The sequence below is a fragment of the Bombina bombina genome, chromosome 6 (assembly GCF_027579735.1).
Source record: "Bombina bombina isolate aBomBom1 chromosome 6, aBomBom1.pri, whole genome shotgun sequence".
NCBI classification, from domain to species: Eukaryota; Metazoa; Chordata; class Amphibia; order Anura; family Bombinatoridae; genus Bombina; species Bombina bombina.
Window position 1 is genome coordinate 476899040 of NC_069504.1, and position 72089 is coordinate 476971128.

The following is a 72089-nucleotide window of genomic DNA, read 5'->3' on the forward strand; positions in this document are numbered from 1 at the left end:
GTTGAATCTTTTGCCCAAACTACTTAGACCAAGCAGGTTTTGTGATGGTGAGAGCCCCAGAATTGAATATTAGGAAGATTCTATAAGTAATCTGCCAACATTGCAGCGAAAGTGGGGGGAGGAGCCCTCAACTCTGTCAGAGGCCTTCCTGCTATCCTTGGATGCAGAAAAGGCCTTTGACAGAGAGGAGTGGAGTTTTATGACTGAGACCTTATTGAGATTAGGCCTGAAGGGGAATTTTTTAAATCTGGTTTCTAATGTGTACTCTGGCTCCAGTGCCACAATTCTGGTCAATAACTACATGTCTAACTACATTTAAAGGAAAAAGAACGTGCAACAGCACTACACTGAATTAGGGACTTGCTTGAATATAAGGAAAAGTAGATTATCCTAAGATTGAGTGCTTATGCATAGATTAACTAGAAAAGAATTGTCAACATAGAAGTTTGGCAAAAGTATGCATCTATATAGCACTTCACTCTCCCTTAATTATTTTGGAAACGTCAGAATCGATGGATATAGTGAGGTGATGTGTTTAAAATTTAACCTTTATTGGTTTATATTAAAATTGCAAAATGAACACAACAAAACATTTAAAAAATACAGTAAAATTTAGACCAATAGAGAATTCACTCCGCTGCCCCACTAGAAATGATAGGGGGAGAGATGTACTCGTCCTGAGATGGATAGAAGTAAAGTTGCCATATGATATTAATACTAATTCCACAATTCTATATCATTGGTTGTTTATCTTGGATATAATGAACCATCCATATGAATCTCATGAGATCCAACAAAAGGTGGTATATCAGGGAAAAATAGTACAGGAGGTATAACTATATCTGCTCCTTGTATGGGATACTCAAATGCCCGTCTATGATGTAGGTATAAATGTACTTATGAGTAATAGACACAGAGTCTTATTGTCAATTTTATAAATAGATCTAAAATATTTATTCTCTCTCATCTGTATATACACAGCAATAATTATAGTCCTGTGTTTCTTGTCATAGGCTCATTTGTTTATTGCTAGATGTTTCTCTAGGCAATTAGAGTGGTAATAAAGATAATATGAGTTCCACACAGGTGAATTATTTGTCTCACACTCTGTATATATAGAACAATGATTTAAGTCCTATGTTTCTTGTCATAGGCTCATATGTTTATTACTAATTACCTATCCAGGCAATTGGAGTGATAAAAAATAATATAGGATCTGATATGAGTTGTACACTACTTCTAGAGGGTTAGTGTTATATTGAGTGTAAGGTCCCACATCGAAAATTGACCACCACATCTTTGTCAGTGGCTCATATTATCACAGAGGGATTAGATAATATCTATGAGTAATGTGGAACTGAATAAAATGATTTGGCAAAATTAAAAAACTTTTATTAGTCTGCACATCAGGGCTGGAAAATAACAATTATTGTGAAAGTATACGTTGGTTTATAGTGTCCTATTCAGTTAATCTGATGATAAGGTGTTTGATCAGCTACTGCTATTACAGCAACTCATTAATTCTGATGCATTATCTATTCGCAAATTATGAGAGGGTGCTGTTGGGCAGCATATTATATTATGCCAATTTGTTTTAATCTGCTGCAGTACTAATTAGATATATACTGTACTGTTACAGTAGCTCTCATGGATTATTACAGTAAGAGGGTACTGCGGATAGATATAATACCATGAGGTTAGGTACTTGATGGAGGTGGCTAGTCCTTATCAAAGGTCTACTGAATATACATTTTCCAACACTGCCCAAGGTGCTTTATTCCCCAGGATTGAGCAGATAATATTGTTTATTTAACTAGATACTGAATTAGCTAAATTGTACTCGCATCAGGTAATCAACTGGTGTACTTATTGGATACACTAGTATCTGAATGAATTTCAGAATTTGGACGAACTGAAACTTGATTTAAATGAACATTGAATAATTATTTTGCTCATTTAATCCTCTTGGCTGTACACAATTCATTAAGTAAATCCATCTTGTTTCAATTTTTAACAATGCTTTTTCCAGATCGCCTCCTCTCAGGCCTAGGGATATTTTCTGTATGCCATAGCATTGTAGCTCTGAGGTCCTAGATTGGTGATGTTTCATGAAATGTGAGGCTACAGAGGTAATTTTTCTGTCTTTGGATACATTGAGGGGTGCATTCCGAATATTTCGGAGATGTTCCATAATTCTTGTATGGAGTTTTCGTGTAGTCATTCCTACATAGGTGTACGGACATGTGCATTGAAGTGCATAAATGACTCCCACTGTATTGCAGCTTATATATGTTTGGATAGGATGTTGTATGCCAATTTTATCAATGATCGTCTTTTTCTTTTTGATCATATGGCTACAGCCGCCACTTTGTCAGCGAAACATGTCAGGGGAGGGTGTTGAATGCTTTTCAACACTCAACAGTTTTTAACTTAGCAGTTAAATTAGACCATGTAATCTTTCTATTTGAGACTATATTGCAAATAAGTAAAATCCTCCGCTACCTTCCTACCTTAGTTTAAAGCATTGGCTAACTTATCTATACCGACAATAGACTATTTAAACTGTATTTGGTTAAACTATAGAAATAGGAATGATAGAATATAAGTAACAGTATCAGAGATATACTCTAATCGTTAATAGTTTCACCCCAACAGCATTATGCTGGTGATTTATAGCAACGTTTTAGCTCCATTGTAACATTGACTGAATTTACATACATAGTTGTTGAAAATATATCGCTACATAGAACCACCTATACTTAGGATATTATTCCAACGCCTACATTTGGCAAACTATAGGAAAGGGCATGCTTTAGCAATTGCCTCTGACAACTAACTATAGTGTTTTGTAATTTCTTTCACCAGTAGTAAACTGTGATTGTAGCAATCTATGAGAGTAACTACAAGCAGGTTTATTAAAACAATATTACAGCAAATTAAAGCTGGTTATTTTGTAGAATACCATATGCTTTAAGTAGTACTCTCTTCCAACAATTAACTGTTAACACACTCGAATGTACAATAGGAGCTACTAATGTGGGAGTATATTATACACTCCTGAGTCCAAATTCATTCAGATACTAGTGTATCCAATAAGTACACCAGTTGATTACCTGATGCAAGTACAATTTAGCTAATTCAGTATCTAGTTAAATAAACAATATTATCTGCTCAATCCTGGGGAATAAAGCACCTTGGGCAGTGTTGGAAAATGTATATTCAGTAGACCTTTGATAAGGACTAGCCACCTCCATCAAGTACCTAACCTCATGGTATTATATCTATCCGCAGTACCCTCTTACTGTAATAATCCATGAGAGCTACTGTAACAGTACAGTATATATCTAATTAGTACTGCAGCAGATTAAAACAAATTGGCATAATATAATATGCTGACAACAGCACCCTCTCATAATTTGCGAATAGATAATGCATCAGAATTAATGAGTTGCTGTAATAGCAGTAGCTGATCAAACACCTTATCATCAGATTAACTGAATAGGACACTATAAACCAACGTATACTTTCACAATAATTGTTATTTTCCAGCCCTGATGTGCAGACTAATAAAAGTTTTTTAATTTTGCCAAATCATTTTATTCAGTTCCACATTACTCATAGATATTATCTAATCCCTCTGTGATAATATGAGCCACTGACAAAGATGTGGTGGTCAATTTAGATGTGGGACCTTACACTCAATATTACACTAACCCTCTAGAAGTAGTGTACAACTCATATCAGATCCTATATTATTTTTATTTATTTTTTATTTTTTTATTTTTTTAAATGATTTTTATTGAGGTCGTGCGAAAACATTACAACTTATATGAAATAACATATCGTAAAACAAACATAATGGTACATTTCCATTTGACTACTACCAAATAAATGAACAAAATTCACATAATAGCCAATACAATATAGAAGACTGGAACCTCTTTCACCCTTTTTTTTTTTTTTTTTTTTTTTTTACACAAACTAAACAATTAGAGACTCATCCGGCAAATTATGTTAATCGGTCCTGCTGAACTGAGAATAGCAGATAGAGTCAATACTGTGGTAGTGTTTTACCAAATAAACTTAAAACATTTTTCCTATAACTTCATAGGCCACTATTGGACCTGACTGAAATATTAACTCAAGGTAGTAGAGAAAAATTATTTTAGCGCGTTCAATTTGTGGGTAATGATGAAAGTTATGATAAGGGTTGCGGCATAGGCAAGAGAAGCCGCGTATTTAGTTCTCCTTAACAAGGGGACACATTATAAATGGGGGGGGGAGGGGGTAAGTATATATATTTATACAGTAAGTTATAGAAATTAAATAAGCAGGCTATATCCATATAGAGCAATATTACTTTATGTAGCAGTGCGTGGGTATATGAGACCCTAAGGGATTGTGAGAAAGGAATAGGTTACATATGAGGCCACTAGCTTATCAAGTACAGTAGGGCAATGTATGCCATGTTCCCAGGCTAGTAGCAATACAAAGCTAGAGATATGAGGATTAGGGGTGAAGTGCTGCTCCGCTACATACTATGACTACTACATCTAGTATAGGTATACTAAGATACATAGTTCCTACGCCAACAAAGGGAAAAATATTGTGCATTCACGTAAGAGCATGGAAAGTTATTGCCTGGAAACTTAAACTAACATGCAAGTCAATAATAAAACAAATAATGCTATGGTACCTGTAATTGTTAAGTAGGGATTAAGAAAAATGTTGTAACTACCTTTAACATTTCAAATATACCATCGTTATCATAAAGAAAGAAGGGAAGTTACATCTTTATGCCTAATTTGTCTTAGATTCTATCCCCTGGGCATGGGCCCTATACCCAGAAGGATCTAGTCATAACTGGGCGGTAAATTACAAGGAGTTCTCATTCCATAATTTTTTAGCTTTTAGCCTTATACAGATTGTACGATTTGTTTTATATTAAAGGTATGCTTAATAATTAGGTTGCTAAAATACAAATGAAGAGCAAGCATGGATCTTTAACTATGATGAGTGTCAGATAAGTGGAATGCAAATCATAACATACACGAGCTAACTGAAAGCCCTTAAATTCACCACATGCAAGATATAGCCTTAATCAGCAAAGAGCATAATATGACAATTCTTATTTAGAAGTTTCTGTAAGAAATACAGAAAACTCAATGTGAACATTTGTAACCTGCAGCAAAAGTGCAAAAGCTGACAGTGAGTCGGTATTGTCTGCAGCCTTTCATTGCCCATTATGGCGCAGATGCATATTAATAAACTGTAAAGCATAATTATGATAGGAACTCATATGTAACATAACATATAAACTTAGTGCTAATTTTAAACAGACAGTGTGGAGTAGTACATTTATAAGCAGATGGTGCTACATATTAATTCAGGAGCTATTATTAAAAACACTGAAGATAATATAATATGATGTTTATAAAGGTCTGCAGGCAGGGCAGGGGGAAAACAGTAACGATATCAACTCTAGAGTTTTAACAACAACTCAGTTCCAGTAGTTGTGAACATGCTGTCTATATAGAATTTAGTTATGTCTCATAGCAGTCTTAGCCTGACAAGGTATGCATTGTCTTAGGGAGATTTTTAGAGAGGTCTCAGTGTCCACAGACCATGATTGGTGTATTCAAGTTAACCGATGCCCCTTCGTTGGCTATATGGAGCACACTGACCCTGATGCGTAGTTACATGGGTCAAATAGAGTGGTATGTACTGAGGGGAGATTTGCGCCACCACCGGCTTCCATCTCAAATCAGCAGAGCATACATTAGGGCACTCAGCCGGAATAATAGCGCTTTCAGAGTGGTCCCTTCTCGATGTTACCCTCTTGGATCTCAGCAAAGCCCCCTCCAGGACATGAAACTGCTGATCGGCAAGCTGTGTCTCAGAAAAGTCAGACCGCGAGTAGAAGCCTCCAGCCTCTTGTGTGAAAGGTGGGATCTCGCTCGGTGGTGCGCTGCTGTGCTGCAGTAAATCAAAAGGATGCGTGTCCTCTAGTTTACCGGTAAGCTGGGTCGTAGTCTCTGAGTTAGGTGGGCTCATAACCAATTGCACATTTTCTGCAAAACGGAGCTGATACTGTTTCAGAAGGGCTCCAATATCCTGCAAAATGCAGCAAGCAAATGCCATGATGAATTTAGATAGGGTTTTGTGGATTACCCTCCTTGCATAGTTTAAAGATGGCTGCTCCAAAAAGGCCTCCTCTGGTTCCCCTGACAAAATAGACAGAACAGCTTAACTTCACATTATCCCTCAGCCTCCAAAAGTCTTGACGATGTTCAGTAAGCAATTAGACACCTTATTAGTATTAAGTGTGCTGAGTACAAAGGTCAAATATGCATTTTTTAAATAGTATACAGCCAGAGCTGTGTTAACATGCAACCTTTCTGTCTCAGAGCTGGCTCCGCCCCCCCTATATTATTTTTTATCACTCCAATTGCCTGGATAGGTAATTAGTAATAAACATATGAGCCTATGACAAGAAACATAGGACTTAAATCATTGTTCTATATATACAGAGTGTGAGACAAATAATTCACCTGTGTGGAACTCATATTATCTTTATTACCACTCTAATTGCCTAGAGAAACATCTAGCAATAAACAAATGAGCCTATGACAAGAAACACGGGACTATAATTATTGCTGTGTATATACAGATGAGAGAGAATAAATATTTTAGATCTATTTATAAAATTGACAATAAGACTCTGTGTCTATTACTCATAAGTACATTTATACCTACATCATAGACGGGCATTTGAGTATCCCATACAAGGAGCAGATATAGTTATACCTCCTGTACTATTTTTCCCTGAGATACCACCTTTTGTTGGATCTCATGAGATTCATATGGATGGTTCATTATATCCAAGATAAACAACCAATGATATAGAATTGTGGAATTAGTATTAATATCATATGGCAACTTTACTTCTATCCATCTCAGGACGAGTACATCTCTCCCCCTATCATTTCTAGTGGGGCAGCGGAGTGAATTCTCTATTGGTCTAAATTTTACTGTATTTTTTAAATGTTTTGTGTTTGTGTTCATTTTGCAATTTTAATATAAACCAATAAAGGTTAAATTTTAAACACATCACCTCACTATATCCTTTGATTCTGATGTTTCCAAAATAATTAAGGGAGAGTGAAGTGCTATATAGATGCATACTTTTGCCCAACTTCTATGTTGACAATTCTTTCCATGTCTAACTACATGTCATCTGCTTTCTCTCTAGGTAGAGGTACCAGGCAAGGCTGTCCTATGTCAGCCCTTCTTTTTTGTTTAATTTTGGAACCGTTAGCCATTAGACTTAGAGAGTTTCTATTGGGTTCCAAAACAGGCAAGGAGAGATTTAAGATGCAGATGACCTACTTATGTGTATAACATCACCGGAAAAACAGGTTAGTGAAATGATAAATATATTGGAAGCTTATGGTAGAGTCTCAGGATATAAAATAAACTATTCTAAGTCTAAGATTTTATGGCTAAAAAACCATTGTTAGAGTAGTCATACCCCTTTATGGAAACTAATGCCTAGATTACGAGTTTTGCATTAGAGGCTATGCGGTGCTAACGAGCAGTTTTGCCTCACCGCTCACTTACATACAGCGCTGGTATTACGAGTTTTCAGAAACCCGTCGTTAAAAGACAAGAAGTGAGCGTTGAGCAAAATTTTGCTCATTACCGCACTCCAATACCAGCGCTGCTTAAGTCAGCGGTGAGCTGGTCGTACGTGTTTGTGCATGATTTCCCCATAGGAATCAACGGGGAGAGCCGGCTGACAAAAAGTCTAACACCTGCAAAAAAGCAGCGTAAACCTCAGTAACGCAGCCCCATTGATTCCTATGGGGAAATAAAAGTTATGTTTACACCTAACACCCTAACATGAACCCCGAGTCTAAACACCCCTAATCTTACACTTATTAACCCCTAATCTGCCACCCCCAACATCGGCGACACCTACATTATATTATTAACCCCTAATTTGCCGCTCCGGACACCGCCACCACCTACATTATACTTATGAACCCCTAATCTGCTGCCCCCAACATCGCCAACACCTACTTTAAATTTATTAATCCCTAATCTGCCTTCCCCAATGTCGCCGCAACCTACCTACATTTATTAACCCCTAATCTGCCGCTCCCAATGTCGCCGCCACTATATTAAAGTTATTAACCCCTAACCCTAAACCTAAGTCTAACCCTAAACCTAACACCCGCTAACTTAAATATAATTTAAATAAATCTAAATAAAATTACTATCATTAACTACATTATTCCTATTTAAAACTAAATACTTACCTATAAAATAAACCCTAAGCTAGCTACAATATAACTAATAGTTACATTGTAGCTATCTTAGGCTTTATTTTTATTTTACAGACAAGTTTGTATTTATTTTAACTAGATAGAATAGTTATTAAATATTTATTAACTATTTAATAACTACCTAACTAAAATAAAGGCAAATTTACCTGTAAAATAAAACCTAACCTAAATTACACTAACACCTAACACTACACTATAATTAAATACAATTACCTACATTAAATTAAATTAGCTAAAGTACAAAAAAACCCCACTAAATTACAGAAAATAATAAACAAATTACAGATATTTAAATTAATTACACCTACTCTATTAGCCCTATTAAAATAAAAAAGCCCCCCCAAAATAAATAAAAACCCTAGCCTAAACTAAACTACCAATAGCCCTTAAAAGGGCCTTTTGCGGAGCATTGCTCCAAAGTAAACAGCTCTTTTACCTGTAAAAAAAATACAAACAAACCCCCCAACAGTAAAACCCACCACCCACACAACCAACCCCCCAAATAAAATAGTATCTAAAAAAAACTAAGCTCCCCATTGCCCTGAAAAGGGCATTTGGATGGGCATTGCCCTTAAAAGGGCAGTTAGCTCTATTGCAGCCCAAAGTCCCTAACCTAAAAATAAAACCCACCCAATACACCCTTAAAAAAACCTAACACTAACCCCCTGAAGATCGACTTACCGGGAGACGTCTTCATCCAAGCTGGGCCGAAGTCCTCAACGAAGCCGGGAGAAGTCTTCATCCAAGCCGGGCAAAGTGGTCCTCCAGACGGGCAGAAGTCTTCATGCAGACGGCATCTTCTATCTTCATCCATCCGGCGCGGAGCGGGTCCATCTTCAAGACATCCAACGCGGAGCATCCTCTTCTTCCGATGACTAATGCTGAATGAAGGTACCTTTAAGTGACGTCATCCAAGATGGCATCCCTTAGATTCCGATTGGCTGATAGAATTCTATCAGCCAATCGGAATTAAGGTAGAAAAAATCATATTGGCTGATGCAATCAGCCAATAGGATTAAAGTTCAATCCTATTTTCTGATCCAATTAGCCAATAGAATGCGAGCTCAATCCTATTGGCTGATTGGATCTATGTAACTATTAGTTGTATTGTAGCTAGCTTAGGGTTTATTTTATAGGTAAGTATTTAGTTTTAAATAGGAATAATGAAGTTAATGATAGTAATTTTATTTAGATTTATTTAAATTATATTTAAGTTAGTGGGTGTTAGATTTAGGGTTAGACTTAGGTTTAGGGGTTAATAACTTTAATATAGTGGCGGGGATGTTGGGGGCGGCAGATTAGGGGTTAATAAATGTAGGTAGGTTGCGGCGACATTCGGGACGGCAGATTAGGAGTTAATAAATATAATGTAGGTGTCGGCGATGTTGGGGGCAGCAGATTAGGGGTTAATACATATAATGTAGGTGGCGGCGCTGTCCAGAGCGGCAGATTAGGGGTTCAAATTTTTATTATAGTGTTTGCGATGCGGGAGGGCCTCGGTTTAGGGGTTAATAGGTAGTGTATGGGTGTTAGTGTACTTTTTAGCACTTTAGTTATAAGTTTTATGTTACGGCGTTGTACCATAAAACTCTTAACTACTGACTTTTAAATGCATTAGGACTCTTGACAGGAGAGTGTGTACCGCTCACTTTTTGGCCTCCCAGGACAGATTCGTAATACCGGCGCTATGGAAGTCCCATAGAAAAAAGGTTTTACGAAGTTTACGCAAGTCATTTTGCTGTAAAGAAAAACCTGCAAGACTGCAAGGACCTCTTAAGACTGCTTTTTTACCCTAACGCACAACTCGTAATCTAGCCGTAAGACTTTAAAATATCTGGGAATTTATTAGTCAGCAGATCCACTCAATTGGTATAGTCTAAATATTTCTTCATCCCTCCAAAATAATGCAGTTAGATTAGAAAACTGGGTTAATTTGCCGCTCTCTCTCTCAGGTAGGGTGGCAGCTTTTAAAATGTTTATTCTACCAAGATTTCTGTACCCTCTTAGGATGTTGCCTCTCGCAATAAAACCACAAGATCATATGAAGTTTATGAAATCTCTGAGATACTTTCTTTGGTGGGGAACGAACCCCAGGATCATGCTTGACAAACTGTATCTTCTTTTTACCAAAGGAGGATTGGCACTACCCAATATAAAAATGTATAATCATGCAACTTTGTTAAGATTTACTTTAGATTGGATAGCTCAAACTGACAACTTTACTAAGGCCTAGATTTAGAGTTGGGCGGTAGCCGTCAAAACCAGCGTTAGAGGCTCCTAACGCTGGTTTTTACCGCCCTCTGGTATTTGGAGACAGTCATTAAAGGGTCTAACACTCACTTTCCAGCCGCGACTTTTCCATACCGCAGATCCCCTTACGTCAATTGCGTATCCTATCTTTTCAATGGGATCTTTCTAACGCTGGTATTTAGAGTCGTGGCTGAAGTGAGCGTTAGAAATCTAACGACAAAACTCCAGCCGCAGAAAAAAGTCAGGCGTTAAGAGCTTTCTGGGCTAACGCCGGTTTATAAAGCTCTTAACTACTGTGCTCTAAAGTACACTAACACCCATAAACTACCTATGTACCCCTAAACCGAGGTCCCCCCACATCGCCGCCACTATATTACATTTTTTTAACCCCTAATCTGCCGACCACACGCCGCTGCCACCTACGTTATCCCTATGAACCCCTAATCTGCTGCCCCTAACACAGCCGACCCCAATATTATATTTATTAACCCCTAATATGCCACCCCCAACGTCGCCGCTACCTACCTACACTTATTAACCCCTAATCTGCCGACCGGACCGCGCCGCTATTATAATAAAGTTATTAACCCCTAATCCGCCTCACTCCCGCCTCAATAACCCTATAATAAATAGTATTAACCCCTAATCTGCCCTCCCTAACATCGCCGACACCTAACTTCAAGTATTAACCCCTAATCTGCCGATCGGAGCTCACCGCTACTCTAATAAATTTTTTAACCCCTAAAGCTAATTCTAACCCTAACCCTAACACCCCCCTAAGTTAAATATAATTTTATTCTAACGAAATAAATTAACTCTTATTAAATAACTTATTCCTATTTAAAGCTAAATACTTACCTGTAAAATAAACCCTAATATAGCTACAATATAAATTATAATTATATTGTAGCTATTTTAGGATTAATATTTATTTTACAGGCAACTTTGTATTTATTTTAACCAGGTACAATAGCTATTAAATAGTTAATAACCATTTAATAGCTACCTAGTTAAAATAATTACAAAATTACCTGTAAAATAAATCCTAACCTAAGTTACAATTAAACCTAACACTACACTATCAATAAATTAATTAAATAAACTACCTACAATTATCTACAATTAAATAAACTAACTAAAGTACAAAAAATAAAAAAGAACTAAGTTATAAAAAATAAAAAAATATTTACAAACATTAGAAAAAAATTACAACAATTTTAAACTAATTACACCTACTCTAAGCCCCCTAATAAAATAACAAAGACCCCCAAAATAAAAAAATGCCCTACCCTATTCTAAATTACAAAAGTTCAAAGCTCTTTTACCTTACCAGCCCTTAAAAGGGCCCTTTGCGGGGCATGCCCCAAAGAATTCAGCTCTTTTGCCTGTAAAAAAAAACATACAATACCCCCCCACATTACAACCCACCACCCACATACCCCTAATCTTACCCAAACCCCCCTTAAATAAACCTAACACTAAGCCCCTGAAGATCTCCCTACCTTGTCTTCACCATGCCAGGTTCACCGATCGGTCCAGAAGAGGGTCCGAAGTCTTGATCCAAGCCCAAGCGGGGGGCTGAAGAGTGACATCCATCCTCGGGCTGAAGTCTGGATCCAAGCGGCGGCTGAAGAAATCCATCATCGGGCTGAAGTCTTGATCCAAGCGGGCGCTGAAGAAGTCCATCATCGGGATGAAGTCTTCTATGAAGCAGCATCTTCAATCTTCTTTCTTCCGGAGCCATCATCTTCCAGCCGACGCGGAACATCCTCTTCTACCGACGCCTACTCGCCGAATGACGGTTCCTTTAAATGACGTCATCCAAGATGGCGTCCGTCGAATTCCGATTGGCTGATAGGATTCTATCAGCCAATCGGAATTAAGGTAGAAAAATTCTGATTGGCTGATGGAATCAGCCAATCAGAATTAAGTTCAATCCGATTGGCTGATCCGATCAGCCAATCAGATTGAGCTTGCATTCTATTGGCTGATCGGAACAGCCAATAGAATGCAAGCTCAATCTGATTGGCTGATCGGATCAGCCAATCGGATTGAACTTGAATCTGATTGGCTGATTCCATCAGCCAATCAGAATTTTCCTACCCTAATTCCGATTGGCTGATAGAATCCTATCAGCCAATCGGAATTCGACGGACGCCATCTTGGATGACGTCATTTAAAGGAACCGTCATTTGGCGAGTAGGCGTCGGTAGAAGAGGATGTTCCGCGTCGGCTGGAAGATGATGGCTCCGGAAGAAAGAAGATTGAAGATGCTGCTTCATAGAAGACTTCATCCCGATGATGGACTTCTTCAGCGCCCGCTTGGATCAAGACTTCAGCCCGATGATGGATTTCTTCAGCCGCCGCTTGGATCCAGACTTCAGCCCGAGGATGGATGTCACTCTTCAGCCCCCCGCTTGGGCTTGGATCAAGACTTCGGACCCTCTTCTGGACCGATCGGTGAACCTGGCATGGTGAAGACAAGGTAGGGAGATCTTCAGGGGCTTAGTGTTAGGTTTATTTAAGGGGGGTTTGGGTTAGATTAGGGGTATGTGGGTGGTGGGTTGTAATGTGGGGGGGTATTGTATGTTTTTTTTTTTACAGGCAAAAGAGCTGAATTCTTTGGGGCATGCCCCGCAAAGGGCCCTTTTAAGGGCTGGTAAGGTAAAAGAGCTTTGAACTTTTGTAATTTAGAATAGGGTAGGGCATTTTTTTATTTTGGGGGTCTTTGTTATTTTATTAGGGGGCTTAGAGTAGGTGTAATTAGTTTAAAATTGTTGTAATTTTTTTTCTAATGTTTGTAAATATTTTTTTATTTTTTGTAACTTAGTTATTTTTTATTTTTTGTACTTTAGTTAGTTTATTTAATTGTATTTATTTGTAGGAATTGTATTTAATTTATTTATTGATAGTGTAGTGTTAGGTTTAATTGTAGATAATTGTAGGTATTTTATTTAATTAATTTATTGATAGTGTAGTGTTAGGTTTAATTGTAGATAATTGTAGGTATTTTATTTAATTAATTTATTGATAGTGTAGTGTTAGGTTTAATTGTAACTTAGGTTAGGATTTATTTTACAGGTAATTTTGTAATTATTTTAACTAGGTAACTATTAAATAGTTATTAACTATTTAATAGCTATTGTACCTGGTTAAAATAATTACAAAGTTGCCTGTAAAATAAATATTAATCCTAAAATAGCTACAATATAATTATAATTTATATTGTAGCTATATTAGGGTTTATTTTACAGGTAAGTATTTAGCTTTAAATAGGAATAATTTATTTAATAAGAGTTAATTTATTTCGTTAGATTTAAATTATATTTAATTTAGGGGGGTGTTAGGGTTAAAGTTAGACTTAGCTTTAGGGGTTAATAAATTTATTAGAGTAGCGGTGAGCTCCTGTCGGCAGATTAGGGGTTAATACTTGAAGTTAGGTGTCGGCAATGTTAGGGAGGGCAGATTAGGAGTTAATACTATTTATTATAGGGTTATTGAGGCGGGAGTGAGGCGGATTAGGGGTTAATACATTTATTATAGTAGCGCTCAGGTCCGGTCGGCAGATTAGGGGTTAATAAGTGTAGTTAGGTGGAGGCGACGTTGGGGGCGGCAGATTAGGGGTTAATAAATATAATATAGGGGTCGGCGATGTTAGGGCAGCAGATTAGGGGTACATAGGGATAATATAGGTGGCGGGGGTGTACGGAGCGGCAGATTAGGGGTTAAAATTAATATGCAGGGGTCAGCGATAGCGGGGGCAGCAGATTAGGGGTTAATAAGTGTAATGCTAGGGGTGTTTAGACTCGGGGTACATGTTAGGGTGTTAGGTGCAGACGTAGGAAGTGTTTCCCCATAGGGTGGCTTTTTTGCAGGTGTTAGGTTTTTTTTCAGCTCAAACAGCCCCATTGTTTTCTATGGGGGAATCGTGCACGAGCACGTTTTTGAAGCTGGCCGCGTCCGTAAGCACCGCTGGTATCTAGAGTTGCAGTGGCGTTAAATTATGCTCTACGCTCCCTTTTTGGAGCCTAACGCACTGAAAACCCAGCCATTCTGTGAACTCTAAATACCAGCGGTATTTAAAAGGTGCGGGATTAAAAAAGGATGCGTAGCTAGCGCACCCCTTTGGCCGCCAAACTTTAAATCTAGCCGTTAGTGTAGAATGGATGAAACAATCTATGCAACCTTTTCTCTGCCTTTTTATTTTGCATACATCAAGCAAAGAATTAGGAATAAGGATTAATTCCCACCCTCTGTTAAATGATATACTCTTATCCTGGAGAACTATGAAGAAGTTTATGGGAGGAAGCTTTTTGGTTACAAACCAGCTCCCTATCCTAGGTTCTTACCAGGTCTACAAGGTAAAGTATTCCAACTTTGGAAAAGCAAGAAAATACTTTCTATTAATCATTTGCTGGACCCTTTAATGTTAAAACCATATAACTTTAAAGATTTTCAAAGATTTCGTAATCTTCCAGCAAAAAGATAAATTTTATTTCTTGCAAGCAAAACACTATTTACTTCAGATGATAAAGATTGTTCCAAATATAGGTCTAAAACATCCTATAGTTGATGGTTCTAAGATCAAAAAAGGTTTATTATCATATATTTATAATATCTTACAATCCCCCTTAGAAGAGGCAATGGGGCCTATTTAAGAGTGTGTGAGTGAACATGATCCGATATTGCGGATCATGTCTGCTGCACATCGATATTGCTGGTGCAATACAGCCCCCTGCAGATTCGCGGCCAATCGGCCACTAGCAGGGGGTGTCAATCAACCCGATCGTATTGGATCAGGTTGATTTCGGGCGATGTCTGCCCGCCACCTGAGAGCAGGCGGACAGGTTATGGAACAGCTGCTTCATAACCGCTGCTTCATAACTTGTGTTTCTGGCGAGCCAGAAACACGGGGCATCAGGCTCCGTACGGAGCTTGATAAATAGGCCCCAATAACTAGAGAATATAATTTCAAATGGAGCAGGTTTGATAACCGCTTTAGTGAGGACCATAAAATCCAAAAAAGTTTTAGAATCATCAAGTTAGTAACCAGATCGGCCAAATTTAAAAAATCGCACTTTAGGTTGATACATTTAGACTATTTTACTCCTAGGAGAGCACTAAAATGCAAAATACAAACAGAAAATGTGTGCATAAAATGCAGGGAGGAGGACCCTAACATTCTTCATTTGACATATTTATGCCCAAAAATACGCCAGCTTTGGGGAAAAATTGAATATCTAATTTCATCCATTCTGGGGAATAAGATCAGGATAACAGAAGAAAATATCCTATTTGTAAATAAAGCAGTAGACTGGGGTCCAAGGTACAAGTTTGTCCAATGGGTAATTCTTATAACCAGAGCACTTATCTTCAATAAATAAACCGTTTGGTTTAACAAGCTATCCTGTTTGCTTATGATACCAAATTTTATAAAATAAATAGGATTAAAGGAAAATTTGGGAGGATTTTATTTCCTTAATGGGAAAAGGTTTTCAGCTTAAAATAAACCAAATTATTCTGTTATTGGACCATGAAGTTGGATGATTTTGAACTACACTGAAAATGCATTTATATTGGGCTGGGCATTTTCCTTTTTTCCTCTCTCTCTTCTTTCTGTTGTTTTGCTGTTTTCATGTGTTTGTAGTTATGGCTCTGCTATAAGGCTGTTTTGTTTGGCATAATTTGGTACAGGGCAAACTTAAGGTTTATTATATGATAAAAGGACACAATCTTTTGACTGGCAAACTTGTTTTTGTCCAAAGTCTGGCACTTTTGTAATTCATGTATAGAGCCTTGTCTTCCACTTTTGTAATCCATGCATAGTACTGTAAAATCTTTTTTTTTAAAAAAAAATAAAAAATAAAGCATTCTGAAACATTGTGTAAAGGCTTTAATTTGAGACCTCAGATTTTTTCAAGAAGGATAAATAAAATAGGAAGAAAAAAAAAATCACTATTAATTGTCGGCTAGATTATGAGTCTTGCGTTAGCCTTAAAACGCAGCGTTGAGGGGTCCCAACACTGCTTTTTAACGCCCGCTGGTATTATGAGTCAGGCAGGAGAGGGTCTACCACTCACTTTTTTTCCGCGATTTTAGCATACCGCAAATCCCCTTACCTCAATTGCGTATCCTATCTTTTTAATGGGATTTTCCTAACGCCGGTATTACGATCGCCTGAAAAAGTGAGCGGTAAGATTTCTACCGCATTTAAAAGTCAGTAGTTAAGAGTTTTATGGGCTAACGCCGTAACATAAAACTCTTAACTAAAGTGCTAAAAAGTACACTAACACCCATAAACTACCTATTAACCTCTAAACCGAGGACCCCCTACATCGGAAACACTTAACTAAAATGTTTAACCCCTAATCTGCCGACCGGACATCACTGCCACTTTAATAAATTTATTAACCCCTAAACCGCCACACTCCCGCCTCCAAACACTAGTTACATTTTATTTACCCCTAATCTGCCGTCCCTAACATCACCGACACCTACCTACATTTATTAACCCCTAATCTGCATCAGCCAATAGGATTTTTCCTACCTTAATTCCGATTGGCTGATAGGATTCTATCAGCCAATCTGAATTGAAGGAACGCCATCTTGGATGATGTCACTTAAAGGAACCTTCATTCTTCAGTCGCCGTCGGATGGAAGAGGATGCTCCGCATCGGATGTCTTCAAGATGGACCCGCTCCGCTCTGGATGGAAGAAGATAGAAGATGCCGCCTGGATGAAGACTTCTGCAAGTCTGGATGTCCTCTTCTGGCCGGAACGGATGAAGACTTCTGCCCCTCTGGACGTCCACTTGTGCCCGGCTGGGTGAAGACGGCTCAAGGTAGAGTGATCTTCAAGGGGATAGTGTTAGGTTTTTTAAAGGGGGGGATTGGGTGGGTTTTAGAGTAGGGTTGGGTGTGTGGGTGGTGGGTTTTAATGTTGGGGGGTATTGTATTTTTTTTTACAGGTAAAAGAGCTGATTACTTTGGGGCAATGCCCCGCAAAAGGCCCTTTTAAGGGCTATTTGTAATTTAGTATAGGGTAGGGAATTTTATTATTTTGGGGGGCTTTTATATTTTATTAGGGGGATTAGATTAGGTGTTATTAGTTTAAAAATTTTTAATTCTTTTTTATTTTCTGTAATTTAGTTTTAGTTTTTTTTTTTGTACTTTAGTTTATTTAATTTAATTGTAGTTAATTGTAGGTAATTTATGTAATTAATTTAATGATAGTGTAGTGTTAGGTGTAATTGTAATTTAGGTTAGGATTTATTTTACAGGTAAATTTGTCTTTATTTTAACTAGGAAGTTATTAAATAGTTAATAACTATTTAATAACTATTGTACCTAGTTAAAATAAATACAAAGTTGCCTGTAAAATAAATATAAATCCTAAGCTAGCTACAATGTAACTATTAGTTATATTGTAGCTATCGTAGGGTTTATTTTATTGGTAAGTATTTAGTTTTAAATAGGAATAATTTATATAATTGTAGTACATTTATTTAGATGTATTTAAATTATATTTAAGTTAGGGGGTGTTAGGGTTAGGGTTAGACTTAGGTTTAGGGGTTAATAAATTTATTATAGTGGCGGTGACGTTGGCGGTGGCAGATTAGGGGTTAATAAATTTAATATAGTTGGGGGGGCAGATTAGAGGTTAATAAATATATTGTAGGGTTCGGCGATGTTGGGGGCAGTAGATTAGGGGTTTATAAGTATAATGTAGGTGGCGGCAGTGTCCGGAGCATGAGATTAGGGGTTAATAATATAATGTAGGTGGCGACGATGTCGGGGGCGGCAGATTAGTTGTTAATAAGTGTAAGATTAGGGGTGTTTAGGTGTTTAGACTCGGGGTTCATGTTAGGGTGTTAGGTGCAGACATAAAATTAATTTCCCCATAGGAAACAATGGGGCTGCGTTAGGAGCTGAACGCTGCTTTTTTGCAGGTGTTAGGGTTTTTTTTCAGCCAGCTCAGCCCCATTGTTTTCTATGGGGAAATCATGCACAAGCTAAATTTTGCTCAACGCTCACTTTTCTGAGGCCAACGCCGGCTTGAAGAAAACTTGTAATACCAGCGTCGGCTTAAGTGAGCGGTAAGTAAAAAAGGCTCGTTAGCACCGCACAGCCTTACCGACAAAACTCGTGATCTAGCTGTGTGTGTTTAGAATTTATCACTCCCAGGCCTAAAAAAAGCAAGCTAGGAAATTAAGAAGGAACCTAACAGGGTCAGTGGGAGTGAAAGGAAGGGAAAAGGATAGGTTGGAAGAAGCAGCTGTGGAAACAAGAGCATAGGTGTAAAAATCACATAAATAGTAAAAAGAAAAAGGAGACTATTTGACAAATGTATTATCAATCTAGGGTGCTGAAGAAGCAGCAATGCACTACTGGGAGCTAGCTGAACTCATCAGTAAGCCAACAAATCAGCAGCTAGCTATCAGCTCCTGAGCCTCCCTATGTAATTATTTTCAACAAAGGATACCAAGAGAACTAAGCCAATTAAATAATGCAAGTAAATTGGAATGTTGTTTAAAATTGCTTGCTCTGTCTGAATCATGAAAAAAAAAATGTGTGTTTCATGTCCCTTTAAAGATTGGAGTGGATTTTTACATCCTAGCTAGGCAGTTGGTCTGGGCCCCCCCTGGCTCTGTTTGAAGGAGGCATGCCAGGCCTCTGGAGGGATTCGGACAAGCACACTGTGCAGATATATATTTATTTATTTTAAATTCTTTTTATTAACAAGGGTAAACAAGAGAGTACATCTTCTGACAAATTACAATTATTCAGTACAGCTGAGTTTTAATTAAGAAAGGTTCTACACACTATATTTTCAGAACTATGATATTTGTCCATGGCTATATGTGACAGTTTCTTGCATGTCACTCTTAAATGGTCTTGCTACCCTTTTAGTTAGGAATTTTTTTATTATTTTTTAATTTAGTACTAATTTAACTAACTACCCATGTGCGACATGGTATCCTTTATGCAAATGAGAATAACATGAAGTACCGTAAGATCCCTCACTGGGATCCTTATTGCCTCTGGGAAAGAGAAGGAAAAAAAAGTTGTAGGGTGTGTTATTATAGCCTCTCTCCCCCGCTCCCCCGTGTTCCCATCCAGGTCGTCTCCCCTTTCCTATTCATGGTGTGCATCGCTTTTTCCCCCTATAGTAGTAGCTGTGTCAGGAGTATCTCGCAGTCCTCCCTCCCACCATCCCTTTCACCGGGCTCATGCAGTCTCAGCCAGTCACCTCTCAGCGAGGCAGTCAGTAGTATTTCTGTCTGGGCGAAAGGGCCTAGAACTTGTTTTAGAATCTCTGGGTTTGTTTGACTAGAAAAGGTTCCCATTTATTTAGGAATGGTTGCAATCTATGCGCAACATCCATTTTTACATCGAATTGCTCGGTGAATAATAGCCTGTAAACTTTGCACTTGAACTGTGGGATGGTTGGCATTTTGGTACTAGTCCAATGGCACAATATACAATTCCTGGCTAAGAGCACAAATAACATAACAATTTGTGAATTTTTCTCGGCTGGTCATCCCACATTAAGAGGCAGACCTGTTTTATGCCTAGCATAATGGTGACCCCCAATGCCCTCTGAAGCCAGAACTGTATTCGGTCCCAGAACTGTCGGATTAATGGACAGTCAAAGAAATAGTGAGGTACATCCGGGGCCCCCGCCCCACACTTCCCACATTTATTTGGTTGATGTAGGTTCCATTTGGAGAGCCTCTTAGGTGTAATATAGTCAAAGTGCAGCATTCGGGTCAGCGCTTCTCAAAGCGGTATGCTCATTGTCGCTCTTTTGGTAAAGTCCAGGCTCTTTTGCAACGTTGTATATGATATGTCCCCCACACCTCTCTGTGTCCACTTTTCTAGCATGTGTGCCTGAGTATTAACGGTTGACTTGTGTAGCAAGATCTTATAAATTCCAGATAAAGAGAAGTTACCAGCTGTAAAGGCTGTTTGCGGAATGACGAAGGGGGTTGTGTTCCAGAAATTAGGGTCATTTCGTTTAAGTGTGTCTATATAATGACGTGCTTGTAGATAAGCATAAAATTGTTTGTTTGGGAGAATTTAGTGCTGAGGTTCTGGAATGTTTTAATTGTGTGTGTGAGAGAGTCCAGGAGATCCCCCACTACTCTAATGTCCTTTTCCTTCCATTGTAGGAAGGGCAGGGAGTCCGAACCTACAGGGAACTCAAGATTTCTGACCAAGGGCAGCAGCCTGGGTGAGGGATGAGATGAACCCAAGAATCTGTGGGCCATGAGCCATGCTGCCAAAGGGTCCTTGTAAAGAATGGAAGTTTTTAGGTGCGTTGGGTAATCTCCAGGCCTGAGGTAAGGTGCATAAGTCACATCAATCAGGGCCAGGACCGCGTTTTCAAGTTCCGCCACCCCAAATTTTGAGGTACCCATCTGTCAGTCTAGCACAGTTCTAATCAGTGCAGCCCAATTGTATAACCTGAAATCCGGAAGGCCCAGCCCCCCTCCCCGTATGGTTGATAGAGGAAGGAAGCAGCGATGCAGGGCTTATTTCCTCACCAAAGGAAACCCCTCATAGCTCTGTTCATAGCTCTGAGATCTGTTTTAGTGAGTAAGAAAGGCAGCATAAGCATGGTGTAAAGCAATCGCGGCAATGTGACCATTTTAAGAAGGCTCACTCGTCCCATGAGGGAAAGCGGGAGCGATCTCCAGGTCTGAAGTTGACCACATAGGGTTGTGCATTGTTTGGCTATGTTTATCTCATATAATCGGTGCAGATTCCGAAGTAAGTGTATGCCTAGATAGGTAAGCTAAGTGTCTACTACAGAGAAAGGGTACTTTTCACGCTCATTCGCATGCATGTTCAGCCATAAGATCTTCGACTTGGCTTCATTGATCTTGTATCCCGAGAATGTGCCAAAGCTTTGTATGGTTTGTAAGATTCTGGGAATATGTTTGGGTGGGTCTTCGACAAACAACAGCATGTCGTCAGCATAAAGTGCTATTTGTTGAGGCTTGCCATGTATTGAGATCCCTGGGAAATCTGCCTTAATTTAAAGGCAAGACACTCTAGTGCCAGATCAAAAAGGAGGAGGGACAGCAGACAACCCTGTCTTGTACCCCTTTGTAAATTGATGTCCAATGAAAAAATACCATTTGTTAATATACGGGCTATGGGATGAGAGTAAATATTTTGTATTGTGTGCAGGAATGGGCCAGTAATATGGAATCGCTTCATAGTATCAAAAAGGTGGTCCCATTCAACCCAGTCAAAGGCCTTCTCTGCGTCCAGGGACAGCAGGAAGGCCTCAGATAGATCATCTCTATGGGAGCCCCCTCCCCTCCTCCAGCAATAATCTATCACATGTAGTACCCGTCTAAGGTTGACTACTGAAGATTTCTTGTAGACAAAACCTGTCTGGTCTTTATGAAGAAGCTGGGGCAGTAGGATTTTTAATCTGGTCTACTGGGATCCTTCCCTGCCTTGGGGATAAGCGTGATGTGTGCAGCTAAAAAATTGGTAGATGTCATGGTACCATCCTGGAAGTAACCATTATATAGGGGTTGGAGAACTCTGGCAACCTTTGGGTGCAAGATGCAATAAAATTCAACGGGGAGACCATCTGGCCCTGCTCCTTGCCTTTAGCCATACTGTTAATTGTATGATTTAACTCCTTTAGGCCAATTGGTGCGTTCAAGGTGTCCAGTTGGTCCTGTGACACCTGTGGTAAGTTAATGGAGGCCCAGAAGGACGCCCTCGTCACAGGGGTGTCTGTTTTGAATATAGTGAGGAGTAGTACTCCGTGAATCCCTTAGCAATGTCTTCTGGTGAGGTGTAAAAATGGCCTAAACTTTTTAGTGATACAACATTCTTTCTTGACTTGCTGTCGTTAACCAAGGCCGCTAAGAGCTTTCCGGAGCGATTCCCAAATCTATAGAATTTATAGTCCCTTTTTATCAAGCCCGCTGCTACCTGCTGTGTCAAGAAGGAGTCCAATTCCTCCTTGGTTGCCGTATAGGTATCATACGCTTCTCTCAAATGAGTTGTACGGTAGGCCTGGTATGCAGTGACAACGTGATTTTGTAGCGCTATGTACTTTTGTTGGGTTCTGTGTCGGAGATTGGCAACATAGGAGATTATGTTACCCGACAGGACCACCTTGGCTGTTTCCCAAAACAATTGGGGATTGCCCACGTGCACCCTATTATCCATGTAGAAATCATTACAGGACTGCACCAGTAACTGTTGATAGGGTTCCGAAGTGTTCAAGCATGCAGGGAATCGCAGAGTGTTTTGGTTGGATAATCGATTATCCAACCGAAGAGTGAGTTCAATCGGGGCGTGATCCGACAGCAAGATGTTGTGGATCCTGTCCCGCTGAATTAAAGCTCCCGTGGCATTCGAGATCATAAAAAGGTCTATTCTTGAGAAAGAGGCCTTGGCCCTCGAAAAGCACGAAAACTCTTTATCTACCGGGTGGCGGAGTCACCAGATTTGAAATCAAGGAGTCAAAGATCTGCTTTTTGAATCGGCCTTTGTATTGAGGTTGTGTACCCACTAGGGGTGCTCCCAGCACTCTCATTCTATCACACATAGGGTTAGGGGCCAAGTTGAAGTCTCCACCGACAATAATGTGCATATACAAGTACGCTGTGAGGGTCTGTACAAGTTGGGTCCAGAAGTTTGAACTCCTCTGATTGGGGGCATAAATATTACAAAGGGTGAATACTTGTTGGTTCAATTTAATTTGCACTACTAGGTATCTTCCCTCTGGGTCTTTATAAGTTTTCGTGATATTGAATGTCAGTCTCTTGCCGAAAAAGATGGCTAGTCCCCTACTTGAGGTGCTATGTGACACATATTCTACATGGCCCACCCAGTCTGATTTCAATTTCTTGTGCTCATTGTCGGTCAAATGCATCTCTTGCAAGAGGGCAATATCCGTGTTTAGTCTATGCAGGTGTGTCAAAATGGCTTTCCTTTTTATTGGTGAGTGTATTCCTCCCACATTCCATGTAATCAGCTTAGGCATCATCTATAGTATATGGTGTCATTGTATAAATGCGAGGATTCTGGGCGGGGTGGGGGCATGGGGCGAGAGAGGAAAGAAGAGAAAAAAAAATTCTTTCCCAGTGATGGGTGTAAGCAAAACTACCTCTACACATGGGGCCAGGTTATCCAAAGTGATCTGCTCGTCTTTCCTCAATGGGGAGTCATTTCTATTCATCTTTTGTTATGTGTGAGATGTGAATAGAGTATGATGATATACATCTGTGTCCCATTGGTTAGGGGCAGAAACCAAGAAAAAAATAGGGTCACCTGGCCCCTTTTGGGTTTTGCAGATGGAGCACCCACAGGTGGAGCTCTGACTCATTCATTCCTGGGTTGGAGAGGAAGAATAAAAACATGAGTATGAGCTTCCCAGAGGCAAAATCCTGTGAAGGTCCACAGTGGTGGGTGAAAAAAAATACAATAAACCCAAACAACCAAACAACAACAGGATTGTAAATTTAACAGTAAATATCTGATCAGTTTTCCCCATCTGAACCTGGGGACATATTTTATATGTCATTAACTGCTTCAGGGTCTCCACCCACCGCTGCCCGGTCCCCAGCACTAGGTGTACCACTCGGGGGGAGGTGCCAAAGTTATGTGCATTCTCCAATTGTATCTGGTCCTGGAGCGCGGCAGCACAGAAAGAGAGCACAAGAACCAACAATTTATACATTGCATTAGCATTCAGTGTGAAGACTTACTAAGAAAAACAGGTGAGTTAAAGCAACCTTTCCTAACGTGTCCTCAATCTGGATCTGCATTTCTGACCCTGTTAAGGGAGTTGCTGTTCCCCCTCTGGGCGCCCCCCAAGTATTCCTGCACCTCCATAGGCGAGTCAAAGAACTTAGGGCAATTGTCAGTTAAGAGTTTCAGCCTAGCGGGGTACAGTAGGTAAACTTTGCGTCTCTCTCTGTTCAGTGCAGAGCAGATCGCAGAGAACTCCTTTCGCTTCCTCATCAGCTCCGCGGAATAATCTTGGAACAGCAGGAGTCTGGCATTGTCAAACATCAGCGAGGGTAATCTGCGATAAGCCCTTAGTACCTGTACCTTGACCTGAAAATGTAGGAACTTAATCATTACCTGCCTGTGTGGGAGGCCCTCTCTGCCATTCTGTCTGTCTGGGCCTACCTTATGATCACGCTCTACACTACCTCTAAAAATACCAGATGAGATACCCAGAAGGGAGGGGAGGGTCTATTCTACAAAGTGTATTATCTCTGTCGGTTTGATAGACTCAGTGAGGCCTACCAGCCGGATATTATTCCGCTGTGATCTGTTCTCTGATGTAGTAGCTGATTTTGGTGTGTCAGGTCTTCAACTTTTTTAGTATGTGCAACATTAAAATCTCCTAGTTCTGAGACCCTGTCCTCCACTTCATTGAAGTTATTTGTTTCACCTCGCCTGCTAGGGTATCTAAGCCTTTCTGTATATTATCCATTTGGGGCATAAACAAAGAGATCAGCTACTGTACTATAGCATAAGACTCTTTGGGTTCTAAAGTAGGGTCTCCGTTTTTATTTCAGGAAGTGGCAGAGGTGTCTAAGTTGCCTTTTTGTTTCCTGTCGCTAGTCTTGCCTTTGCTCGATGTAAGGTGTATAATCTCACGGGGGGGTGTCAGCGCAGGCCAAAGCCTGGGGCCTAGTGTACCACCTGAGGCATATGTAGATTATCTGATAAGGGCCCCTTAGAATGACTCAGACCACGCAGCATTATGATCGAAAGCCAATTCTGTTTATTGCACAGTGCAAGCCTTTCTTATAGTGACATACAGGGTTAAGGGGATGACACGTTAGGACCGCGTCATCTTACACAGTTATACAGAGCAATTTACAAGGAAAAACTGGAACATGAGTTTCTCATAACAATATTTACAGAGTCATAACAAACTACCATCTGCGGAGACAACCGAGTGTCTAAAGCCTCTTGTTTACATTATCTTATTCTATCTTACTTCTAGGCATTAGGCCAGGGTACATTGGCAAGGCCGAATAGCTAAAGAAACTCATAACATGCATATAATTCTCACTGCATAATACCCCAGTATAATAAAGTCTATTCATTACAAAATGGCTGCGAGGAACAAGATGGCTGCGAAGAACAAGATGGCTGCCATCAGGTTCATATTACCCCTAACATACCATCCTTTTATTCTAACAGAATAACATAAAAATAGACAGGCATAGAAAATTAGTAAAGCCTTATATTATGGTAACAGAACTCTATAAGAATACTAAAGAGAAAAATATTCGCATGTCGTGATATACTTTTATAGGCTAATTGTCACTGCATATAGGTACAGTCCCTCCAATACCTTCCATCTATCCTCCAGCCCTCCCAAAACTACCGGTCTACCAGCACAGAGACCCAACCAGCCCCCTATCTACCCCCAAACAACGCTGCATCTTCTATCTCTCCACCTGCATTGCTAGCACCCCCCCCCCAATATGTCCAACAGTTCCTTTTCCACAGTAAAGCATGACATAGCAACAGCACAACTGTCTCTAGGTGGCCTCTGATCACTTTAAGAACAGTCTTTGTCCATTTGAGAGCGCTGCACCTTGACACTTTGCTATAATACAGTTCTCCAACAGTTCATTTGCAGTAGGGGTGCTTATCCACGGTTCTTCTGCAGGGAGATACTGGAAATCTGATGGTTTGTTCATGGGGTAGACAAGGCAACCAGTGGATACCCATGGCAAGCAGACACTCGAGTCACAGGGAGTCTAGGAAGCAAACAGAAACAGTACAGGATGAGTACACACCGAAATACAATCACAATTATGTCCAAATAAAACGTCACTTTCATCCTATGTCATTTAAAATCAAACAAAACATTGTTGATATATAATACAACCTAAATACATTGACATTTCTCAGAGAATAATTTACAATTTCTCTATACACTTTTAAATGATACTTCATGAATACTACGCAAGTGAAAACCTGTCAGACTTCCTCAAGGGCCTGAATGGTTATACCAAAACTTATGCTAAGGCCTGCCCTGTAGTAAGAATGGAAAAAAGAAAACAGTCAATGAAAATAAATGAATTTCTTTACAATATCACTTTGAACTTCTAAAAAATAAAAGAACCTTGTGTTGCTTTATTCTGGATGGCTGCTATCTATAATGCTTATAATTCTCCAACCTAAATTCTAATATTCAACAATCTCATCTGATATAAACACTACTAGTTTACTAATTATTTTATGCAACCTAAATTCTCTCACACTCCTATATGAGGAAAGCATACAAACAGAACATCATTTAAAACTACAAGCTCTTTTAAAGGTAAACACATCTTTATGGTAAGAATTACTCTCTTTGACAAACATCAGGAATGACCAAATTCACTTTGCAGATACCATACTAATTAATAAAAGGGAAAAATACCTTTGCTTTCATAAACTATAATTAGGCTATTCCCTGTAACATTTCTCTGTATATTTACTATAAACTTCTAGCTTAGACGTGTCCTCCTTATGTTCTAAAGGGTGAAGGGTCTAAAATATTATTCTATGTTGCAGCATTTTCCTTAAACCTATTTTCTATACTCAGTGGGCCATTCAATAGAGTACAATACTGCGAAGTTCACAGTTACACTTATCTAAAAAGTTACTATGTTAAGCACATAAACTACAATGTGCACTAATACCAATGAAGCATATGATTTCTTAGACTAAATATGATCAATAAAAATAAAACAAATACAAGAAAATACAAAACAAGCAATATAAGGAATGGAGTTAAAACAATACTCCCCTAATTTAATTGGTTGATCCTGTAACAGCATAACAGGACTTCCATATCGAGCGGTAAGGCACAGTCCAGAGAAGGATAGTCTTTATGTCCTGAAGACACACATCAGAGAAAACAGTCATGGATTACCCAGAGTCCAGTTCTGGGGCTGGTACCAGCATGCAAAGCAAAGAATGGATCCAAAGATAGTTCAGTAACTTTTTTTACTGCAGTATGGTGGTTAAAACAAGCTTGACAAAAGGTCTTTCATCTTTATCTTTTCTTTCTTTAAAGGTTTACTTGCTTTCAATCTTTAATCTTTTGAAGAGTGCACTTATGGAATTTTGCCTGTACAGATTTTACCTAAATATGGAAACTCAAAAATAATTCAGTTAGTGTGTTTCAATCTCTGAAGACAGCATACCCTCATCCTGCAAATACAAATATAGTGTTAAGAACCACATAGAAAAATAAAACATTTTAGGCATCTGAAATTAACACAATAACATTGTACGAGGAGATTCAAAATGTTTTACGTTCACCTCCTAAAAATAATCACCTCCATTACATAAAGATATTCATCAATACTTCCCCCATGTTTGCGTAAAACATCTCATGTGACACGCAAACACAAGATAACAAGAAACTAAACGATAAATCATGCACTCCACTCATGCAGAGACAATTCTCAATAGCAAGCAAAATGAAATACACTTCACAATTCAATATGCTGTCCACAAAAGAGAAAAACATAACAAACAATGAAAACCAATCGTTCTTGTCTTACACAAAACGAAACATTAGCTGCTGACACAAATTTCAAACAACCACAATTAACTTAGGCCTAGATTTAGAGTTCGGCGGTAGCCGTCAAAACCAGCGTTAGAGGCTCCTAACGCTGGTTTTGGGCGCCCGCTGGTATTTGGAGTCAGTCAGGAAAGGGTCTAACGCTCACTTTTCAGCCGCGACTTTTCCATACCGCAGATCCCCCTACGCCATTTGCGTAGCCTATCTTTTCAATGGGATCTTTCTAACGCTGGTATTTAGAGTCGTTTCTGCAGTGAGCGTTAGAGCTCTAACGACAAGATTCCAGCCGCCTGAAAATAGCAGGAGTTAAGAGCTTTCTGGCTAACGCCGGTTTCTAAAGCTCTTAACTACTGTACCCTAAAGTACACTAACACCCATAAACTACCTATGTACCCCTAAACCGAGGTCCCCCCACATCGCCGCCACTCGATTAAAATTTTTAACCCCTAATCTGCCGACCGCCACCTACGTTATACTTATGTACCCCTAATCTGCTGCCCCTAACACCGCCGACCCCTGTATTATATCTATTAACCCCTAACTTGCCCCCCACAACGTCGCCGCAAGCTACTTAAAATAATTAACCCCTAATCTTCCGACCGCAAATCGCCGCCACCTACGTTATCCCTATGTACCCCTAATCTGCTACCCCTAACATCGCCGACCCCTATGTTATATTTATTAACCCCTAATCTGCCCCCCACAACGTCGCCGACACCTACCTACACTTATTAACCCCTAATCTGCCGAGCGGACCTGAGCGCTACTATAATAAAGTTATTAACCCCTAATCCGCCTCACTAACCCTATCATAAATAGTATTAACCCCTAATCTGCCCTCCCTAACATCGCCGACACCTAACTTCAATTATTAACCCCTAATCTTCCGACCGGAGCTCACCGCTATTCTAATAAATGTATTAACCCCTAAAGCTAAGTCTAACCCTAACACTAACACCCCCCTAAGTTAAATATAATTTTTATCTAACGAAATAAATTAACTCTTATTAAATAAATAATTCCTATTTAAAGCTAAATACTTACCTGTAAAATACATCCTAATATAGCTACAATATAAATTATAATTATATTATAGCTATTTTAGGATTAATATTTATTTTACAGGCAACTTTGTAATTATTTTAACCAGGTACAATAGCTATTAAATAGTTAAGAACTATTTAATAGTTACCTAGTTAAAATAATTACAAATTTACCTGTAAAATAAATCCTAACCTAAGATATAATTAAACCTAACACTACCCTATCAATAAAATAATTAAATAAACTACCTACAATTACCTACAATTAACCTAACACTACACTATCAATAAATTAATTAAACACAATTGCTACAAATAAATAAAATTAAATAAACTATCTAAAGTACAAAAAATAAAAAAGAACTAAGTTACAGAAAATAATAAAATATTTACAAACATAAGAAAAATATTACAACAATTTTAAACTAATTACACCTACTCTAAGCCCCCTAATAAAATAACAAAGCCCCCCAAAATAAAAAATTCCCTACCCTATTCTAAAATACAAATATTACAAGCTCTTTTACCTTACCAGCCCTGAACCGGGCCCTTTGCGGGGCATGCCCCAAGAATTTCAGCTCTTTTGCCTGTAAAAAAAAACATACTATACCCCCCCCCAACATTACAACCCACCACCCACATACCCCTAATCTAACCCAAACCCCCCTTAAATAAACCTAACACTACCCCCCTGATGATCTTCCTACCTTGTCTTCACCATGCCAGGTTCACCGATCCGTCCTGGCTCCAAGATCTTCATCCACCCCAAGCGGGGGCTAGACATCCACTGAAGAAGTCCAGAAGAGGGTCCAAAGTCTTCCTCCTATCCGGCAAGAAGAGGACATCCGGACCGGCAAACATCTTCTCCAAGCGGCATCTTCTATCTTCTTCCATCCGATGACGACCGGCTCCATCTTGAAGACGTCCAGCGCGGATCCATCCTCTTCTTCCGACGACTAGACGACGAATGACGGTTCCTTTAAGGGACGTCATCCAAGATGGCGTCCCTCGAATTCCGATTGGCTGATAGGATTCTATCAGCCAATCGGAATTAAGGTAGGAATTTTCTGATTGGCTGATGGAATCAGCCAATCAGAATATAGTTCAATCCGATTGGCTGATCCAATCAGCCAATCAGATTGAGCTCGCATTCTATTGGCTGATCGGAACAGCCAATAGAATGCGAGCTCAATCTGATTGGCTGATTGGATCAGCCAATCGGATTGAACTATATTCTGATTGGCTGATTCCATCAGCCAATCAGAAAATTCCTACCTTAATTCCGATTGGCTGATAGAATCCTATCAGCCAATCGGAATTCGAGGGACGCCATCTTGGATGACGTCCCTTAAAGGAACCGTCATTCGTCGTCTAGTCGTCGGAAGAAGAGGATGGATCCGCGCTGGACGTCTTCAAGATGGAGCCGGTCGTCATCGGATGGAAGAAGATAGAAGATGCCGCTTGGAGAAGATGTTTGCCGGTCCGGATGTCCTCTTCTTGCCGGATAGGAGGAAGACTTTGGACCCTCTTCTGGACTTCTTCAGTGGATGTCTAGCCCCCGCTTGGGGTGGATGAAGATCTTGGAGCCAGGACGGATCGGTGAACCTGGCATGGTGAAGACAAGGTAGGAAGATCATCAGGGGGGTAGTGTTAGGTTTATTTAAGGGGGGTTTGGGTTAGATTAGGGGTATGTGGGTGGTGGGTTGTAATGTTGGGGGGGGGTATAGTATGTTTTTTTTTACAGGCAAAAGAGCTGAAATTCTTGGGGCATGCCCCGCAAAGGGCCCTGTTCAGGGCTGGTAAGGTAAAAGAGCTTGTAATATTTGTATTTTAGAATAGGGTAGGGAATTTTTTATTTTGGGGGGCTTTGTTATTTTATTAGGGGGCTTAGAGTAGGTGTAATTAGTTTAAAATTGTTGTAATATTTTTCTTATGTTTGTAAATATTTTATTATTTTCTGTAACTTAGTTCTTTTTTATTTTTTGTACTTTAGATAGTTTATTTAATTTTATTTATTTGTAGCAATTGTGTTTAATTAATTTATTGATAGTGTAGTGTTAGGTTAATTGTAGGTAATTGTAGGTAGTTTATTTAATTATTTTATTGATAGGGTAGTGTTAGGTTTAATTATATCTTAGGTTAGGATTTATTTTACAGGTAAATTTGTAATTATTTTAACTAGGTAACTATTAAATAGTTCTTAACTATTTAATAGCTATTGTACCTGGTTAAAATAATTACAAAGTTGCCTGTAAAATAAATATTAATCCTAAAATAGCTATAATATAATTATAATTTATATTGTAGCTATATTAGGATGTATTTTACAGGTAAGTATTTAGCTTTAAATAGGAATTATTTATTTAATAAGAGTTAATTTATTTCGTTAGATAAAAATTATATTTAACTTAGGGGGGTGTTAGTGTTAGGGTTAGACTTAGCTTTAGGGGTTAATACATTTATTAGAATAGCGGTGAGCTCCGGTCGGAAGATTAGGGGTTAATAATTGAAGTTAGGTGTCGGCGATGTTAGGGAGGGCAGATTAGGGGTTAATACTATTTATGATAGGGTTAGTGAGGCGGATTAGGGGTTAATAACTTTATTATAGTAGCGCTCAGGTCCGCTCGGCAGATTAGGGGTTAATAAGTGTAGGTAGGTGTCGGCGACGTTGTGGGGGGCAGATTAGGGGTTAATAAATATAACATAGGGGTCGGCGATGTTAGGGGTAGCAGATTAGGGGTACATAGGGATAACGTAGGTGGCGGCGATTTGCGGTCGGAAGATTAGGGGTTAATTATTTTAAGTAGCTTGCGGCGACGTTGTGGGGGGCAAGTTAGGGGTTAATAGATATAATACAGGGGTCGGCGGTGTTAGGGGCAGCAGATTAGGGGTACATAGGGATAACGTAGGTGGCGGCGGTTTACGGAGCGGCAGATTAGGGGTTAAAAGTGTAATGCAGGGGTCAGCGATAGCGGGGGCGGCAGATTAGGGGTTAATAAGTGTAAGGTTAGGGGTGTTTAGACTCGGGGTACATGTTAGGGTGTTAGGTGCAGACGTAGGAAGTGTTTCCCCATAGGAAACAATGGGGCTGCGTTAGGAGCTGAACGCTGCTTTTTTGCAGGTGTTAGGTTTTTTTTCAGCTCAAACAGTCCCATTGTTTCCTATGGGAGAATCGTGCACGAGCACGTTTTTGATGCCGGCCGCGTCCGTAAGCAACTCTGGTATCGAGAGTTGCATTTGCGGTAAAAATGCTCTACGCTCCTTTTTTGGAGCCTAACGCAGCATTTGTTTGAACTCTCGATACCAGAGTTAAATTTATGGTGCGGCCAGAAAAAAACCCGCGGAGCGTTAACAGCCCTTTTACCGCCGAACTCTAAATCTAGGCCTTAGAATGCAACACATATTCTGACATTCACTGAAATGCAACACACTCAGAACATGACAAACAATTAAAAACATCCACTATGTACAAAACTTTAATATCACACAAAGAAAGCAATCACAGCAGATGCCCAAGAAACTTAAGTTGCAGATTGCACAAATAAAATTGCGCTTATTTGGGAAAGATCAGATAACCACAGTAGCCACTGTTAAAGGGACATTCTAGGATAAATGAAAATTCATTATTCAGATAGGACTTTTAATTTTAACCAACCTTCCTAGATTAAACCAAACATAGGTAGGCTTATATGCTAATTTTTTTTAAACCTTTGAGGACTGCCTCTTATCACAGGCTGTATAAATCTCATTACAACACCAAGAGACAAAATACACGTAAACCATAGAAATAAAACCAAAACTGTGAACAGATAAATTAGCTAGTTATATAAATGCAGTAGAATCAGATAAACTGTGCATCATTTGTTTTAGGGGTGTTTATTTGTAGACACCTTATAGACCACGGCTTAACTGTTAAGCAGCAATCAAAGTCATTGCAATAATATTGGTAGACTAGTTAATAACCAAATAACTATATATTTTAAAGTGTCACTGAAATCATTTCATTAAATAATATCTCATTTATTTATTGAACGCAGTGGGGGTTATTTTAAATAACAAAGAGTTATATCTGTGAGATACAGTTTGACAGCCACAGAAATAAAATTATCATTTTTAAGAAATATTCTGTCACAGAATATAACATAAATACTTGTTTCTTTGTAGTGAGCAATTTATAGTTATCATTTTTTATAACATAGAACACCAGTACTGCCGCTTTAAATGTACAGTGCAAATTGTTCTCTCTGTAACAAAGCCAAACACAAGAGAGAAACTTCTTTTCTTTTTTTTTAAAGAAAACCAAAACATGCACAGTGTTATCAGTCTTTCTCAAGGATAGTGAGGCAAACTCAAAGTTTCATTTCTACTTAAAGGAGAAACACTGTTTACTGCTTAAAAATATAAAATTCACACTAAAACTTGATAAATGCTAATTAGTTTAACCACAACAAAATTATTGGACACAAAAGAATAAGCTTTCTGAAAAAGAAATACTAATACAATTTCCCCTTTAAATTAATCCCAATGATCCTTATAATTAAAAAATGTATACTGACGTTCATTAAATAGCCTAAACAAGCATAAGCAGCATAAGAACGCACTCACAGTGGGATGCAGGCTAATTAAAGGGACATTTTAACCAAATTAAAAATAATCTTTAATTGAAACTGCTAACACAGTGAAATGTACTAGTGTTAGGCTTACAGTAAACCTCATCGTCTTTTATGTAAATATTCCCTTAAATTCTCAGATGTTATACCAGTTTTCCTGTATCCCTTTAAATATTTTCACTCCTCTGTTTTTTTCTCGTTTTTTTTTCTTTTCTGTCCGCTAATCTCACGGATCCCTACACTAAAATTGTAGACAACTTATCACTTCAGTTTGCATTACAGAGAGAATTAAGTTATGCTGCAAAAAAATATCTGCTATCTGAACAGCAACTTTAAAATAAATATATACAAAGAAAGGTCTCTAAAAATATATTTAACAAACTACTAATACAGGGTTATTGCACTGGTTCTTTAAATAAGAAAATGACAATTTTCTATTGCTCCATCTACGCACTGAGTTCTGATTTTCCAGACAAATATAAGATAATATGCCGCTTGTATAACAAGTCATGGACAATACATTAATAGCAACACCTTGTTACAGTGAGCCGTCCCTTTAAGGACTAACCATTCATCACGCAAATTACATATGTATATCCGAACCATAATTTAGGCTGCTTGTATGATTTACCACACAAATTTCACCTCTGTACTGTAGCATGCCCTGCAGATTAATTAACTTGCAACAAAAACGGACGCACTTTTAAATAAACTTTCAATTACAGCCTATAAATATATTTCATTGTGTGCACCCACGCCGTGCACAGACCTTACAAATACAACATACGTTAACCCATTAATCATACCAGAAACAGTTTCATATTTACCAGAGTGTGACAAAAAATCACACACCATCGCACTTTCAAAGCCGTTACTTCACGTGCAAAAACAATATCATATCTTTACATGCCGAACAACAATTATCACTTAAAACTAAAACTGCATATGAATACCACATACTTAAAACATGCTAGTGACTTTAAAATACAGGTATATAAAATAACATGACCAAATATCTTCTAAAAACGTCTGATTTCCCAGCAGAGAAACAGAAGGAAACATTATTACGATACAGACACACAAGTTCATTTCATCTCGCATACCAAAGATTCACTCCCTTTTTTCCTTTCTCAGAAAAGCATCTATTTCATAGCGTACGACATACATATATATATATATATAAAAAACACTAGATTAACTTTTCACCATGTCCACAATGTATTTTTTTTTTTCTTTCCGATTCCACGCAAAATGGCCATTTTTTTTTTGCCTGGAGTGGGATAATCATTTTCAAATAATACATTCTGTTTTTTGGTTTAAAGCAAATCTGTTACACTCATACCACAGTGAGAACCTACAGACCATCACACATTATGCATCTCAATATATCCTGCAAGCAAACAAAAAAATCTTACAAACGGAGCTGCTGTAACAGGTTTCTTTTCTCTCTTTTTTTTTTAATTCTGATCTATGTGTGCGCTCAGTGGTGGCCCCCCTTCTTTGCCTGTTACATTCTTTAACACAGAGATTTCTCTATTTATCAAACAGCAGTACTTACTGACAGTGTTTTAAAAAAATATTTCTGTCTTTTGCAGAAACTATTAACTCTTCTTTTCTTTTACCTTATACATGTAATTTTCTCTGTGCAATCTTATCTATGAGCAGTTCCCCTTTCTCAATACAATAATAGCCACAATAATAACATGCACAGCCACTTAATATTTTCTACGCACAGCATCATTTTATATAGCAGCAAAAGCAAGCATCAGATATCAACATAAGCTTCAGGTGGGTAACAAAACTCTATTATGGGAATGAATATGGGAAACTTCAACACACATGAGACTTACTCACTTCACTGCCAAGTTCGCCCGGAGTAGCTTATCTTAAAAGCTCCCCGTCAATTGGCATTCATATATTACTTGCGCGCTTATCACCGACAGGACTCACAATACCTGTCGTGTCCCAGCACAGGACTGATTACCTGTCTGGAGGGGTATCACAACTGCCGGCAGGACTCTAACCTCCGCAAACCTGTGCTTCAACCACAGGAACCCCTTTAACCTTATATCATTATCATATATTACACCTTTTTTTTTTTTTTTTTTAAAACACAAACAACTAAATTTAGGTTCAGATTCACAGAAGGAAAGCATGGTAAAAGCACTCATACTTACGCACTGCGAATCCCACAAACTGCCACCAAGAATTGTAAGGTGTATAATCTCACGGGGGGGGTGTCAGCGCAGGCCAAAGCCTGGGGCCTAGTGTACCACCTGAGGCATATGTAGATTATCTGATAAGGGCCCCTTAGAATGACTCAGACCACGCAGCATTATGATCGAAAGCCAATTCTGTTTATTGCACAGTGCAAGCCTTTCTTATAGTGACATACAGGGTTAAGGGGATGACACGTTAGGACCGCGTCATCTTACACAGTTATACAGAGCAATTTACAAGGAAAAACTGGAACATGAGTTTCTCATAACAATATTTACAGAGTCATAACAAACTACCATCTGCGGAGACAACCGAGTGTCTAAAGCCTCTTGTTTACATTATCTTATTCTATCTTACTTCTAGGCATTAGGCCAGGGTACATTGGCAAGGCCGAATAGCTAAAGAAACTCATAACATGCATATAATTCTCACTGCATAATACCCCAGTATAATAAAGTCTATTCATTACAAAATGGCTGCGAGGAACAAGATGGCTGCGAAGAACAAGATGGCTGCCATCAGGTTCATATTACCCCTAACACTCGACATTTTGGCAGGTTCGAGAAATGTATCCATAAAGGACAGCAAAATCCTAAGATGTGTTATAGCTTGAGGCACTTCAGCTTCGCTAATAGCAATCTCAGACAATGATACAAATCTTTCCTATATGGATGGGTCTCGATTACAGAGGCGACTTACAGTGAATCATATGAAATTTTTTGTTACAGTGTTCTAGTATCTATAGCTTCCTGAACCTAGTCAGATATACTGGTGTTTTAGATCATTAGCGGGTGTGAGACGGCATAGATTTTCAGAAGCTACCGTGTACAGGGAAGCAAAGTGTTTCTATCTGTTGTCCCTATGAGACGGATGTTGTGCTGTGTATTTATCCGCATGTTATCAATATCTGTACATAGTTTGTAAAAAAAAAAAAAGATATATCAAACAGCAATATTAAACATAATGTTAGACAGAGTGATCATTCATATACATCACATATATGACCTTCAGTCCTTACAAGAGACACTGCTTCATATGTACTTTTTCTTCGAGAATAATACCTGCATGCGTTTAATGCGAGGTCTTGCTTGATTGCAGCATCTCTCAAATTACAATATGCCTGAGTTAGTTTCCCTGTTAGTCCCAGAACTTTATCCCCAGTGCGTCCTCAGGGCTGGGGGGTCCAGTTTTTGGTGCCTGGGCTGCAAGTGTAAGGGATTATTGTGCCCTTTGTTAGGGCAGGGAGAGCCCTGCCACAACTGACCCTCACCTGTATTTATAAGCTAGGGGAATCTCAGGCGTAGGCTGTCCAAGGTGATGATTCAGCAGTCTTTTATGGGCCAAATATGTTGTTACAGTCCCCAGAGTCTATTACTGTGGTGTACACTTGGCAAGGGGCCCACAGGCCAGCTTGAAGGCTATGTTCAATGGGTAAGGTTTTATAGGGGTCTCACAACGTCTTACCAGCCTCCTATGTTGTACCAGATCATGTCTGTGTGGTGAGGGTGCAATCCAAGAGCGGCAGGCCTCCAATCCAGTGCTTTCAAAGAATCTGTCACAGGTGCAGGCAACGATGACACCTTGTGCACCTTGTCCTCCAGCGTGTGTATTCTTTCTTCCTGCAGGAGTCTATTCCGGAGCCAGGTTGCCCATGTCTGCTCCTCACGATGACTGCTCAGATCTGCTATCCCGCAATCTCTTTCCTACTTGTGATCCACTTCTCTGGGGCACTCGGTATGCTCCACGTGTCTCAGGGCTGCAGACGGATGCCCTCTTTTGACTTAGGTCTTTATTGTCACCTTTCTTAGGGCAAGTCAGCGGGTAGATTAGATACTAGTAGTATCTTTTCTACTTGGTGTGCGACTGCGCTTCGCTTGTTACAGTCTCCGGCACCTCTCTGCACTGTTCTCCGTGGAGACCAAGATGGCCGCCAGAGCTGCTGATTAGTGGCGGCACATATATGCCTCATGTTATTGGATCCGGTAGTTCATTACTGTGCCTTCAACAAAGGATACCAAGATAATGAGACAAATTAGATAATATAAATACATTGGAAAGTTTTTTTAAATTGTATTCTCTATCTGAATCATGAAAGATAGAATTGGGGTTTAAGTAGCAGCATGGGAGTCATTATTTCTTAAATAAATCAAATACTCATTTTCTTTTTGCTTCCACATTTAACATCAGTTTGTAAAACTAATTACAAAATCAGAAGATAAAATCGATTAACTTTGTCACTTTTCACCACCTTGCAATGTATGCAGAAAATGTACAGGGAGTGCAGAATTATTAGGCAAATGAGTATTTTGACCACATCATCCTCTTTATGCATGTTGTCTTACTACAAGCTGTATAGGCTCGAAAGCCTACTACCAATTAAGCATATTAGGACATATATATGCCAGATCTTCAAAAAAATTTCATATTAGAATTGATAAGTTTCATCTTAACTCACAATTACTTCCAATTTCTGGATAACTTTTATATTCAGATCAAGGGGACGGCCATGGGGACCAGATTTGCTCCCAGTTTTGCTAACCTATTCATGGGTTTGTTTGAGTCAATATACATCTATGATTCAAACTGGGAGCAAAATCTGGTCTTTTATGGCCGTTATATAGATGATCTTCTTTTTTTGTGGAGAGGTCCACTAGACTCGCTGACAACCTTTCAGAATGAATTAAATAGGAACAATATGGGTATAAAATTGACATGGAATATACAAGTAGATAAAATTGATTTTTTGGATGTCTCCCTAATGTGGGGCATAGATGATAAGGTGGAATCATGCACCTTTTTTAAAACAGTTGATAGTAATAATTTACTTGATTATCATAGTAACCATTACTCCAGTTGGAAACATAACATTCCGTATAGCCAGTTTAGAAGAATTCGAAGGAATTGTACAGACATTAGTACATATGACATTCAAAGTCAGATTCTCATAGATAGGTTCAAAGAGAAACATTATCCTGAACAACTTATTGAACATAGTTATTATAGAGCACGTGCCCAGAATAGGAATGATTTATTAATCAATAAAAAGAAAATATAACCAACATTTGACTCGGGATATGAATCCACATTCATTACGAGATATAATGATAACCATAGGGAGATCAAAAAAATCCTAACTAAGCACTGGACACTACTAAGGAAAGATCCCGTATTGAAATCCATCCTAGGGGAAAAACCTCTTTGCACGTTTAGGCGAGCACCAACAATAAAAGAAAAATTGGCACCGAGCAAAATAGTGATGTGTAACAGAGAAACAGACCCCTCTTATAATAGAAATCCATCATCATTAGGAACCACACACAATGCTAAGATGGGTTTCTTTAGATGTAACAAGAGTAGATGCAGTATGTGTAAGCACACAATCAATGGACAGAGTACCATTGAAGCTAACAACACAGGGGAGATTTTCACACTAACACAAAAAATAACATGCAGCTCTACATATGTGGTCTACTGTATCACCTGCATTTGTGGCCTACAATATATAGGCCGCACCTGCAGGATGATAAGACAAAGATGGTCAGAACATCTCAGATGCATTAGGAAAGGACTAGATAAATATAGCACTTCTAGACACCATACAACTACACATGGTACTATGAAATGTCTTATGAAGATTACTCCATTGGAGATAGTAACTGCCAGCAATTCACAAAATAGGATGACAAAACTCCGTCAAAGAGAGACCTTCTGGATTTATAAATTTTCGACTCTATATCCAGAAGGTCTGAATGAAGTTATAGACACAGCAGCATTTTAATACATATATCAACACTGTTAGTGACATTCAAGTATTATCTTATATAATAAATACCATGTTTATATATATACACATTAGAGGAATTTGTCCTTAAATTTCAATTTGTTCATATAGGTAGAACACTCATTTTATTAATATTTCATTCATCACATTTAATTTTAATTAGTTTATATAGGTAGAACACTTTATTTATTAATATTTTATTAATCACATTATTATATCACAGATATACACGTTATAGGTTTATTTAAACAGAGGTGGAATATTCTTCTACCATCACACATATAATTAGTATATATATTATATGATCTCTTTATTAATAATTCACAGTTAGGTAACAACTTATAATACACAAGCACATTATAATAGGGTAATTATTATACATGGGGTCACTATAATAGTTTGTCATATATCAATAAACTGTATACACACATATATTCATTCTTTATTAATAATTCACAGTTAGGTAACAACTTATCATACACAAGCACATTATAATAGGGTAATTATTATACATGGGGTCACTATAATAGTTTGTCATATATCAATAAACTGTATACACACATATATTCATAAAAATACACATTATAGCTTATAGACATCAACATCAAATGTTGGTGCCCACTGTGAGTAGTTATGAACTAGAACAGCTAATATTCTATTACTTGGTTAGCTCCATCTTAAAAGTAATTCATATATTAATTTCATAAAAGTTAATAGTTAACATCACACTTTTAATGCAGCCTTAGAGAAATCTAACGGACACTCCATTGGTAGTAAAGTTTAGTTAATGTCATAAGATCAGCTCGTGAGCACATTTAATCTATATATACAAGTGTTATTAACATCCATAAAAGTAAAGTTTAGCTAATGTCATAAGATCAGCTCGTGAGCACATTAAATCTATATATACAAGTGTTATTAACATCCATAAAAGATCATTGGTTCATACGGACACACCTCTATATGGGGGGTGAAGAAAAACATTTTTTTAGTTCAGCATCAACATTGAGATTACGGCACAATTGTCCTTTATTCAGTTCATGATTTGCAATCAAAAATTAATTTGACTTAATCGATGAGGGTATTTTTCTATATATAGTAAGGAACTTAAGGATCAAAACTAGTAATAATATAGCCGGATATTCAGTCTGTTCGGTGACAGTTATATAAGCTAAAGGCTATACGGGTAAAGATCAGCACTAATTTCAAACATAGAGAACGACAGACTTACACTGATTGGCCCATTCTAGAAAATCACTGATTGGATGACTGGCACACACCTCTATATATCATTGGACATTTAGTGCACAACACTGTAATTATACAATAACATTGGTCTAGACCGCAACTGCTCATGACCACTTCCGGCAGAGAGCGCAGCAAATTTTAAGAGTAAACATAAGAAAATCCCGTCAATTGCATAAGACAACACAAGGAAACAAAAGTCGAGCGAAAAATTACATACATCGATTAGCTATATCTCACACATACTGCAAAACAAGATGGTTCTAGCACTGCAAACAAAAAACAAGAAGATAAAGCTAAGTGCCATATACATATTTTTATTTGGAAAGTATATACACTACAAATAAATGCAGTCACTCTATATTGTGATAAATATAGGTTTTTGGTTGATAGATTTATCTATACAAATGTAAGTGTTCCTTATTTTTATAGGATGATCTGTTACATTGTACTAAGAATTTAACCAATGTTGAATAACATACAAAGTTATTTTTATCAGATCTCTGTAGTAAATGTATCAAACATGTTGTATATGCCATTTAAGGAATGTTAGGTGTAGTCAGCAGAGTTGCTATGGTAATAGTAGCAAGAGCTAATTAAAAGGGTGTGTAATGGGTGTAACCGACATCCCAATTAGTTTTTTTGGGTTTAAATAGGAGACTTCAGTCATATTTCAGTAGAACTTGCCTGAGGAAACAGAGTGGTGAGCTCTGAGAAACGCGTAGCGTGTTTTACTGATTGTTTTTATGTTCATTTATTTATTTTTATAAAACTTATTTTTGATATACTTCTGGAGTCTCCTATCTTTTATTTGCTACATTGATCCACTGCTTGCCAGAGTGTTATGTGCGCTGGGCCACCATAATATACCCAGCTTGCCTCATTAGCACTATAGTGTGCTCCATAATATGTGAGTATCTCTCTAAAGGGATCATTTGGGGTTTACAACTGTATCAACTGATTTGCACTAGGAGTCGCCCTCTGTATATTTTTCCAGTTTTCCAGATCTTTTCCATTCAAGAGGAGCAGCCCTTCTCATGGTGCACAGTCAACTGGGACACTGATAAGTTTCCAGACCATCTACCTAGGCATTATCGTTGCCTTCACTACATGTGAGTACAAAATCTGCTAATATATATTATCTACTTACAAAAATTGGCTACACTAGGAGGCGCCCTTTCTTTTTTTGTTTCAAGCAATATTAAACATAATGTTAGACAGAGTGATCATTCATATACATCACATATATGACCTTCAGTCCTTACAAGAGACACTGCTTCATATGTACTTTTTCTTCGAGAATAATACCTGCATGCGTTTAATGCGAGGTCTTGCTTGATTGCAGCATCTCTCAAATTACAATATGCCTGAGTTAGTTTCCCTGTTAGTCCCAGAACTTTATCCCCAGTGCGTCCTCAGGGCTGGGGGGTCCAGTTTTTGGTGCCTGGGCTGCAAGTGTAAGGGATTATTGTGCCCTTTGTTAGGGCAGGGAGAGCCCTGCCACAACTGACCCTCACCTGTATTTATAAGCTAGGGGAATCTCAGGCGTAGGCTGTCCAAGGTGATGATTCAGCAGTCTTTTATGGGCCAAATATGTTGTTACAGTCCCCAGAGTCTATTACTGTGGTGTACACTTGGCAAGGGGCCCACAGGCCAGCTTGAAGGCTATGTTCAATGGGTAAGGTTTTATAGGGGTCTCACAACGTCTTACCAGCCTCCTATGTTGTACCAGATCATGTCTGTGTGGTGAGGGTGCAATCCAAGAGCGGCAGGCCTCCAATCCAGTGCTTTCAAAGAATCTGTCACAGGTGCAGGCAACGATGACACCTTGTGCACCTTGTCCTCCAGCGTGTGTATTCTTTCTTCCTGCAGGAGTCTATTCCGGAGCCAGGTTGCCCATGTCTGCTCCTCACGATGACTGCTCAGATCTGCTATCCCGCAATCTCTTTCCTACTTGTGATCCACTTCTCTGGGGCACCCGGTATGCTCCACGTGTCTCAGGGCTGCAGACGGATGCCCTCTTTTGACTTAGGTCTTTATTGTCACCTTTCTTAGGGCAAGTCAGCGGGTAGATTAGATGCTAGTAGTATCTTTTCTACTTGGTGTGCGACTGCGCTTCGCTTGTTACAGTCTCCGGCACCTCTCTGCACTGTTCTCCGTGGAGACCAAGATGGCCGCCAGAGCTGCTGATTAGTGGCGGCACATATATGCCTCATGTTATTGGATCCGGTAGTTCATTACTGTGCCTTCAACAAAGGATACCAAGATAATGAGACAAATTAGATAATATAAATACATTGGAAAGTTTTTTTAAATTGTATTCTCTATCTGAATCATGAAAGATAGAATTGGGGTTTAAGTAGCAGCATGGGAGTCATTATTTCTTAAATAAATCAAATACTCATTTTCTTTTTGCTTCCACATTTAACATCAGTTTGTATAACTAATTACAAAATCAGAAGATAAAATCGATTAACTTTGTCACTTTTCACCACCTTGCAATGTATGCAGAAAATGTACAGGGAGTGCAGAATTATTAGGCAAATGAGTATTTTGACCACATCATCCTCTTTATGCATGTTGTCTTACTACAAGCTGTATAGGCTCGAAAGCCTACTACCAATTAAGCATATTAGGTGATGTGCATCTCTGTAATGAGAAGGGGTGTGGTCTAATGACATCAACACCGTATATCAGGTGTGCATAATTATTAGGCAACTTCCTTTCCTTTGGCAAAATGGGTCAAAAGAAGGACTTGACAGGCTCAGAAAAGTCAAAAATAGTGAGATATCTTGCAGAGGGATGCAGCACTCTTAAAATTGCAAAGCTTCTGAAGCGTGATCATCGAACAATCAAGCGTTTCATTCAAAATAGTCAACAGGGTCGCAAGAAGCGTGTGGAAAAACCAAGGCGCAAAATAACTGCCCATGAACTGAGAAAAGTCAAGCGTGCAGCTGCCAAGATGCCACTTGCCACCAGTTTGGACATATTTCAGAGCTGCAACATCACTGGAGTGCCCAAAAGCACAAGGTGTGCAATACTCAGAGACATGGCCAAGGTAAGAAAGGCTGAAAGACGACCACCACTGAACAAGACACACAAGCTGAAACGTCAAGACTGGGCCAAGAAATATCTCAAGACTGATTTTTCTAAGGTTTTATGGACTGATGAAATGAGAGTGAGTCTTGATGGGCCAGATGGATGGGCCCGTGGCTGGATTGGTAAAGGGCAGAGAGCTCCAGTCCGACTCAGACGCCAGCAAGGTGGAGGTGGAGTACTGGTTTGGGCTGGTATCATCAAAGATGAGCTTGTGGGGCCTTTTCGGGTTGAGGATGGAGTCAAGCTCAACTCCCAGTCCTACTGCCAGTTTCTGGAAGACACCTTCTTCAAGCAGTGGTACAGGAAGAAGTCTGCATCCTTCAAGAAAAACATGGTTTTCATGCAGGACAATGCTCCATCACACGCGTCCAAGTACTCCACAGCGTGGCTGGCAAGAAAGGGTATAAAAGAAGAAAATCTAATGACATGGCCTCCTTGTTCACCTGATCTGAACCCCATTGAGAACCTGTGGTCCATCATCAAATGTGAGATTTACAAGGAGGGAAAACAGTACACCTCTCTGAACAGTGTCTGGGAGGCTGTGGTTGCTGCTGCACGCAATGTTGATGGTGAACAGATCAAAACACTGACAGAATCCATGGATGGCAGGCTTTTGAGTGTCCTTGCAAAGAAAGGTGGCTATATTGGTCACTGATTTGTTTTTGTTTTGTTTTTGAATGTCAGAAATGTATATTTGTGAATGTTGAGATGTTATATTGGTTTCACTTGTAAAAATAAATAATTGAAATGGGTATATATTTGTTTTTTGTTGTTGCCTAATAATTATGCACAGTAATAGTCACCTGCACACACAGATATCCCCCTAAAATAGCTAAAACTAAAAACAAACTAAAAACTACTTCCAAAAATATTCAGCTTTGATATTAATGAGTTTTTTGGGTTCATTGAGAACATGGTTGTTGTTCAATAATAAAATTAATCCTCAAAAATACAACTTGCCTAATAATTCTGCACTCCCTGTATAATATATATAACCATACAAATATTAGGTACACAAATTCTGATTCCTCAGATGAAGTGGCGTTACCCATTATGACAATGTATGCATGATCCTTCCCCTATCCAAACTCAGCATAGCAAAACATATATAAAAACAATACAATATAGCTGTACTAAAATCATTTTATATAGAATTTCACAAAATATAAACTACTAGTCCTAAAGCCCGTGTACACAGGCCAAAAACCCCATCCACTCTCCCTTCTTCCCTTTCTCTGCTGCTCTCGTCTTTTTTTTTTTCTGTAGTGCAGCGGTCCCACCCGCTCCCAGCCCCACCCACTTCTGCTCCCTCCCCCAACCCCCTAACTCCCGCTCCACCCTCTCTCTGGTGTGATCCTCACAGACTGATCCTTCTTTACGGTCAGGTATGTTTGTCTCGCGCTGCAGTCTCTACTGCACATGACTGCATCAGACAAATATATGCAGCCTTTTATAATATAGGATTTTTACACTCCCACGGTTCTCGTTCTCCCATCAGTTCCTGTATTTTTGTATTAGCTCATAAAAACATTGATCTATGAGCCTTAACATCAACAACATGAGGCTAGTGGTTGCTGTTAGATAATATTAATTATTAATACCATAACACTGTATTATTACTTATGCACACTCAGTGGCGTAGTGTGGGTTGTCAGCGCCCAGGGCAAGGCAAGAATTGCGCCCCCCTAACCCATTAGCACTGACTGAAGGAAGCCATAATTATTTTACATTTAATATCCCTTTTCAGCTAGATTCATAATAAATTTGCACATATTTTTACGCATATTTATATGATTACAGTTTGCAACTCTGCATTCATTTGCTTCAAGCTTATCTATTAGTTTGCAGACTGTGAGCCCCCCCCCCCCTACACTACGCCACTGAACCTAGTTTAACCAACAGTACCATTATCAAATAATCTGTTCTGCTGCTTAAAATTTGTCACAGAGCGTGCATGCAAACAATGGCTGTATCTGTGGACTATAACTGCTTAAGGGACTTTAATTCCTAATAAATAAAATTACTAAAATTGATATATTCCACCTAGTCGTTCTTTTCACTCTACATTCATCCTTAAAAATTAGGATTCAATATGGTTGCAGGCAGCCATTACTTTATATACAGTAAGTACATTAAAGATTTTAACAATTACACTTATTTTTGGTTCAATATTTAAACAAGGGATTTAATTTTTAAAATACATCTGAGCCAGCATACCAGAGTGTGAGAGTGATCTATGCTGCATTAAAGTGAAAGACGGTTATTTTATTTCAAATTCATTTTTAACCTGGGTAAAACATATAAGATGTAGATCATACATCTTATATGTTTTAACCAGGTTAAAAATGAATTTGAAATAAAATAACCGGCTTTCATTTTAATGCAGCATAGATCACTCTCACACTCTGGCATGCTGGCTGGCTCAGACTCTGGGTCCTTTGGAACTTGGCTGGTCCTGGGTAATGGTAGGCTAAGCTGCATTTTGCGCGCGTTGCTATTCCAATCCCCAGGCAAAAACAGGGCTATAATAATTATAATTCTGGCTGGCACTGGTGGTCTGGTCCTGATACAGTGATTTGATGACACTTAACTTACCTTACCGTCACGGACGGGTGGGCGTGGCAGGGCACGCTAGTCAGTCTGATTCCACTCTGGCTCTACTGTTTTGACTTCTTCCTCCCTCCTGACCTGCGCGCTGGGAGTGGAAGTGGACCATGCTAACTAGTGACGTAAACGCTAGTCTAGCAGCAGGTAACGGTCGGATTACACTTGACTTCAGAGTAGACAGTTCACTGTTGAGAGACAGAACAGCTTGGCGCAGGGCGCCTGTCAGATTTTTTAGCTGCCTCCTTCTTCCCTTTGCTTGCCGAAACGCCACTGGGAGTGGACTGTCTACTGTCTTGAGATGGTGGAAGCTGGGAGCCCGGGGCAACTGCCCTTGTGCCCCCCACCCCCCACTGTGCACACTGGATAGCTATAAGGACATGGAATACATTATTTGAACGGGTTGGGGAGTAGTTTTACAATATATTTTATGGTGCAGAGGTGGAGTGATAAAGGCCTGTGTTAAATTACCAGAAACCCCAAACTAGCACCAATGCTATTTTTTTTTTTTTGTCATGATAATAACCTGTCATCTAGATGAAAACAAGGCTACTCATTTAAATTAGCCAGATTGCTGATATTAAATAAGGATTCTCAGTTTTTTCTTTGTATTGTGGGGGACAACATAATGTGGTTCTGCCAGGTAAACCATCTTGCCAGCGTGATTACCTGTTCACACTGGCCTCTCCCGTTTCAAAAAAAGGTCACTTTCCCCATTGTAATGTTTATTTTGGGATTCTATCATCCATTTTACATCCCAGAGTACAGTAAAATGCACCTAGTAGACAGGTATTTGCTATTTATATGGCACTCACCTTTTACCTAAATGGGCAATTGCCTCTTTTATTAGAGAGTTATTTTGTGTGTGTGTTGTATGTTGTCTTTACATCCCAGTCAGTAAATACATTAGGTAGGTGATTGCCATTTTTATGTAAATCCCTTACTTATAAAACATTGGAAAGAGGGGGCAACTCACACCCCTCTTATTAAATCACAGAGAAATATAAGACTCTATAATAGCCCTCATCTCCTACCACTAGATATTCCCTGGTTCCTAGTGGGCTGCTGATCACTCATTTAATGGTGATCAGCTGCATCCTGGGGGGACAAGTATACCCCTCGGGCCACATATTCAATAACAGAAGTAAAATTCCAGCGCTACGGAATTTGGCAGCGCTATACAAATAAATGATAATAATGATGATAATAATAAAATAAAAAATGTTTTTAATTGTACACTATCTAAATGATGAAAGTTGACTTTTGATTCCCAGGCCCCGCCTTGTATCTAGCATAACGTAGAATAATAACTTCCAGGTACCTTTAATATTACTGTAGTTACAATGCTAAGTTTCAGAAAATTCTGGCAACCTTCTTTGGCTTGACTGTGAGTGAAATTCTAAGGGTTGTAAAGGGCCATTATAGTGTTAAAATGACGTTAGAGAATGTTATTTTAACACTAGCAATGCTTTAATGCTATTTGTTAAACAGAGAACTGTAGGTCCTAAGCAGAAACTGATGCTGATCCAATCAGCAGTGCTAGCTGCACAGCTGAGTGATGTGACTAGCGCTACTGATTAGATCAGTGAGAGTTTCCGTTCTGGACTTCAAGCATGTTTTAACCCTTTTGCAATGGTTACACACACAGCATTACAGCATCAATAGTGTTAAAATGACATGCTCTAAGGGATTAGAACATGTCATTTTAACACTATAATGGTCCTTTAAATAGTATAGCTGAAAGGTCAAAGTGTTAATGGATAATTTTATTAAAATTAGAGCAGAAAGCTCAGTGTCTGAAAAGAAATAATCTTATCTTAAAGGGTAGCAATCAAATACGTTAAAATTATTTTGTTTTGTTTCGTTTTGATTAGTTAAATAATTTTGTTTCGGCAAATTAGTTAAGTTAATTGTTTTTTCGGATCCGTTAGTTTTTTCGTATCTATTCTTTATTCATATGCATTACTCTATTCTGAAGTTTAGAATAGAATAGTGCATATAAATAAAGAATGAATCCGAAAAAACTAAAGGATCTGAAAAAATGATTTAATTTAACATAACTAATTTGCCGGCGATTGCCGAAACAAAATTATCTAAAATGCTGTGGTTATTATTAACCCCTAAACCTCTGTCCCCCCCACATTGCCAACACTAACTAAACCTATTAACCACTAAACCGCAACCCGCCACATCGACCAACACTAACTAAACCTATTAACCCCAAAACTGTACCCCCCCACATCGCCAACACTACCTAAACTTATTAACCCCTAAGCCGCACCCCCCACATCACCAACACTAACTAAACCTATTGAAACTATTAAGCTATTAACCCCTAAACCGCCGTTCCCCGACATCGCTGACACTAACTAAACCTATTAACCCCTAAACCACAACCCCCACATTGCCAACACTACCTACATTTATTAATCCCTAAACCGCACTCCCCCACATCGCCGACACTAACTAAATCACTAATAAAGCTATTAACCCCTAAACCTCCGTTCCTGACATAGCCGACACTAACTAAACCTATTAACCCCTAAACCGCACCCCCAACATCGCCAACACTAACTAAACCTATTAACTCCTAAACAGCACCCCCCCCCAACATCGCCAATACTAGCTAAACCTATTAACCCCTAAACTGCACCCCCCACACATCGCCAACACTAACTAAACCTATTAACCCCTAAACCGCAGTTCCGAAACACTAACGAAACCTATTAACCCTTAAACCGCCGTTCTCAAACATCACGGACACTAACTAAAACTTTTAACCCATAAACCACACACCCCCACATCGCCAACACTACCTAAACCTATTAACCCCTAAACTGCACCCCCCCCACATCGCCTATGCTAACTAAACCTATTAAACCCTAAACCGCAGTTCCCAAACATCGCAAACACTAACTAAACCTATTAACCCCTAAACCACCATTCCAAAACATTGGCGACACTAACTAAACCTATTAACCCCTAAACCGCGGTACACCCACGTCGCCAACACTAACTAAACCTTTTAACCTCTAAACCGCCAGCCCCCACATCGCAACAACCTAAATTAAACTATATTAACCCCTAAACCTAACACCCCCTAATAGACCTAAATTAAAGTTACAATTATTAACTAACTACCTATTTAGAAATAAATACAAACTTACCTGTGAACTAAAAATAAAACCTAAGCTAGCTACAATATAACTATTTACTAACTACCTAGTTAAAAATAAATATAAACTTACCTGTGAAATAAAAATAAAACCTTAGCTTACACTAATAAAACATAACATTACTAAAAATAAAAAACTAACATTACTAAAAATAAAAAAAATAAGATTATTAAAAAATTAAAACTACAATTACAAAAAATAATAAAAACTAAAATTACAAAAACAATAAAAATTATTCCTATTCTAATACCCCATTTTAAAAAAAACACACCCCAAAGTAAAAAAAAACCTTATTTATAATAAACTACCAAGGGCCTTTTGTAGGCCCTTAAAATGGCCTTTTGTAGGGTATTGCCCTAAAGTTAACAGCTCTTTTGCAAAAAAAGAAAAACAAACACCCCCTAACATTACAAACCCCCATCACCCAAACCCACAAAATAAAAATAAACATAATCTACCCATTGCCCCGAAAAGGGCATTTGTATGGGCATTGCCCTCAAAAGGGCATTCAGCTCTTTTTCGGCCCATTAAAAGTAAAAAATGCCTAATCTAAAAAAAACAAAAAACCACCCCTGAAATGGAAAAAAACATTACCGAAAATAAAAAACAAAATTATCCAAAATAATAAAAATTATTCCTATTCTAATACCCTGTTTAAAAAAAACACTCTAAAATTAAAAATAAACTAATCTATAATAATCTACCAATAGCCTTTAAAATGGCCTTTGGTAGGGTATTGCCCTAAATTAACAGCTCTTTTGTTAAAAAATAAAAATAAAAAACCCCTAACATTACAACCCCCCCCCCCCCAAAAACCAACAAATTTAAAAAAAACCTAACTAATAAAACCTAATCTACCAATTGCCCTAAAAAAGGGCATTTGTTTAAGCATTGCGCTTAAAAGTCCATTGAGCTCTTTTACTGTCCTTAAAAGGGCATTCAGCTCTTTTTCGGCCCATTAACTACCTAATCTTAAAAAAAAAACACCCCAAAAGAACAACAAAAAAAGACCTAACACTAACCCCAAAATCGGTACTCACATTTGCTGAAGTCCGGCGAAAGATCTTCATCCCAGCGGCGAAGCATCTTCATCCAGGCGGTTCCATCTTCATCCATTGTGGGACCGGCATCTTCTTCATCCCTGAGGAGGCCGAGCAGTCGATGCGTGGAGGCGGAGGTCCAGGCGGAGGTCTATTGGTCCGACATGGAGGTCCTCTTCATGTAATCGTCCACCACACACTGAGGATTTAATGCAAGGTACCCCTTTTATATTTGGGGTACCGTTGCATTCCTATTGGCTGAAAATTTTAAATCAGCCAACAGGAATGAGAGCTGCTTAAATCCTATTGTACCCTTCGTCCTATAAAAGACAAAAGTAGAGGCACTCTGGTGCAGATAATCCTAGGATATGTGAGGGTAATAAAAGAGAACAATGACTCAATACTCACAAGTGTATTTGCACATGTAGTGCAAAACTGACAGGCCGAAGCTTCATAGCCGCTTGGCTGACTCACTCGGGGCCAAACAGCTGCGTGTTACAGTCGCAGGGGGGGACCTATACTGCAGAAACTATTTATATATTTAAAAAAGAAATGCTGGGAAAAAAAGAAAGACTTTCTGCCAGTACTTAAAATGGCAGTGACAATTGTGGGATGGGGGAGGGAAGAGAGCTGTTTGTGAGGGGTCAGGGAGGGATCAGGGGGTGAGATGTTTCAGGTGGGAGACTTATTTCTACACTAAAGCTAAAATTAACCCTAAAAGCTACCTAATTAACCCCTTCACTGCTGGGCATAATACAAGTGTGGTGCGCAGCGGCATTTAGCTGCCTTCTATTTACCAAAAAGCAACGCCAAAGCCATATTTGTCTGCTATTTCTGAACAAAGGGGATTCCAGAGAAGCATTTACAACCATTTGTGCCATAATTGCACAAGCTAATTGTAAATAATTTCAGTGAGAAACCTAAAGTTAGTGAAAAAGTTAACAATTTTTTTTATTTGATCGCATTTGGCGGTGAAATGGTGGCATGAAATATACAAAAAATGGGCCTAGATCAATACTTAGGGTTTCTATTAAAAAAAAAATATATACAAGAAAATGTTTGCCCATGATCCAAGCTATATTAGAGACAGCCCTGTCTATGGGATGTGTGTTTCAAGTATATATATATATGCACATAAAAAAACTTTAAATATATATGTTTATATTCATATATATATATATATATATCTCAAAAGTCAAAATAGCGTATAGCCCAGCACTCCAACCAGGTGGAGCAGCCACAACCTGGGTGCAATCCTTATAAGAGATAGTTAAAGAACAATGTAGAAGAAGGGCACTCTCAGGGTTTGTATAGAGACAAATATTTTCTTTATTCCTAGAACATTAATACATGGTCGACGTTTCGGCCCTCAGTTGGGCCTTCATCAGGACAGGTATTATCTTTAGTTGAAATTATTTTTTATTGAGAGCATTACAACATGAGAAAAAGAAAAACAGACATTACGGGGGCTAGTTATCAAAGCGTCTAATATGCAGCATTCGCGACGTCAAGTACGCTCGCCATAGTTCGACATACATCGCCGTCGCGGACCGTAATTACGTTCGCCATAGTTATCAAAAAACACGTCCAAAATATGCGCGTCAAGTACGGTGCGAAGAGAAGCGGACTCTTGTGATCGAAGTCTGAGCGATTCGAGCTTTTCCCAACTTTATTTATATGTCCTGTAAATTCAATGAACAGAGCATCTACTTTTTCAGCAGATGATATATATAGATATATATATAGATATATATATATAGATATATATAGATATCTAAATATATATATTTATTTTTATTTGTATATTTATCGATATCTATATCCATATCTATGTACATATATATATATATTTTTGCCAATTTTATTTTTATTGTGCTATAGAATAGTAAATATAGCAAGTAGCTAGCTGACCGTTGAGCCTACTATGTATTTCTGTTTGTATTTTTATTCATTGCGATAAGTAAGGTCCAACACTGCACATACTAATTGTTAAAGAGAGGCATACTTGGAGCCTAATTCCTTCAAATAAAAATTTTCATTTCGTATGCTATAACGAATGCATTACATGGCCCGTCCCTAGTGTTTAACGTAATTTCTAATTAACTTCTTTCTTTTGCAGCATCATATAGATAGATAGATATCTATCTGTATTTTTATATATATATATATATATATATATATATATATATATATATATATATATGCAGGGTATAGGAAACGACTAATAACTACAACAGTGGGAGCTAGCTTACCATCGAGCCTTTTTTTTTTCTTTCTATAGTAATTAATTGCGACAAGTTCGGTCCCACACTGTGCTCAAAATAGAGAGACACACTTGTAGCCAAATTCATTAAAGGCATTTTTTTCTTTTTATATATTGGATCGAATGCATTTTTTATGTCGACCTCCCCCCCCCCCCACATTGTGTACATCTAATTTTATAATAGACTTCTGTTTCCTTTGCAACATCATATCTAGATATATAGAGAGCAATACAGAGCGAGAGCAAGAGAGAGAGAGAGATGTCTATCTATCTATTTTTATATATATATTAATATATCTGTATCTATCACTTTATATTTCTCTGTATGTATGTACATATGTTTCTATGTCATTTTAAAATATAATGTTAATGTATGTATGTATGTATATATATATATATGTACATACATACAAAGAGAGAGAGATATGAAGTTATAGATATTAATAGATACTTAAAAAACAAATTCTATATATTTATATTTTTTATATATACTTTAAATTAATAAATGGAACACCAATATCATAGAATAATTTTTCAAGCGACAATACCAACCTTGAACTCTTCTCAAAGGAAAACCAAGCACATTTATGTACGTTCCAAATTATCATTTAAAATTCCATTTATAATTATTTAAAAAATTAATATTAAACTTTTTAAATAGTGCTTTTGTTACCTTTATTTTAAAAAGAAGGAATCTAGGCTGAGAATCAAGAGAAATTCAATTGAACCACCCTTTAAAATTGAATTTTGAATTGTTGTTTAATCTGCAAGGTCAACTCATGAATGATTGCCAATGGATAATTGAATTGTACTGCCAGTACAGTCAGTTTACCGTTGTCTTTTATGTCTCTAGGTAGGAGGATGAGAGTATAAATTTACTAAGCCTTAAAAAGTGCTGTATTTGATTCAATTTCTAGTGCTTGCCTTATCCTCCCCATTTTCCCCACCATTTATACAATTTATTTCCAAAATATATTTTACCCGTGTTATTGAAGTTTTTGTAATTGTTCAATAAGGGTCTAGCTCCATACTCAAAACTTAATATCTGAAGCATGAACATTAATTTTTCATATTTACTTTCACTTGACTCCTCAGATAACCTATTCTATGTGAAATAGCAATGGAGATGCGATAGTCAATCATATAACAATTCAAATTTTACAAATATCTTGTGGACCTGATACGACAGTGTGGATCAGGTCCGCAAGACCTTGCTGAATATCCTTTCTCTATTCAGCATTGCAACAGCAGGTCTTGTGAGCTCCTGCTGCAACGCCGCACCCTGCAGACTTGAGGATAATTGACGACCAGAAGGTATTGTCAATCAACACGATGGTACTGTATAATTTGTAATTGTTGCGATTACTGTCCGCCTCATAAGATCTGGTGGACAGTGTTATCAATCATCAGTCTTTATACTGCTGCTCCCTATTTTACTATTTCTTGTAATTCTTAATAATTGCCAGAAACACGTCCCCTTATGTGCTTTCATTTATATATATTTGCAGCTATATATTTTTATATACTGCAGCTATATATTTTTATAAATTGTTGCATATTTATACTTATTTACCTTTTTTTTTTCCATGTCACTATCAATTAATATTTAAATCAATACAGTGAGACAGTAATAACTGGAATAAACTAATTTTTTAATGTTTTTTTTTTTAAATTTTTGATCAAAATAAACAAAACCAAAAAAAAATCAAAGATCATGTAGCGCCTGCTGCATCTGACGAACTGCCCTAGCAACTGCACGTAGGGCCTCTGCAAGTTCATCAAACACCGGCTGCAGAAATGGTCCCGTTTGTGTCCCCTGATCTCGATCTAGAAAAATAACCAAATAATGTATGTTAGAGAAATCATTTTTCAATATTGAATTTTGAAAACAGTATATTATTTTCACTTACATTCCACTATAGGCACCTCCTCTTCTTCCTCCCTTGGCAATGCTTCTTCTATAAATAACTCCCCCTCCTCTTCCTCAAAAGGCGGCATCTCCTCCTCCTCCTCCCCCCCCCTAGCCACCTCCACTGCTGGTGGAATTATCCCCAGTACTTGGTCGTCTGTAAGAGATGAAACATAGTAATGAATAAGTATTAGTCAGATCAATGTCCAATACCAAATTGTACGATTCTTTCATTAACAAAAATGTTCAAAGTCTCCAAACATTTTCAATTTTTTTAATAATTTTATAAATACATAAAATAATTTAAAAAGATAAATTTTCCCTTTCATCTTTTATAAAGAGATTATAAATGTTTTAAATCATGATAGTTTAATTCATTCTTCTCTTTCTAAGAAAAGCATATATAGATATTCTCCGTAGTTGAAGATTTGTTAATGATCAGAGATGTCTTGATTAAAATCAAAATCCATATGCAATGTGATAACTTCCTCAAATGATAGATATAGAATTAAGTAAATGGATTTCAACTATATTGTCAATGTTTAAAATTATTCAAATGTTTTTAGTAAAATTGCAAAGAATATTTTGGTTTTTATTGTCCTTTCAACATGCTGGCTTTAATAACATTTAAAATCTTACAAATTGTAAAGTTAGATTTTTCAAACATAGTATGATAATTTAAAATTTACCTTGGATATCAGGGACTTCAGCTCTCCCTGAATCCACATGAGGTGCTGTTATATACCTCATCGGCAACGGTGGTGAGGAGTGGTTGCTCCTGGGCGTTGCCATAGATACTGGCCGCATATATCGTGGCACTAGATCACGCCTGCGATCTGTGAAAATATAAATGTTTATGTACACATTAGATACAGGTTAGATATTATTGTTATGTATCTTCAGCATCCATGTATGTAAATTCCCCCCCCCCAAAAAAAAAATGCGAGATAACTAGCAATATCTTGCTCTCTCTTGTCTCTCCCTGTCTCTCTTGTCTTCCACTCTCTCGTCTTTATCTCTCTCATCTGTCTCTCTTTCTCTCTCTCGTCTTATCTCTCTCTCTCTCTCTCTGTCTCTTTCTGTCTCTCTCTCTGTCTGTCTCTCTAGATCTAGATATATAGTTCTATATACATATCAATATCTAAATATATATATAGATATATATATATAGAGATATATAGATATATAGATATAGAGATATAGAGATATAGAGATATATAGATATATAGATATATAGATATATAGATATATAGATATATAGATATATATAGATATATAGATATATAGATATATATATAGATATATAGACAAATAAAAAATTATATTCTATATATGTTTAAACTTGAATGTATATGATGGAGCATGAACATTTTTTTTTACATTCTATATTATATATATGGATAATATAGGTAAGGTTGAACTACAAAATAGTATTGCATTGACTCTTAACAATTTTTTTTTGGCAATGAATTTTTGAATTACAGTAAATTAAATACATAGAAAGAAAAAAATGTCAGGATAAAAATTAAATTACATTCTTAAAAAAATGTAATGTAATTCCTGTAACACAGTAAAATAAAAAAATAAAAATATTAATCAATGAAGAATCAATGTAATTGATGATTGCTTGCGTCATTTAAGTATCCCTCATATAAACTTCTGATATACGTACATATACGGACCAGTGCTCTTAACGCTTCATAGCGTTCACGCTCCCGTCGCCGAAGGTCAGAAAACCTTCGCAGGCAGCTGCGACGTGTCCTGGTGATACCGGACACCCTCCTCATCCTCCGCATCATCTCATAGATGATGCGGTCTCTGTCCTCGTGTATCATCCCCCGTACACCGCCTATGCGACGGGGAAAGTACCTATTCATCCCGTACACCAATATCAATAATTCACCCTGGGTGAATGGTACAGACATTGCAATATCAATCCAAAAAAACTTTATGATTTTTTTTATCAAAGTGCGACATATATATATCAATAATAGAGAAATATCATTGGTTGTTGTAAGTGTACATAAAAATATCAATATTTGGTTGGCGGATTATATGTAGCACGTGTTCCTGACTAATAAACATGCAATTGACCTTTTCAAATGATATCATACATGCACCACTAATTACTCTCATGACAATCACAAACTATAAATGTCAAATACGAGATTTACATAGGATTGTCTTGAATCATAATATTCCTGTTTACTGTCATTTTTGTAATCAAAACTAATTGTGGTATATTGCTGTCGCATTAAAAAATTAAAATATTTTTATTTAAAAATGTCAAGATTCACTAAGGCCTAAATGTTGTTTACAATGAATATCTTTCTCAATAAACATCCAAAAAAATACAACGATGGCGTAATTTAAATAAGTGCAAATTGTAATCCGTCATGATAGTCTGTAGGATGTCATACATGTCTACTAGTATAAATATTTTGATGTATAGAGGATGAACATTCATTCCAAACACAAACGTTAACAATTCGGCCTGAGTGACTATTGACAATATCAACTACAAAAATATCTCATATATTAGTGCGACGGCGATATACAAAATAAAGACTAATTTGATTGGTTCTTGGCTGTAAATACATGATATTCGGTTGGCTAATTGCATGTCTCACGTGTTCATTACTACCGGTTCTAAAAAATATAACAAATATTCGGTACGCTATTTAAATGTTTCACGGGTTCATAACTACTTAACATAACAAAAACATGCGACAGTATTAAAGCTTAACATAAAAAAATCATGAGTATTAAAGCAAGGCATATACAATGATTTTACTTACGGTTTATTCAAATATCGAATTGTGAGATTGCCTGTATTCATGCGTGTACAATGTATAAGCAAATATTTAAAGAGATCCCTCTCCTGTCGGATAATAGACAAAAAGTAAAATAAGCTGACCCCTTTTATAGACAAATATGACACACTGTAGACACGTATGACACACTATAGACAAGTATGACACACTGTAGACAAGTATGACGGATTTATCGTCATCAAATAATTAATACTGCGACATCAATCTAATTTAAAACTTTATCGACGATAGATTTGCAGAGACATCAAAAGATTCTTATTATTCGATCATTAAAGTAAACGGGCGTCATAAATGACGAAATTATATTGATATTATTCAATTTGTTATAATTACAATAAGAAATGTCAATTGTTAACTGCTAATTGAAATTTTGGAATCTAAGTCTATAAAAGGAAATCTAAAATGGAGTCAAATCACCTATGCTTTACAAGAGCTGTAGGTGCAAGAGTTACTATTTATTGAGATAGATTATTTATTTATTCATTTATTCTCTTGCTGCTATTTTTATCTTGTGATGTCTGCGCCTGGTAAAACAAAGTCAGGGCGCAGCGTGCAATTTAATTTTGAGCAAAACCGGATTTTAGTGACCCTTGTTTTAGAACATTATGATTTTATTATTGGTTCTAAAGCCCATAAGACCTCGCTCTCCAAAAAATCTGCAATTTGGAGAGCAATCGCCAACAGTGTGTCCGCCGAAGGGAATTATCCCAAAACGGTGGACAACTGTAAGAAGCGATTTTCGGACATCAAAAGACGATTAAAGGCCAAGCTGGCCAGGGAGTTACAGTCTGCACGTCGGACCGGTGGTGGCGAGCCATATGTGGCTGAACTTAGAGACTATGAAGTTCAGCTGCGGGAGAAGCTGGGAGCAAACATGACGCTCGGTCTGGATTTAGTGGGGCATGATACTGACGAGTTAGCAGGTAAGATGATATTTATAGAAATATTCCTGTGGCACATTTTATTTAATGTTCCATCAAAGCTTTTTTAGAGGGACATAACACCAACATTGTTTATTTTATGAATTTGAAATAGAATATAATGTAAAACATCATTTTAAGTTACTTATATTATCTATTATTTGGAATATTTGTTAAAATTATTTGATGAAAAGCATATCTATATATGCTCAATAGCTGCTGATTGGATGCTGCACATAGAAGCATCATGTGATTGGAACACCATTGTGCATTGCTTTTACTTCAAATAAGGAAATTTTAGAAATTGAGAAAAAGAAAATATTAAAGTCAATAGGAATGTGTTTCACATTTATATTATCAATATGAATCATGAAATAAAGAATTGCAGTTTAATGCCCCTTTTAAGATCATTATGTGCAATATTATTCTTAATTTATTTATTTTTTGTTGTTGTTGAAGCATCTACCAGTGCAGCAGCTGCTGTCCCTGCTGATGACACAGATAGTGAAGATGCTGCTGATGGTGATGAAACACTACTATTGCCCGTCAGTATCCACACTGAATCCAGCCACAGCTTCTCCTCGGCCGCCACGCACCCGGACATTATGTGCAGCACCCCTGATGTAGCAAGCATTGGCCAATCTACAGGTATGTTTACTATTATTAGCTTGATATCATTTTATTTTTAAAGTGGTATGATTGTTCAATTTTCTAAATATGTATATTCATTTTTATTTATCTAGTTGATGTCCGAAGGGCTTTAGGACCACCTCCAAGATCTACGATCTCCTCCTCAGGTAAAAAATATAAAATTAAAAAATTTTTTTTTATAAATATTATCTTTCTTTGCAAATCCTGAATGTAAGCTTAAAAGACAGGCCATTGGGGATTTATAACCTGGGTAACGCTTATTGATTGTTGTCTATATGTAAACATCCAATCAAAAAATGGTCTACCTTTTATTGAAATTTTATGTGCCTGCTTGTAATATATTTTTTTTTTAGATTTTCAAGGAAAGACAAAAAGAAAAATAATCATTATAGATAATAGGATTAAATAATAATCTTGCTTAATATGTCATGATCTATCTGAATCATGTAAGTTTAGTTCATACTAGACTATCACTGTAATGATATTTACATATATTTTAATTTACAATTCTCTGCAAATTAAAATGAATGTAAGGTTTGTATAATCACCTGTGTATCGCATGACCATTCTTTGAGGCCTATTTAACAAATGTCTGTCGGACATTATCCAACTGTGCCGATCAGGTCTGACAGACATAGCCGAATGTGAAGAGCAATACATTCTCAGAACTCAGAGCATGTGGACAGGGTTATGGAGCTGTGGTCTTTAGACTGTTGCTTCATAAGTGTTGTTTTCCAAGAGTCTGAATACTCCCAATAAAAACTTTAAAAGCCCTTAAAGCTACTTACGGAGCTTGATAAATGGACCTCTATATCTCTCTCTCTCTTATGTATTAAACAACAAATGGAGTTGTAGCTACAAAGTTTATTGCGAGCATGCAGGATTTAAAGAAAATGCAGTTATAAACAAACGTAGAAAGAATGCTGCTCCATACCCTTGACGCTATTCACCACAATTGAGTCTGATCTTGTTTATTGACCAACACATGCTGACGGCCCATTGTCCGTTACTCTGAAGGGGCCATTCTCTACATTCAGTGAGTTATTGTGGACATGATCTGCACTGTTGGATCATGTCCAACAGAACAAAGAAAAAGACTCCTAGAATATATTCTCTGTGCATCATCATTGTCAATACGCAAACTTATCACACCATTAGTGGTGCTTGTAATCATGTCATTGATTAATCAACAATCTAATCAGATTTTGATATTGTTGAATTTCTACAATTGATGTGTTAACAATGATGTTGTACGGTGAATAATTTATTATAAATTTGAATATGAAATATTTTTGATAATAAGCCCCTTTACAAGTAGAAATGAATATACACATTCTTATTTATTTTCGACATTTAAGATAACATACAATATACAAATCAGTAATGTTAAAATTCTGTGTCTTACAAATTTGATTGTGTTATGATTTATTTAATATATATGTTTAATATCATATGCATTTAATACGTCCAAATACATTAGTTTAACTAACAATATATTTTAATTTTTTTTTTTTTTAGATGCCGAGCGTGCATTACTGACTTCGGAGGAGATCGACTGTTGTCTTCGTGAGCTGAGAGATTTCACACAGGAGTCGTCCCTGGGAGAGACCCTATTTCCAGAATCACAGGATCAGGGAATTTCCCAGGGAACATCAGAAATAGATTCTCTCAGCCGTTCTGCCCCTCCTGACCCCGAACAACCAGCTGCTTTGGACCCTGGTGACCCTCATGCCCCTGTTGGTCATGCCCCATCAGCTCATGGCCGTGCTGATCCTGGCCACCGACTGCCTCGCATCTCTGATGAGGAGGCAGTCGGGGAAATGTTAGATCTGGCCAGGCAGTACCGGGCAGAACACCGTGAGTTGCGTGGGGCATTAAGCTTATCTATTGAGCAACAGGGGCAGGTATTAAATCGGGTCATTCAAGTAGATAGGGAAAGATTAGATATAGAAAGGGAAAGGTGTAGAATAGATACAGCAAGATTAGATCTTGAAAGAGAAAGGTGTAGAGTAGATACAGCTAGATTAGATTTAGAGAGGGAAAGATTTGAATACAAGCGACGTAGGGACAGTTGTAGAATAGAGTTAGAGAGGGATAGATTAAATTATGAAATGCAGAGGGATAGCGATAGATTAAATTTTGATAGGGAAAGATTAGCTTTTGATAGGGCCAGAGCAGCTGAAGAACAGCTAGAACGGCAGCGTCGGGAGAGGGTGGACGAAGACAACAGGGTTTTAAATCGTCAGCTGATTTTAAACTTTGGGAGAAGGGGAACAAGGGAGAGATCACCCCCCCTCTCTCCCTCACCCAAAAGAAAAAAAGATTAGGGTGTTTTAATGTGCTCATTTTATTAGGGTCTTTTATATAATTTTTATTAGGTATGTGTTTATTTTTAATTTTTTTACATTTTAAAAATATGAATAAAATATTTTTTAAAATGTATTGATGTTTTTTTAAACATTTAAAAATATGAATTAAATATTTTTAATGTTTTAAATAAATGTCTTTATGTTTTTCTTATTTTTAATTTAAAAATATGTATTGAATATTTTTAAAATATTTTAAAATGTCGATGTGTTTACTATTTTTAATTTTTTAATATGTAATGAATATTTTAAAATTACATAAATGTCGATGTTTTTATGAATTTTATTTTAAAAATATGATTCAAATATTTTTAAAATAATTTTTTTTTTTTTTAAATTAAAACATATGATTCCAATATTTGTTTTCAAAATTATTTTTTAATAAAAATATATATCAACATTATTAATAAATGTGTTTGTTATTACTTGATTCACACGTTACAAATGACTGATGTTCTAATCGAATGCAGAAGTAAAATATTAACTACTCTTATTATTAAATGTTAAATGTAATAAACATATTATTTTTTATTTTATATAAGATTTGGAATATTGAGCTTTTGGATAAAAAACTCTATATAATAAATTGTACTTGAATCAATATTTCTAGTATAAATATTCATTGTATAAATGTGATATTCACATTTGTTCAAAATTTTTATAATTGTCTTAATATCTTTATTTTAAAATTAAAGTCCCTACCCTTCGACAGAACTTTTTTATTGGTTGATGAATGTATACACTAATCAAGAAGAACAACCAAGGTAGTTCAACAAAATGGTTTGGCATCGAAAGTTACACAAATTATATTTATTTTAAAATATATTAATATTGTTTTAAATTTTAAAATATTAATAATTAATATTTTGAATAAAATTGTATGCTCTATATGAATAACACATAAAAACATTTAGTTCAGTGTCTCTTTATTAGTTATAACATTATAATAAATATATTTATATATAGAAAAATCTTGATAAAGAGAGATATTGAAAGAGAGAGTGTTTGTGTGAGAGAGAGAGAGAGAAAGAGGGGGGATTGTGTGTGAGAGAGAGAGAGGGGGGGGGATTGTATCAGAGAAAGAGTGATTGTGTGAGAGAGCGAGAGAAAGAGGGGGGGATTGAGTGAGAAATAGGGGGGATTGTAAGAGAGAAGGGGATTGTGAGAGAGAGAGAGAGAAAGGGGGGGATTGTGTGAGAGAGTGAGAGGCGGGGGATGGTGTGTGAGAGAGAGAGAGGCGGGGGATGGTGTGAGAGAGAGAGAGAGAGGGATTGTGAGGGAAGTTTGTGTGAGAGAGAGAGAGAGAGAGAGAGAGAGATAGAGGGGGGAGAGAGAGAGGGAGAGATTGATATTGAGAGTGAGAGAGATAGAGAAGAAATGTGATATAGATGAAGACAGACAGTACGAAAAACAACTATATACATTTATAAAACTGTAGTGCACTGCTGCTAGGTCCATTAATGTTAATAAAAAATTTTTTGGCTATTTTATATTATTATAATGTGACCGTTAAAATTAATGTACATAACATTGAGCTCATGACCAATAAAGTGATAATTAACCAATTAATTTGTTGTATTTTTTATGCAGATAGAGCATGACATTTTAATCAAGCTTTTAATTTTCTCCTAATCAACGATGTTCTTCATTATCTTGTTTGATTAATTGTAAATGCAACAATGTAATTATTGATTCTGTGACATTTATGGTGATAAACCGGTTTATTCTAAAATACAAGTATTCCTAAAGAAATGAAATAAAAAGGTCATTTTTATAAAAGGAAATGCAGAATATTAACACATAATAATAAATATTTCTTGTTATAGGCTTACAAATAACAAAAGAGTCAAGTGTAGATCTTCAAAAATGTGTTTAATGAGATTTTATTAAACATGTGTCTCATCAACTTTACATTAAACAATAGCAACATTTGCCAAAATAAACCATTTACAATCAATGCATTTACAATGATATGCAATTTCATTCATAGAAACGACAATATTTGCTCAAAGGTAATCCAAAATATAGCAGCTTTTGGATTACAAATAATAATGTAAAGAAAAACACAAATAAAAACTGTATGTTGCACAATCAACCTTCTTGCCCAAAAACCCCCTGGATATAGACTGATCGAGCTTGGACACCCAGAGCATTGTGCTCCAGGTCTGGGTCGATGAATTCACCATATTCATTGTCCAAGCTCTCCATATCTATATCCGGGATTTGTAGGGCAATATTGTGCAACATACAGCAAACCAAAAAAATTAAGGAGACTTTGGAGGGGGCGTACTGAAGGACACCACCAGAGATGTCCAAGCAGCGGAAACGGCTCTTCAGCACGCCAAAGGTGCGCTCAATCACAGATCTTGTTGCCTTGTGTGCACGGTTGTAGCGCACCTCTTCCACTCCGTTGGGGTTTTGGACGGGTGTGAACAGCCACGGAAGACACGGATACCCAGAATCACCTTTAAAAAAAAAAAAAATGACATTAGCAATAGTAATGATTAAAATATTTCATATACATATGGTTAAAGCATTGTTTTTAAACCGATGGGCCGTGGCACACTAGTGTGCCATGTCAGAGATCCTCAGGTGTGCTGTGGCTGACAACAGTGCGGTTGTGTACCTCTTTCAAAACTCTAAATATTGGTAGGTATTTGAGGGGATCATCAGGCATCATTTACAACCATGACATTAACATTCATTCACAGACAATCACTATGATTGCTTGTGAATGAGTGTAAATATGTCATGTATATTTTGTAGGAGGCATGGCATGACAGCACAGTACAGTGTGTGTGTGTGTGAATATATATATATATATATATATATATATATAAACATATATATATATAAACACATATATATCAATATAAATAAATATATATATATATATATATATATAAACACACATATATATATATATCCTGTATAAGGCTACAATGTATGATTTTGTAACATTTTTCAATGTAATCAAGTGTGCCACGGTCAATAAAAGGTTTCAAATCACTGGGTTAGAGTATGTAATAGATATTTACCTATCAAGATTCCCTCTGGCATTTGGCCCTCCTGGAACCGATGGTAGATGGCAGAATTCCGGAGGATGAAGGAATCGTGATTGCAGCCAGGGAGTCCAGATCGAACACTCATCACCCTCAACCTGGCGTCACAGATGACCTGGATATTCAGCGAGTGATTGGATTTCCTATCCCGGTAGGGCTCTTGTTCATCCCTGGTAGGCTGCACTAGGATGTGAGTGCAGTCAATGGCCCCCAATACCCTTGGCAATCCAGCTCGATGGTAGAACTGGAGCTTGACAGCATGCCACTCCTCCGGTGTGTTTGGGAAGTGGACATGATGGACTAGGCGTCGGTGCAAAGCATCCAGGACAACCTTCAGATGACGTGAGAAGGTTGTCTGGCTCATACCAACGCCTAGACCTGTCACAGCCTGGAATGACCCAGTTGCCAAGAAATAGAGGACCGCAAGAAGCTTTACCATCCCAGGGATTGCCCTCGTTCTTCTAGTGAGTGGCTCGAGAGAGTCCGCGATCTCGACATAGAGCCTCTCAATAGAGGCCCTATCCAGTCGAAATCGACGGATCACCTCTCGGTCACTGAGGGCATGGAGCCCAATCCTTGGGTAGAAAACCCTTGGCACTCGCCGGCGTCTTCCATGTTGTATTGCAGCCATCAACACCCGTCTTGCCCTGCGTCTCCTTAATAAAAGCACAAAATTGACAACATTGAGGATGTCCATCCTCAAACCAAGAACCAAACAATAATAATGAAAAGCAGTGATTGAACAGCCCCTTTTATAATGCCTAGTTTCACAGATGTGAACGTTTTCAGTAATTAACTACATTGGTGCAGCAATCATTACCTAAGACATGGCTTGCACATTTTGTTAAGTATCGCGTCATATAACGCTCAATTAAAGTGACTAATTGATAAACTACGAAATACTAGTGACGTATATGTCTTTTTTAACGCGTCATTTGACGAGCACAATACGATGTTCATAAACGTATCTTATTGAGCCATTCAGGTGTGTATCACCTGTAAGAAATGCAGGTGTCTGTTTAATTATGAAAATTATTTATTCAAAACACATGAGTATGTTGCTCTAGTTTCAATGTTATTAAATATTTTTCTGTTTGGATGGCAGCATTATGAAGGTGAAAAAGGTCAGTGATTACTGTGTTTTACTATTAAATATTAGAGAATTAAGAATTTTCTATCCTAAGTAACAAAAAGAATGCTGTGTTGAACATTATGTGAAATATTGGGTTATTCTGGATGTGATTCCTAAGAACATTTTCAAATCAAATGTATTTTGAAAGTGCAGTTAAACATTGACATGAAGCTGACATTTATAATTGCATTGTAGCTACAAAAAGGTATCCTAGCAAATGACTGAACTCATTTCAATTTATTTTTAAAGTACAAAGTTACACAGTGACATCAATCCATGAAATTTATAAATGCATTGTATCTCCAAAAAGGGATACTAGCAACTGACTTCAAAACATTATCAAACATTATCCTAATGATTTACCTTAGCCTCAACGATGCTGCCATCCAAACCAAATCAGAATTCATATAATGCCGATGTAAATTTGCATGTGTTTTGGATAATTGATTGATAGTCTAATTTGTATTGTGTGTAATTAAATAATAGGCTCTTTTGTATTGTGTATAATTAATTAATAGCATTATTGATGTGCATTGTTTCGAATATTTTGCTATCCTTTGTGTTCATGTGTTTTTCATTTTCAAAATGGAACAATTGCTGTGCATTGTTTTCATTCTTTGCCTATCCTTTGTGTGCATGTGTTTTTCATGTTCAAAATTATAACATTTGCTGTGCATTGTTTTCATTCTTTGCCTATCCTTTGTGTGCATGTGTTTTTCATTTTCAAAATGGAACAATTGCTGAGCATTGTTTTCATTCTTTGCCTATCCTTTGTGTTCATGTGTTTTTCATTTTCAAAATGGAACATTTGCTGTGCATTGTTTTCATTCTTTGCCTATCCTTTGTGTGCATGTGTTTTTCATTTTCAAAATGGAACAATTGCTGTGCATTGTTTTCATTCTTTGCCTATCCTTTGTGTGCATGTGTTTTTCATGTTCAAAATTATAACATTTGCTGTGCATTGTTTTCATTCTTTGCCTATCCTTTGTGTGCATGTGTTTTTCATTTTCAAAATGGAACAATTGCTGAGCATTGTTTTCATTCTTTGCCTATCCTTTGTGTTCATGTGTTTTTCATTTTCAAAATGGAACATTTGCTGTGCATTGTTTTCATTCTTTGCCTATCCTTTGTGTGCATGTGTTTTTCATTTTCAAAATGGAACAATTGCTGTGCATTGTTTTCATTCTTTGCCTATCCTTTGTGTGCATGTGTTTTTCATGTTCAAAATTATAACATTTGCTGTGCATTGTTTTCATTCTTTGCCTATCCTTTGTGTGCATGTGTTTTTCAGTTCCATAAACTCTAACAAGTGGCAACAAAAAAAATATATTTTCCATTGTTTTATTAGGTGACATGATCGACTCGAGCCCATTGACTACTATAGGATCCGCGACCTCTGAGGCGGCGCATTGAAAATGAGGTACGCTGCGTCGGATACGACGCGAGCGTAAGTGGTCATTTTTTGATAACTATCAGAAAGCTTCTAATTCTGTTGAATAGCAGGGCGAAAGCATTGGAATCCGCAAGTTTTCCAGAGGTTTTCTATTCGAATCGATCTGTGTCGAATTGAGAGCGCCGAATCGTATGTTACGTCACCAAAAATCAACTTCGGACGATTTAGACACTTTGATAACTGAGGCGAAGCCAGTTCGCGACGTGTACGACGCGGATTTTCGGCCGATTTCAAGTCGACATTTTGATAACTACCCCCCTACAACTGTACAAGCCACTACCGGCTCACCAGTCAGTGGGTGTTACATATCAGTAAATCTTGTTGACATATACAAAAGTCCCATCTTTCAGGCAGACCAACAGTAGCCGGACCCAATGCACCCTTTCTTTATTTTTGAGGAAAAAAAACAAAAGGAAATATATATAAAACAAAAAGGAAACAATAGTGGATAACAACAATAACAAACCAGATCACTGTGTACTCAACTCCCCACTCCTCTCCTGTGACTCCTAAACCATGTCATAAGCTAGTCAAAAGCTCGAATATATAATTATCTCCAAATCCTTCCCCTTCCTGAAGTTCAATGAAGATCACCACTAGATCCCCCCATAATCCAATAGAACCAAAGCTTACTGAAAGTGTCCATCTTGTCTTGTAGATGGGCTGCTGTCTCATGTATGGCATACACATTTGAGATTTTATTAATGATCTCTGACCAATCTGGGACCCCCACCTTCCAGTGTTTGGCGATTGAGGTCCTAACTACAGGGAGTGCAGAATTATTAGGCAAATTAGTATTTTGACCACATCATCCTCTTTATGCATGTTGTCTTAGTCCAAGCTGTATAGGCTCGAAAGCCTACTACCAATTAAGCATATTAGGTGATGTGCATCTCTGTAATGAGAAGGGGTGTGGTCTAATGACATCAACACCCTATATCAGGTGTGCATAATTATTAGGCAACTTCCTTTCCTTTGGCAAAATGGGTCAAAAGAAGGACTTGACAGGCTCAGAAAAGTCAAAAATAGTGAGATATCTTGCAGAGGGATGCAGCACTCTTAAAATTGCAAAGCTTTTGAAGCGTGATCATCGAACAATCAAGCGTTTCATTCAAAATAGTCAACAGGGTCGCAAGAAGCGTGTGGAAAAACCAAGGCGCAAAATAACTGCCCATGAACTGAGAAAAGTCAAGCGTGCAGCTGCCAAGATGCCACTTGCCACCAGTTTGGACATATTTCAGAGCTGCAACATCACTGGAGTGCCCAAAAGCACAAGGTGTGCAATACTCAGAGACATGGCCAAGGTAAGAAAGGCTGAAAGACGACCACCACTGAACAAGACACACAAGCTGAAACGTCAAGACTGGGCCAAGAAATATCCAAAACTGATTTTTCTAAGGTTTTATGGACTGATGAAATGAGAGTGAGTCTTGATGGGCCAGATGGATGGGCCCGTGGCTGGATTGGTAAAGGGCAGAGAGCTCCAGTCCGACTCAGACGCCAGCAAGGTGGAGGTGGAGTACTGGTTTGGGCTGGTATCATCAAAGATGAGCTTGTGGGGCCTTTTCGGGTTGAGGATGGAGTCAAGCTCAACTCCCAGTCCTACTGCCAGTTTCTGGAAGACACCTTCTTCAAGCAGTGGTACAGGAAGAAGTCTGCATCCTTCAAGAAAAACATGATTTTCATGCAGGACAATGCTCCATCACACGCGTCCAAGTACTCCACAGTGTGGCTGGCAAGAAAGGGTATAAAAGAAGAAAATCTAATGACATGGCCTCCTTGTTCACCTGATCTGAACCCCATTGAGAACCTATGGTCCATCATCAAATGTGAGATTTACAAGAAGGGAAAACAGTATACCTCTCTGAACAGTGTCTGGGAGGCTGTGGTTGCTGCTGCACGCAATGTTGATTGTGAACAGATCAAAACACTGACAGAATCCATGGATGGCAGGCTTTTGAGTGTCCTTGCAAAGAAAGGTGGCTATATTGGTCACTGATTTGTTTTTGTTTTGTTTTTGAATGTCAGAAATGTATATTTGTGAATGTTGAGATGTTATATTGGTTTCACTGGTAAAAATAAATAATTGAAATGGGTATATATTTGTTTTTTGTTAAGTTGCCTAATAATTATGCACAGTAATAGTCACCTGCACACACAGATATCCCCCTAAAATAGCTAAAGCTAAAAACAAACTAAAAACTACTTCCAAAAATATTCAGCTTTGATATTAATTAGTTTTTTGGGTTCATTGAGAACATAGTTGTTGTTCAATAATAAAATTAATCCTCAAAAATACAACTTGCCTAATAATTCTGCACTCCCTGTATTGTGAAGATAATTCTAAAAAAGGTATTGATGTGAGTGTTATAGTTCTTGTTTCTAATATTTAGTAGTACCTGCGGGGCAGTGACTTCAATGTGGTCCCCTAACAAGTTGGATAAAAGGTTTGAAGTCTGCTTCCAAATAGCTTGAGCTTTGTGGCACTCCCTTAATTTTACACCCTCTAAAACAGAAGTTGGAGTCCCCCTTGGCGGAGTGCGCTAGTCTCTCAGGAGTCAGGTACCAGCGGAACACTGACTTTAGGCTATTCTCTCTAAGTTCTGCACTCAACAAACCTCTACTTGCTTCATATGTTATACTATACCAATCTTCTCCTGTAAGCTCAAGACCTAAGTCTTGTGGTTTGAAGCCCCCTGGGGTCTTCCACATCTCCCTCTTCCAAAGTCTGTCGTCTGGGGAGCTCAGTTCCCCCATGGACGCTTCCAAAGTTGGCCAAACAATATCGCAACCCCGTCTTCCCAGTGTAGAGGTCTGAGTTAACCTAGCCGCCTGATAGTAATCCCATAGGTTTGGCAAGCCTATTCCCCCCAGTTGCCTATGTCTTGTGAGTAGAAGACCAGATATTCTTGAATGCTTCCCTCCCCTCAGATAAGTAATTAGTTTAGACTGAATAGTATCCAAGTCCGCTTTGGGGACCTCAATCGGTAGTGTCCTAAAAAGGTATAGGAGTCTAGGTAGAATATTCATTTTAACCGAGGAAAGTCTCCCATACCATGAAAAGCCATATTGTTGCCATTTCGCAATGTCATGTTTTATGATTTTGTATAATTGAAGATAGTTAGCCTGATAAAGCTTACTAAAGCCTGGCGTCAATTTAACTCCTAAATACTTCACGTGGTCATATACCCACGCAAAGTCGAAGTTGACCTCAATTAGTTTGATAGTGGGCCTAGGTATTTCAATGAGAAGGGCTTCGCATTTTTCAATGTTAATTTTGTAACCTGAGATAGTTGAAAATTTGTCCAGGATGTTGTAGACAATGGGCAGTGAAGTCAGTGGCCTAGTCAATGTCAAAAGGACATCGTCCGCAAATAATGTTATTTTATAGGACTTACCCCCTATCTCTAGACCTTTAATCTCTTCCTCTCCTCGAATATACTCCGCAAGGGGTTCTATGCAAATTGCAAAGAGCAGGGGAGATAATGGACACCCCTGCCGAGTGCCGTTGAGAATATTAAAAGTGCGAGATTGATGACCAATCGCTCTAACAAATGCAGTGGGGGTGGAATATAATGTAGTAATTGCTGAAAGAAAAGGTCCCCTGAAACCCATCTCCTCCATAACCTCTAACATATATCTCCAGTCCACCCTGTCGAATGCCTTCTCCGCGTCCAGGGAGAGAAGCAGAGAAGGCACTCCATGACTTATAAGGTAGTCTATCACTGACACCATCCTTCTTATGTTGTCCGGGGCTTCCCTGTCTTTAATAAAGCCAACCTGATCTGGATGGATTATGCTGGGGAGAATGTGTTTTAGTCTGTTAGCCATAATTTTTGTAACTATTTTGATATCTTGGTTTATGAGGGAAATTGGTCTATAGCTGGCACGTTGCTTTGGGTTTTTTCCTGGCTTTGGGATGACCACTATTTTGGCTTGAAGTAGGTCTTTAGATAGCATCTTGCCCTCTAGAACATGATTTGCAAATTGTGTGAGGTGTGGGGTCAACATGCCTGCAAACATCTTGTAGTATTCGCCTGAAAGTCCGTCAGGTCCGGGAGCCTTTCCTGACTTAAGGTCTTTAATGGCCTGTGCCACCTCTGTCGTGGTGATTTTGGAGTTTAGCGAGTCTCTGTCTGAGTCTGTAATTTTCCTCAGATTTGCCTTAAAGAGAAAATCCTTAAGTAAACCTTTAGTGGAGGTGTTGTGAGACACTTTGTTCCCATCATATAGTTCTTGATAAAAGGAAGCAAAGGCATCTACAATTTCTTGAGGATGACTTGTCTCGCTAAAATCTCCTCTACATATCGAGGGGATTGACATGGTCAAATAATTGTCTCTAATCTTTTTGGCTAAATATTTGTCTGGCTTGTTGGCATATAAGAAATACTGTGTTTTCATTCTATGGGCATATTTTATCGATTGACTATTGAGGATCTCATTAAGCTGCTGTCTTTTTTGGTCTAATTGTCTTAAGATGGGGGTGGCCAGGGTTTG